We start from the raw sequence: 60,703 nt of genomic DNA, 5'->3' as shown, positions 1-60,703 counted from the left end.
GCATGCGCAGGAACTCATACCCCACCCGGCGGGTGTCCCCAACACCCGCCCTACCCTCCCACCCTTAAAATGCCCTATCTAAAACCCCAAAGGCTCTTCCTCTTCGCATGCCACCTCTGTGGATCCCAAGATCCGTCATTGAGGCCGGCCCTTGGTAATAAAACGGGCCATTCCTGCGAGGCGGGGGCACCTCGCAGGCGCAAGAGTTCCTGTACCGAATAACATAGGCGAATCGTGAAAATAATACTACTTCGCTAGGGGAAAACAGTCGCCGGGAGATGATCATTGTCCAGGATGGCAGAATATTAGTCCATAGTGCTTCACACGGATACCCATCGTCCGATGGTGGCTGATAATGATGATAAATAGGCTAAAGATGGAAAGATGGAAAAAATAGCCCAGTCCAAAAATCCATGGGGGAAGACGAGGTGGGTGGGTAGATCTTCTACCACCCTCGGCACTGTCTACAGCTGTTCCCGGGTATGTCCACCGCTAGATCTCAAATCAATCTCCAAGTCTCTTCCACAATAATTCCAAAGAGCAATCCTGGCCAAAGGTCCCAAAAGGCCAGATAAGTGCAGATGACAGTGCACAAATAATAGTGGGAGAGACGGGCCTCAAATGGCCGGGACACCTCCCATAATCACCACGCCAATTCCCTTCGTTAGGATGGTTCCCTTCGTTAAGATGGTTAAGATGGTTCAAAGATAAAAATCCACAGGCAAGCCCCAGGCAAGCCCCACATTCCAAAGGCCTGGCCACTCCTCAGATCCAGGGCCTTTCCCAGAAACCGGGCCAGGCACCTCTGAGGAAGGCCGGTCAGATGTAATAGGCCGTAAATCCCAGATACGGCATAAGTGGGGTAGAAACGTCCTCAGAGCCCCTCCCTGCAGGGAAGGCAGTGGGAAAGCCGGCAACGGAGAAGCCGGCAGTGGAAAAGCCGGTGAAGTCATAACCCCCTTCGTCCCGAAATAACCAGGCTGGGGGGAGAAAACGTACCCTAAGTAGCAGCGCTCAGCACTCACAGTCCACAGGCCATGATGGACTAACAGGCCTACGATCCGCGGCTGCGGCCTCGCCCCGCACCACGGCCCAGGAAATGGCCGCCGTTCGCCGCTCTCCCTCACCCGGCCTCGCTCTCGGCAGCCGTGTCACCGAAAAGGCCCGCAGACCTCTCCCACGGCTGCCGAGAAGCTGGCAAAGCGGGCCGGGGGGTACAGGCGGCTCGGCTAACCGTCTGGGTGATGCCATCCCGCGTCGATCATCCCGTCGGCGGCTCCGTTCACCTAGCGAGCCGCCATCTTGCGCATGCGCAGAGCCTTTTTTTTTTTAAACTTAGAGGTTTAAATTGTAGCAAATCCAACAGTAAGCCAGAACTGCATTCTTTAATCCACCCATTCTTTAATCTACCATGGGAATTTTGCAATCTTTACAATCATGGCTAGCTCTGGTGAAGACCAAGCAGAGCTGGAAGGCAGGGAAGAATTTGTGACAGGACTGGAAGGCAACTCCCTGACTGCAGAGAGGATCTGGGGCTCCTCCAACCTGGAAAAGAACCCAGCAAACCACAGCTGAACCTGGCACCGCCCTGGAAGCTGGCACCACTGCCCTGATTCCCTGAGAGATGGAGTGAGTCTCCCATGGCGAGGGATTGACCTCAATGGTCATTTGGCATCAGAAAATTGGAAGAACCACCAGCAGGGTGACCATCACCAGAGGATCCAGGCCCAAACCAGGAGGGCAGCATGACCTGTTGCAAGCCTGGAGGGGGATCCCAATGTGACAATCAACCAGAGGGTCAAACTCATTAAAGAAATGCTTGAGGAACTCTTGGCCCAGCCCCTTCATGGAGTAGCCTGTTCTTGCACCTGGACTGGCACTAGCAGCCCAGCCTGCCATCCCAGCACCCTTGATGCCCACAGGGCCTGTGAGGCCAGACAATTGTCAGATCCCAGAGCTGAAAGTGAAATTCAGCAGAGGAACTGGGAATGCAAGTCTGTAAACTAGAGGTTTAAGTTGTGGCAAGTCCAACAGGTGGGGCAGGAGTGCTAGTGGAGGGCCAACTGAGAATGAACACCTGCGATAGGTTGGCTGCAATGGGGGCACGGCAATGTTAGCTTTAATAAATAGCTTTATTAATTTCTGCAAGATCATCCTGCATCTGGATACAAGAGCTTAATATTTGCGCAATTGCATCCTTTACCATTTCCATTTCCCTCTTCTGCTCTTCCACCACTTCCTTAAAATCCAACATCTCTTTCTCTATTTCATCAAATTTTTGATCTATTTCTAAAAAATGACTCTCCAAGAACTCCTGTAAAGAATTTCTTAATTCCTTTTTAATTTCTTCTTTTAGTTTTTGAATCTGAGCTGAAGAAATTTCAAAGTTTTTAATGACTTTTGGCACTATTTGCTTAAAAGCCATTTTTTTAAAAAAAATATAGCTTAATAATGGACCAAGAAAAAGAGGGGAAAAAAATTAGAAAAGAAAAATTCAAAAAACTTTTCTTCTAAATCACTATAATCCCAAAGAAGAAGAAAAAATATAAATCATAAGATTCTCGTTTCTTCCATTTAGTCAGTATCTTCCTATATATCTTCTATTTCAACACTAGCTGTTAGTAAGCATTTCTTTAACTTTTGTTTCAGTACACACATTCCACAAAACTGCCATTTGCTTTCTTCTCTCCTATCTTCGCAGCAAACATATCCTCAGGGGCTTGCAGTCTTCTTACAAACAAGTGTTAAAACTCCAGTTTCTGCTCCGTCAACGTTACAGTCCATCATAAATCAATTCCAGCTGTGGAAATTGGACGCTTCGTTTGTCCGCCATAAAGGCAGAAGCCTCGCCCAGCCAGGAGCTTATCAGGCTATGGAAGGAGAACTCCCCGTTTCAGTTTCAGTTCAGCAGACAGACAAGCCCAGGCTTGTTTCATTTCAGAGCTGACCACAGAGCTAAACCACACCCAGATTCTTTCCTTAAGTTTCTGTTTCCAAAACAAGCCCCATTGGCTGACCTGTTACCATGCCTATTCATTGGCTGATCTATTCATGAATGTTCATACTCAGACACATTCCAAATTATTTGTTGTTACAAAAGCACCAATACAAAACTCTGAAAATTTGACATTAAACAATACTCAGCATATATCAAATGAGTTTATATTTCTTGTGATGGGATACCTTCGAAAACAAAAGAACAAAAGCTTTCCTTCTATATTGCTCTCCTTTTTATTGCATCTAAATCAGACCTTTGATCTGCTTGTTTTAAAATTTCTTTTCCATGCTTGCTACATTTACTCAGCCCACCTGCTTTCAGATCATCCTGGGCTTTTATCTTTTATACAGGGGATGAAGCTTTTGTTGCCCCTTTCATTGACAATATCTTTTTGCCCTAAACGGGTAGATCCTGGGATGAGATTTAATTGTACAATAGAAGCCCTTGTTCAAAGCCAGACCCACAGAACTCTGCTTGGGAGGGAGAATTTGAAAAAAGTTGGACTAAGCTCTTCAAAATATAATCAGCACATTACTAGGATGACTATTATTTAAAATGGCTAGCTATTTGAAATGGGTGGATGGATGGACATCCAAGTCAGTTTTTGAAAACAGAAATGAACCTGGTAATGTGTCATAAGGAATTCTATGACATAATACAAAATGCCATAAACATTTTATGTAGTCAACTCCCGAGGTTTGACTGTGCTGTACAACTTAACATGGGCTTCTTTCAAGGCATTTATATTTCTGAACATCTCTCTGAATGTTTAAGTATTTTAAGAACTTTAGAGCTCTGCCATTGTTGAAGGCACTGAAGAATCTAGTAAGGAAATATCTCTGAAATGATAACCCAAGCATTCATTGGTAGTCTAGTATGTTATATTTTTATATTCTTCATAAGGTAGCTGCGCTCCTCTCTTGCAGCAAGAAAAAAGTCAGGCTTTAAGATTAATCTTAATTTCACTTCCATCTACATATCTTTCTTAGAGCAATGTCTGAAACTGGAGATGCAAAATATTGGGTAAAAATCTGGAAAATGGCAGCAGAAGGTGCTTCTAGGAATATACTGTGTGATAGGACAGAGGGTTTTCTCTCAGGAGAAGGATGGGGGAGTGAAATCCAAATTCAGATGGTTCTAAGATAAACCAAGCTATTTCTCAATTTTGGATATTTCAAAGTATAGTAATCCATTCTGTAGCTGAAGGAAATTTGCCTCAAATTTGTCTCAAATTTGCTTTACATGCCACAGATTAGCCATTTATAAACTGAATAGAATAGAATTTTTTTAGAATTTTTTTATTGGCCAAGTGTGATTGGACACACAAGGAATTTGTCTTGGTGCATATGCTCTCAGTGTACATAAAAGAAAAGATACGTTCATCAAGGTACAATATTTACAACACAATTGATGATCAATATATCAATATAAATCATAAGGATTGCCAGCAACAAGTTATAGTCATACAGTCATAAGTGGAAAGAGATTGGCGATGGGAACTATGAAACGATTAATAGTAGTGCAGATTCAGTAAATAGTCTGACAGTGTTGAGGGAATTATTTGTTTAGCAGAGTGATGGCCTTCGGGGAAAAACTGTTCTTGTGTCTAGTTGTTCTGGTGTGCAGTGCTCTATAGCGTCGTTTTGAGGGTAGGAGTTGAAACAGTTTATGTCCAGGATGCGAGGGATCTGCAAATATTTTCACGGCCCTCTTCTTGATTCGTGCAGTATACAGGTCCTCAATGGAAGGCAAGTTGGTAGCAATTATTTTTTCTGCAGATCTTCTCTACATTAGCCTAGTTCACAATTGTTTGCTATCACAAAGCACTAAGACAAAGTGGGCATGTTTGAAACAATATGCATCTGAGAGGATATATTGTTGTTAGTTGCGAAGTCATGTCCGAACCATCGCAACTCCATGGACAACGTTCCTCCAGGCCTTCCTGTCCTCTACCATCCTTTGGAGTCAATTTAAGCTCACGCCTACTGCTTCATTGACTCCACCCAGCCACCTCGTTTTTTGTTGTCCCCTTCTTTTTTTGCCCTCAATCCTTCCCAGCATTGGGCTCTTCTCCAGTGAGTCCTTCCTTCTCATTAGGTGGCCAAAGTATTTGAGTTTCATCTTCAGGATCTGGCCTTCTAAAGAGCAGTCAGGATTGATCTTCCTCTAGGAATGACCGCTTTGATAGCCTTGTAGTCCAAGTGACTCGCAGGAGTCTTCTCCAGTACCATAATTCAAAGGCCTCAATTCTTTAATGCTCAGTCTTTCTTATGGTCCAACTTTCACAATCATACATTGCAACTGGGATATGTATAATACCATAATTTCCTATGTCACCACCCATCTTAGAATTGCTGTTTATGTCCCACCACAAGCCTGTGTAAACAAGGCATTACGAACTTTAGTTGACCAAATTATGGAGGCTGAAGCCAAATACCCCAATTCACTGGCCATTATTTTGGGATATCTAAACAAGGCAAACTTAAGGAAAGAGCTACCAAAATACTTTCAGCATGTCAATTGTCCCACCAGAGTCAAGAATACTTTAGACGATTGCTACACAACACTAAAAGATGCTTATCGGTCTTTACCACATGCAGCTGTAGGACACTCTGATCATTGCATGATTCACTTTGTACCTGCTTACAGGCAAAGACTTAAAACCACAAAACCAACAATTAAATCAGTGAAGACTTGTGTTAAGTCGTGGGCGAAGGCACAGGACACAGGACACTTGCAGCTTTCAACCGATTTATTCAGTTCCAGATACAGCACAATACAACCTGAGCCGTGGCAGCCCTTTTTAAATGGGAGCTATCCGTGGCTTCAGCTACTGACACGCGCTTATTTTTCCCGCTCTAGTTCTGGGCTTCTGATTGGTTCCCACACCAGTCTATTCGATATCTAACACCCTCCCCTCTAGGCTGATGCTGTCCAATCCGGCGTCGTTTAGACAACGTAGTCCCATAAGTAGGCAGGCCACTTCTTGGTGCGACTTGATCTGCGCAGTTCAGTTGGTTCAGAGGCTTCAGCCTGAGAAGTTGGGTTCTGTGTCTCTGCGGTAGCAGCTCGTGGAACAGTCTCGAACCTGGCTGTCAGCCTGGTTTGTTCTTTTTGGATGTTTATTCCCTCGTTCTCCGAAAGGACCCCTGGGCTGCTTCTGACCTCGGGAATTCATTGCTGGACCTCAGCTAAATGCCTGCTGACTCTCTCCGGGATTGAGTGTTGTTTTTTGTGTGGTGTAGGGTCTGGTCTACTTCTGTGGTTTCTATATGGTGTTTCCTTCCTTTCTCCGAGATTTCCCCTTGTGTTTCGTGTTCTTTTCTAATATTCGCCCTCGGAATTGGTCTATGTGTCTCTTCCACCCCCGCCAATCCTCTGTTTCTATTCTATAGGATAGTGTACCCGTAATTTGTGTTATTTGAGCCGGTATCCATAATGGGTTCCCGCTGTAATTTTTAGCATATACCTTATTCCCCACTTGAAACGATCTACATTTGCTAGTGGAGTCTACTGGAGTTTCTAAATTATATTATGAATGCAGTCTGTCTAGCTGGGATCTCAGCTTCCTCCCCATTAGTAATTCCATGGGGCTTATGTGTGTAGTTGCGCTCGGTGTTATGTGTTGTATTGTTAGTAGTTTGTCTATTTTTGCTTGGATTTCCCTGGGGCCCATCCTACCTAGTGTCTCTTCGGTCATTCTCACCATCCTCTCTGCTTATCCATTAGTGGCCGGATGTCCTGGCGCGGACAGTGTATGCCTGACCCCTTGGTTAGCTAGGAATAGTTCGAATTGGTTCACAGTAAATTGGGGCCCATTATCTGAGACTACTAAAACTGGCAAACCGTGCATTGCGAATAATCTCCGTAAGACACTTATGACTGCTTCTGTTGTAGTCGATGACTACAATGGTTTATTTCTAACCATTTAGAATAAGCATCGACTGTGATTAAAAATGTGTTCCCCTGGCAGAGCCCTGCAAAATCAATATGTATGCGGGACCATGGTGTCTTTGGGCTTTCCCAGTCATGTGTGGGTGCTGTATGTGGTGCCAGCTAGGATTCCTGGCAGGGTGTGCATATTGCTATCCACGTTTCTATTTCTTTATCCATTCCTGGCCACCAAAACATAACTTCTAGCTAACACTTTCATTTTAACTATCCCTGGGTGCCCCTCATGCAATGTTACCAAAACATCATTTTGTAAAACTTTGGGAATGATAACCCTATCCCCCCACAGCAAACACTTTCTCAGTCCTGATAGTTCAAGTTTGTTGCGTTTTAAAAAGTTTGAATTCTTCGCCTATAGCAGTCTCTGGCCAACCTTTCAAAACCCAGTTCAAAATCCATGCCAAAAGTCTGTCTTTTGCGGTTGCTCTCACGATGTCAGTTGCTGTGGTTATCGTGCTTGCGAGAGTCTCTATTAGCAAGGTGGTTGTTGCTGGTGCGGGGTCCTCCACTGGTTCCAATAGTGGACATCTGCTGAGGGCATCTGCTTGGTCAATCGACTTTCCTGGTCGGTAATTCAGCTGGTAGTTGTAGGCGGCGAGGAATTCCGTCCATCTCAGCATTCGTGGGGATAGTACCTGTTTATGGTCCGTTATCAGTTCAAATCTCCTTCCATAGACATATTCATGGAATCTTTTGATTCCAGCCACTGCAACCAGTGCTTGTCAAGTTGACTGTAATTGTGTTCCAGTTTGGATAGATTCTAGAATAGAAAGCAATGGGGGCTTCTCTCCCATTCGGCATGCAATGGCTTAGGATGGCTCCTATTCCGAATGGTGACGTGTCGCATGTGAGTCTTAATGGTAGTGTTTCATTGTACTGGACTAAGATACTGTCGGATGTTAGGATTCTTTTTATTTGGTCGAATGTGCTTGCTTCTTTGCGTCCCTATATCCAGTCAGTCTTTTTATCCAGCAAGCAGTTTAATGGCTCAGCAATGGTCACTTTCTGTAGCAGGAAAATGTTGTAGAAATTTAATAACCCCAGAAAAGCTTGCAGTTCCTTTTTGTTGGTTCGGGTTGGGGCTTCTCGGATTGCCTTCAGTTTCCCCACAGTGGGCCATATCCCGATACCATCGATGAGATAGCCCAGAAATTCTACCTTCTGCACAGCCAATTGACACTTGTCCTTTTTCACTTTTAACCCCACTTCCTGGAACTGCGTTAGCACTGCCCTCAGTCTTTGTTGCAATTGTTCCTTCTCAATGGCGGATATTAGTACGTCATCGAAGTGTGGGACAACTCCATCGATGCCCTGTAGCAGGCGCTCCATAAGACTCTGGAATAATCCTGGGGCCACGCTCACCCCAAATTGTAACCGCCAGCATTTGAATGCTCCACTGTGCATTACTGAGCCTCCACTATAGCATTATCAACAGACAGCTGTTGATATGCCTGGGCCAGGTCAAGTTTTGTAAACACCTTCCCTTGCCCCAGGGAGTGCAATAGGTGTTGCACAACAGGCACTGGATATGTGCTCTGCTGTAGTGCTTTATTTAATGTGCATTTATAGTCCCAGCACAAGTGCACTGACTCATCTGGCTTTGTGGGGGTTACGATAAGGGTTTCCCACTTAGCATGGTCTGTCGGCTCTAAGATTCCTTGGGCAACAAGCTTATCTAGTTGTTCATCGATTTTGGGCCATAGAGCAAAAGGGACTCTCCGGGGTTTTATCCTGACAGGGACAATTTGGGGGTCTAGGTTAAATGAAATAGGGGACCCTGTGTACTTGCCCAGCTTTCCATCGAAAATGTCTGCGAAGTCTTTCAGGATGTCCTCCTCCCAGCGGTCCTCCTCTATTTGGTTTATTCCAGTCACAGCCAAGCCCAGAGGTTCAAACCATTCCAGTCCCAATAGGCTAGGCCTGTCCCGGTCTACTATGGTTAGGGGTAACTGTCCTCTAAATTCTTTGAAATCTATGTTGAAAAACCCAACTCCTATCACTGGAATTCGGTTTCCTTGATAGTCTTTTAACATTAGTTTCTGCAGTTTGAGTGTGTTGGTTGTGATTCCTGGTACCAGCTACTTGATGGTTGCCCATGATACCATGGAGAGATAGGATCCCGAGCCGACTTCCATCTTGCATGGCCTTCCCTCGATGGTGATGGTCACTGCCATTTTCTTTGCTTTTCCTGTGCTTGAGTGGCCCACTATTATTGTTTGATGTGTCTCACCCCTCTCGGAACCGTTATCTTTGCTGCGCCGGTACCTTCCAAACGGTTGTCTCCGGTTGCTTTCTTGGGGCCGCTTGGTTCGTTTTGGAGGGCTGGACTGTCTGGATCTGCAGAATACCAGTTGGGTCTGCAGACCCTGGCAATGTGTCCTTTACACTTGCATCACTGGCAGATGGCATCTCGGAACCTGCATTCTGCCCAGGTGTGGTTTCTCTCACAACCAGCACACCAAAGATCCTTTTTTTCCTTGTCTTGGTTTCTCCTTTTCCGTTCCAAATAGAATGGAAACCACATGTTTGCTGGTTCCAAAGAAGAAGCCTACAGAAAAGGTGATAAATTGCTGTACAATCAGGCCAGAAATGTATTAACAAGGGAGATTAGAGCAGCAAAAAGAAGCTACTCTGAAAAGCTAAAGAATCAGTTCTCAACAAATGACCGGCAAACATGTGGAAAACTCTTAAAAATATCACTGGCTATGGCAAACCTCCTTCGGAGGCTGAAGAAAGTGTTTTACTGCAGGTTTGAAAGGAAACTACAGCCGCCTATCTCCACAACCCCCATCTCAGACACACCAACAACAGCCAAGCCTCCTACAACTGACCCCATCCCACTGGGTTCACAACCCTTAGTGATCACAGAAAAGGAAGTGCAAGACCTATTTCACAGACAAAAGCGAGGAAAAGCTCCAGGCTCAGACAAGATAATGCCTTCTTGTTGAAAAGTTTGTGCTGACCAATTGGCCCCCATCTTCACCTGTATCTTCAATAAATCACTAGAGATGTGCTATGTTTCTTCTTACTTCAAACACTCTACTATCATCCCAGTGCCAAAGAAGCCCATCATGAAGGAACTGAATGACTACAGACCAGTTGCTCTAATATCTGTAGTCATGAAAACCTTTGAAAGGCTAGTGCTGTCCCACTTGAAAACCATCACGGATCTGCTGTTAGACCCCTTGCAATTTGCATACCGAGCAAATAGATCAACAGATGATGCTGTTAATATGGCTCTGCACTACATCCTACAACATCTTGAATCTCCAAAGATCTATGCAAGGGTCCTCTTTGTAGACTTTAGTTCAGCATTCAATACCATCATTCCAGATACTCTTCTAACCAAGTTAAACCAGCTAAAGGTACCTGAACAGACTTGTAAGTGGATCACAAGCTTCCTAACAAACAGGAAGCAGCAGGTGAAGCTAAGCAGAATCAAATCAGATACCCAGAGGTGAAATGCTCCCAGTTTGGACCGGATTGCCCAATCTGATAGCAATGGTGGTGGGTGGTTCGGAGAACCAGTAGCAAAAATCCTTCCCCCACCCACCATGCCCAGCTGAGCTGTGCGATCATCAGAGGTTTTTGTTTTTTTTACTTTTAAAAGCATTTTTCCTTTGGCCAAAAAAAAGTAAAAAAAAAAAGCCAAAGAGGTTGTAGAAAAAATGCTTTTAAAAGTAAAAAAAAAAGTTGGCCACGCTCACCCAGTCACATTACACCCCCCCACCAAGCCACACCCACCGAACCGGTAGTAACACATTTTACATTTCACCACTGCAGATACCTGAACAGGCTGTGTGCTCTCCCAACTACTCTTCTCTCTGTATACCAATGACTGCATCTCTAACAATCATCTGTTAAACTATTGAAGTTCGCAGATGACACAACAGTGATTGGTCTCATTTGAGACAATGATGAATCCACATACAGACGGGAGTTTGAACAACTAGTCTTGTGGTGCGACCGAAACAATGTGGAACTGAACACACAAAACCGTAGAAATGATGATAGACTTTAGGAGAAACCCTTCCATACTTCCACCTCTTACAATACTAGACAACACAGTATCAACAGTAGAGACCTTCAGATTTCTAGGTTCTACCATATCGCAAGATCTAAAATGGACAGCCCACATCAAAAACATCATCAAAAAAGCCCAACAAAGAATGTTCTTTTTGCGCCAACTCAGAAAGCTCAAACTGCCCAAGGAGCTGTTGATACAATTCTACAGAGGAATTATTGAGTCTGTCATTTGCACCCCTATAACTGTCTGGTTTGCTTTTGCAACCCAACAAGACAGACACAGACTTCAGAGGATAATTAGAATTGCAGAAAAAACAATGGCTACCAACCTGCCTTCCATTGAGGATTTGTATACTGCACGAATCAAAGAGAGCTGTGAAAATATTTACAGACCCCTCTCATCCTGGACATAAACTGTTTCAACTCCTACCCTCAAAACGACGGTACAGAACAACTGCACACCAGAACAACTAGACACAATAAGTTCTTCCCGAATGCCATCACTCTGCTAAACAAATAATTCCTCAACACTGTCAAACTATTACTAAATCTGCCCTACTGTTAATCTTCTCATCGTTCCCATCACCCATGTCCTTCCACTTATGATTGTAGGACTGTAATTTTGTTGCTTGTATCCTTATGATTTATATTGTTTCCTGATTACTTATTTGTACCCTATGACTATTATTAAGTGTTTTACCTTAGAATTCTCAATGAACCTATCTTTTCTTTTATGTACACTGAGAGCATATGCACCAAGACAAATTCCTTGTGTGTCCAATCACACTTGGCCAAAAAAAAAAAAATTCTGGAAATGGAGTTTCATATGTATGAAAGTCCAGAGAAGAAGCCTCTTTTGCTTCAGTTGAGTTTACATAACAACAATTCTCTCCTCTCTTCCCTCAAACCCCAGTCTGAAGACCTGAAACTAGAGCCAGAGAAGTGAACAAAATTTTAGTTCAACTTCTACTGCTTGTAATTGTGACAACCGTGCATTATTGTCCATGTATTATGTTCCCTCTCCTTAATAAACTACCGTATCTGCGAATGTTCCACAGGAATACAATATAAAGATTCTTGATTGTAGTAGGCAAGGAAGCTCTAATGACAACAGCAAGCCTGATGGGGAGGGAAATATCTGAGCCTAAAAGCTGGAGTGTGAACTCTGTTAGAGACTAAATGCCCTTGGGGTCTTACAAACATTATTCTGGAAGATACAAATGTCAATTCTCTTGAAGCCTTGTGAGAAACTTCGTTAAGAGCCTTTTTGAACTGTGTGAACCAGAATTTGGGATGTCTCTTCAATTTGAGAGGCAATAGAAAAACACAAGGTTCATCTGTAGGAGGGGAAAGGGAGGCAAGTGACCAAAAATGCACCAATATGTAGTGATGTAAACTCCAGCTCTTACTATGGGTTGCAATACTGAACAGAAATACAAATGGGTGGAGCTTGTGCCATGATATCACAATATACGTTTTGATATCTTTGTGGTTAGCAGTGGAAGCTTGACAGTGATAGACAATCCAAAGGTGGCATGTGTGCCTCTAGTATCTCATTTATAGCCAAAACGTTTAGACACTTTTTAATTGGGAGGCATTTTAAGGGATTAATCATCAAGCATTTGACTGGGATGGCATAAGGCTCCTGCCTTGAGCGGAGAGTTGGATTAGAAAACCACCAAGATCTCTTCCAGCCCTATGATTCTATGTTCTATGTTTAACTCAAGATTTGGTGAACCTTAAAACAGGACAGTGCCACTTAAAAGCTTCATTGCTGTAAACATTCCCCACTGGAGGAGTTAGATTTCAGCCTTGCCTTATCTGATGACATTGCAGCCTTATACATAGCCTTATACATACTTAGACATAGCAGAAAGAGCAAGTTGGTCTCCTAGGCCTAAAAGGTTGCTTGTTCCCCCTCCTTTTGGTATTTCTATAGGCCCAAGAGATTGGATCAGTGGATGCTTTCTGATTAAGCATGATCCATCTTATGGTAAACAGTTCTGAAGAGAAAAATCTACTGTCAGAATTCTCCACACATATTTCTCTCACCTACAGCTAGTTCTTAAGGGCTGGCTGAACGAGGATATCCAGCTTCAAAGTGCCATGGGATTTATTTTTTAGATAGAGAAAACTGTAGAAGGCTGAATTTGGCAGAAAATTCAAAGGAATAACATAGGCCCTTTCCAATAAAAAAACTTTTTATTAAAAGGTGTAAAATTTTGTGAACTGCAGCTCACCTAATCAAATGTGTGGAGTAGTTAAACAGTTGCAGGATTTAAACTGGGAAAAGGCAAGAGGGGAAGGAAGCATGCTTATGCAGATCCAGGTTTTATATGAAACAAATTGCTCAATTCCTAGTCACTAAGTGAGAGCAATCAAATCAGAGAACTAGCACTAGAATCTTGAAAAGAGTGGGGACAAAGTTGGGCACACTGCCAGAGAGAGGCCCAATTTATCTGGGTTGCAAAGACATGTTGTCATTGGGAGTGTAAACTGAAGTGCATATATGCAAAAGAAATCATACTCCTTTGCCAGAAAAGGCCAATCATGCTGCAGAGAAAAGGAGGGGAAGCATCTGATGCATGCTGTCAGAGGCCATACAGGCACAGCCAGAGGCAAACAGGGAGATGTGCCAACCAGCAGTCAAAGGAGATGTGCAATCTGCTGAAGTTTCCTCCTCATTTATGTAGGGCAGCGAGGCACCGCAGGTCTCAGTGGTCAGCAAAGTTCCATCTAGCAGGAACAACTGTTGGACTGTGAAGCTGATGCTTCCTTCAGGGCAGTGTTCTTATGATTGGTGCTGTTCATGCCAGAGCTTGCATCCAGGCTCTCATTCATCTTCTCACAGATTATGTCCACCAAGCGCTCAAAGACCTGCTTGACATTGATATTATCCTTGGCACTGGCTTCAAAGAATTCTAAACCTGGAAGAAAAAGAAATGTTAAAAGAAGCAGCAGCAACAGTCCAAAGGTGGGAGGGGAGAAAGAGCGGGAGGCATTTCTTGTTTTGTTGGGTATGAAATTGGGAGCAATCTAATCTGGAGGTGTTCCCATATAAGAGACAAAACAAACCTAGTTCATCAGCAAGTCTCTTGCCATCTTCAGTGGGTATTACTCGATTATCCTCCAGGTCACACTTGTTCCCAACCAGAATCACTTGAGCATTATCCCAGGAGTAAGTCTTGATCTGAGTTGCCCTAAGAGAGGGATATAGAAAATTTCTGGAATGGATTTGATATTGGGTTTGTAATTTCACAGTTACCTAAAAAGAACAGTCAGTGACAGTCACAAGGCAGAAGAATCATCCTCATTTCATCAGTTCATAGACACTATTATTTCCACCTTTTGAAAAAAAGAACTATGTTGATTTGAATGGAGGTTGCTCTCCCCACTTTCCCTAATTGACAGGAATGGGGAATGGGAAATCAGAATGCTTATTGTCTGCACACACCCAGAATGAGGGTGTGTGCAGACAATACAAATCTAACACTTGGTTTATTCAGACAGGAAGGTCTTAACTCTCTTAACTTCTTCTGCAATCATCGCCATTGGTCTCATCAAATGATGGTATGCCTCACAGCAGAAACTAGTCAGTAGAAAACAGTATCCAACTGCCAGTGCCTCTCAGTTTTCTAAGATGAGCTTTTGAGTGTATGAGTTACAATAATTCTGGAAGCTCTTTTTAGAACTGTAGTGGACTAGGGAGAGAAAAGTGTGAAGCCTCCAAGGATCAGGTAGCCGAGGAAGTTGGTGGAGGACATATCAGAAGAAAGGTAATATGACAGAAAAGACAACTTCTAAAAAGAGAAGAAATGGAATGACTTCTAAAACAGAGTCATAATTTGGAGTTTGAAGAATTTTTGGAAAGTTGTTTTTTGTTAGAGTAAGTTGTATAAGCAATGACTGGACATATTTTTGTCATTGTTGCAAACCATTTCTGGTTGGTGGAGTAGTTTGCAAAAGAATTGTGGCTGTTCTTGTTCTGTTTTGAAGTGTTTGATGGGTGGTTGGGGAATGTGGTTTATTATTATATGAAAAAGGAAGAGCTTGGAATTCAGTTAGCAGGTGTGCATTTTTATTTAGTTTGTTTTGGTATTTATTTATTTATTTATTTATTTATTCGTATTTTTATACCGCCCTTCTCCGAAGACTCAGGGCGGTGTACAGCCAATAAAATGACAAAAATCCCAACAAATTTAAAATACACTATTAAATTTAAAAAACTGATTCAATCGCTGTAACTTAAGATATTAGCTAAAATTTATCAAAACTAAAACCTTGGTAAAAACCCTATTAAAACCCACTAAAACCCCATACTAAAATCAGTCAGGCCAGCCCCGATTGGTGAAAAAAGAAAGTCTTGAGCTCGCGCTTAAAGGTCTGGAAATCAGGGAGGAGACAGCTCATTCCATAAAGCCAGGGCCCCCACAGAGAACGCCCTTCCCCTGGGAGCCGCCAGCCGACATTGACTAGCCGACGGCACCCTAAGAAGACCCTCCCTGTGGGCACGCACTGGACGTATCGGACAATGGGAGGTAACTGTCGGCAGCAGGCGGTCCCGTAAATATCCCTGTCCAATGCCCTGGAGCGCTTTAAAGGTGATAACCAACACCTTGAAGCGCACCCGGAAGACCACCGGCAACCAATGCAGCCTGTGCAGGAGAGGTGTTACATGGGAGCTACGAGGAGCTCCCTCAATCCCCCGCGCGGCCGCATTATGCACCAGTTGGAGCCTCCGGGTGCTCCTCAAGGGGAGCCCCATGTAGAGAGCATTGCAGTAATCCAGACGGGAAGTGATGAGGGCATGAGTGACCGTGCATAACGCGTCCCAGTCCAGGAAAGGGCGCAATTGCCGAATCAGGCGAACCTGATGAAAAGCTCCCCTGGCGAGGGCTGTCAAGTGGTCTTCTAAAGACAGCCATGCATCCAGGAGAACGCCTAAATTGCGCACCAATTCCCTGGGGGCTAACGATTCGCCCCCCACAGTTAGCGATGGAGTAAGCTGACTGTGCCGGGACGCCGGCATCCACAGCCACTCCGTCTTGGATGGGTTGAGTCGGAGCCTGTTCGTCCCCATCCAGACCCGAACGGCCTCAAGACACCGAGTCATCACATCGACAGCTTCGTTGGGGTGGTTCGGGGTGGAGATGTACAATTAAGTGTCATCAGCATAAAGCTGACAGCTCACCCCGAAACCACGGATGATCTCTCCCAGCGGCTTCATATAGATGTTGAACAAGAGGGGCGAGAGAATCGACCCCTGCGGAACCCCACAAGTGAGTTGCCTAGGGGTCGATCTCTGCCCCCCGTCAACACCGTCTGCGAGCGGTCGGAGAGGTAGGAGGAGAACCACCGTAAAACGGTGCCTCCCACCCCCAAGCCCTCCAACCGCCACAGCAGGATACCATGGTCGATGGTATCGAACGCCGCTGATAGATCTAACAGGACAAGAACAGAGGAACCACCTCTGTCCCGTGCCCTCCAGAGATCATCAACCAACGCGACCAAAGCCGTCTCTGTGCTGTACCCAGGCCTGAAGCCGGACTGGCACGGGTCTAGATAAACAGTTTCCTCCAGGTACTGGGGGAGTTGCCAAGCCACCACACTCTCTACAACCTTCGCCAGAAAGCGAAGATTGGAGACTGGACGATAATTAGCTAAAATAGCTGGGTCCAGGGAAGGCTTCTTAAGGAGGGGCCTCACCACCGCCTCTTTCAAGGCGGCTGGGAAAACTCCCTCCCTCAGAGAAGCGCTGATAATTCCCTGGAGCCAGCCTCGTGTAACCTCCTGGGTGGCCAGTACTAACCAGGAGGGACACGGGTCCAATAAACATGTGGTGGCATTCAACCTCCCCAGTATCCTGTCATCCTCCCATGTCATCGGGAGTCACAGGATCAAACTCAGCCCAAACAATGTTCTCAAGACGCGCCCGCGTCATCCCGTCCGGATCTACCCAATCTGTGTCCAACCCATCCCGGATCTGAGCGATTTTATCGTGCAGATAACTTCCAAATTCCTCAGCCTGACCTTGCAAGGGGTCCTCCCGAGCCCCCTGAAACAGAAAGGAGCTGTTGTGTCTCGTCTGATCTCACCTCAGCTGGGGTCTTCTTATCTGCTTCCGAACGCGGAGGAATGTTCTAGTATGCCTCCCGGCCCCAGCCCTGGCTCCATGCCCAGACAGGCTGAAGAGGAAGAAATATCTCCAGCCCCCAGCTCTGGCTCCATGCCCAGGCAAACGGAGCAACTAGACCCCTCCCCCTCCTCCACAGCATGTGAGCCTGAGGGAGGTCAATTACCAACAGCTGCCGACTGGAGTGACCCTCGCATCAGAAGACTTGATAGGCGGAGGCAACAGAAGGAAGGGAGGGGCAGGCCTGGATAAGTGCTGAGTCATGGAGCCACACCCCATGGCCTATATAAAGAATCTGCTTTCTGGCATTCTCTGAGTCAGGCAAAGTCTAAACATATCTTGCTGAAGTCACTTTCTGGTCTCCTGCCTGCCCTGAGGACTTTGCTAGGACTTTGGCAGAGCTGCAGAGGCACACCTGATTCGGATTTCCCTGACCCGGCCGTCAGCGGAGGAGTGGGACACGACATCTTGCCTGACTCCCACACATCTACACCACAAGATGGATCAGCAACAGCTGGCGCTGATTGTGCAGCAGCTACAAGCAGATAACCAGCAAATGCAAAAGCAAGTCGCCCAGCTGACTGCTCAACTGGCTGCTGGGAATGCCCCAGCAGTCCAACCTCCTCCTCCTCCTCCTCCTCAGCGCCACAGCCCGGTCCCGGTCCCGGAGAAGTTCTCAGGACTGATGGAGATGTTCCCGGCCTTCATGGCCCAGTGCCAGACCTACATGGCAATGCAGCCGGGGGACTTTCCAGATGATCGGGCCAGGGTGGCCTTTGTGATGAACCTGTTGTCTGGCCAGGCTGCTCAGTGGGCCACGCCTTTGGTGCTCAGGGACAGCCCCTTGCTGGCGGACTACCAGGGGTTCTGGGGGCAACTACGCCTAATGTATGAGGACCCCGTGCGGGCCCAGACGGCCGCCTGGCACCTAGGAGAGATTCAACAAGGGCCCCGCCCCCTCTGGGAGTACATCGCTGAATTCCGGTTGCTGTGCCACGATTCAGACTGGAACGACACTGCACTGGCGGACGCGTTCAAGAGGGGCCTTTCGGAAGAGCTCCAGGACGAGCTGGCTCGGGTGGAGGCGCCACGGACCCTCGTTGACCTGGTGCCCCTCTGCCTGCGCCTCGACACCCGTCTCCAGCAACAACCGTCCCGTCGCCGCCAGCAACCGTCAAAGACCGTCGCACTCCCTCGACCCGTGCCGACCCCGCCCCGGGCCGCCCCGCACTTCGTGGCCGCCGCCGAGGAGCCCATGGAGTTAGGAGCGGCCAGGCCTCACCTGACGGCCCAGGAGCGGAGCTGGAGGCGCCAAGGGGAGCTGTGTTTGTACTGTGGGGAGCCCGGCCATTTCGCCGCCGCATGCCCCAGGAAGCGCGGCGGAGCACGTGCGCCCGTCCCCGAATCCCAGCCTGGCCAGTCGGGAAACGGGGCAGGCCCGGCCTCGGGGAAACCTTAGGCCGGGCACGGATCAAGCCCCCGCCAGACATGGCCGACGTGGACCCCGGGCCCCCTCGGCACCTGATTTTGGACACCCGGGTGTGGGTGCGTGACCGGCCGGAGGGGATCCCGGCGCAAGCGCTGGTGGATTCGGGGGCCACCACAAACTTTATGGACCAGGCCTTCGTGGACCATTTTGGGGTCCCCTTGGTACCGGTGGACCCTTCGATGAGCGTCGAGACAATCGACGGGAGGGAGCTGGTGGCCGGACCCATTAACTTCGCCACGCAGCCCTTGCGCCTCGCCATCGGGGACCACGAGGAGGCGATTCGCTTCTACGTGACAGCAGACCTCCACTTCCCGGTGATCCTCAGACTGGCCTGGCTGCGGACTCACGACCCTCAGGTGGCCTGGTCGCGGAACGCCATCTCGTTTCCCAGCCTACAGTGTGTCGATCATATCCGCCACACCTGTGCCGGCCAGGACGTCTTCACCCCGGCCATCGCCATGCCCCCTGAGCTGCAGGACTTTGCTGACGTCTTCAGCAAAAAGGAGGCGGACCGCTTGCCCCTGCACCGGCCCTACGACTGCCCCGTGGACCTGCAGCCCGGCGCCCCAATGCCAACGGGTTGCCTGTATTCCATGTCCGAGCCCGAGTTGGCCGCCCTCAGGGACTTTCTGGACAGAAATCTGGCCCGAGGGTTCATCCGGCCTTCCAAGTCCCCTCTGTCGGCCCCAGTCCTCTTCGTGAAAAAGAAGACGGGGGATTTGCGCCTGTGTTGCGACTACCGCCGGCTGAACGCCATCACGGTGCGGAATCGCTACCCCCTGCCGCTCATCCCGGAGCTGATGGACCGGCTGCGGGAGGCCTCCATCTTTACCAAGCTTGATCTCCGGGAGGCCTACAACCTGGTGCGGATGCGTGAAGGGGACGAGTGGAAGACGGCATTCGGCACCCGGTACGGACATTACGAGTACACGGTCATGCCGTTCGGGCTGACCAACGCCCCCGCCGTCTTCCAACATTTTATGAACGATGTGTTCCGGGACATGTTGGATCGGTTCATGGTGATCTACCTGAATGACATCCTGGTCTACTCCCGGTCCAGGGAAAGTCACCTCCGGCACCTCCGCCTGGTCCTGCAGCGCCTGCGGGAGCACCAGCTCTACGCCAAGCTGGAGAAGTGCTTTTTCCTCCGGACGTCCATCGAGTTCCTTGGGCATATCCTCTCACCCGAGGGGATCGCCATGGACCCACGCAAGGTGGAGGCCCTGAGCAGCTGGGAAGCCCCGCGTCGGGTGAAGGATGTCCAGCGGCTGCTGGGCTTCGCCAATTACTATCGGACCTTCATCCCGGGCTTCGCCACGCTGACGGCTCCGCTCACCCAGCTCCTCCAGAAAAAGGTCCCGTTCCGGTGGGGTCCCCCGCAGGAGGAAACCTTCACGGCTCTCAAAAATGCTTTCATCACGGAGCCCATCCTGCGACATCCCGACCCGCACCGGCCTTTCGTGGTGGAGACGGACGCCTCCAACGTTGCCCTTGGAGCGGTGCTTCTACAGGCCCTGGCAGATGGCGGCACTCTTTTTCCCTGAGCGTACTACTCGCGGAAGCTCAACCCTTCCGAGCACAACTATACCATCTGGGAAAAGGAGTTGCTGGCTATCAAGGCCACATTCGAGGCGTGGCGGCACCACCTGGAGGGGGCCGGGCATCAGGTGGAGGTCCGAACGGACCATTGGAACCTCGAACATCTCACCACAGCTCGGAAGTTGAACCAGCGGCAGATCCGGTGGTTGCTGTTCTTCGCCCGGTTCAACTTCCACGTAACCTATATCCCCAGCGGCCACAACCGGAGGGCGGACGCCCTGTCCCGTAAGCCGGAGTACCTGAGCGCCCAAGACCCTCTTCCTCCACGAACAGTACTGCCAAGCCTTGGCCGCCACCCGGGAACCGGTGGACTTATGGGCCCGGGTGCGAGAGGCGCAGCGCCAAGACGCCTGGTCTCAGCAGCGGCGAGCGGAGGCGGGCCCCACGTCTCCGTGGACATTGGAAGATGACGTACTCAAGTTCTGGGGGCGGTTGTATGTGCCCACGGGACCGCTCCGGTCCCTCGTCCTGGCCCAGTGCCACGACAACTCTGCTGCGGGCCATTTCGGGTTTTTCAAGACTCTCAACCTGGTGACGCGGACCTTCTAGTGGCCCCGGGTGCGGCATGACATCCATGCCTATGTGATGTCCTGCGTGCCGTGCCGGCAAGCCAAGGCCGCCACGGGGCCCCTCCCGGTCTCCTCCAGCCCTTGCTGACTCCTGACAGACCCTGAGGGGCGATTTCCATGGACTTCCTGACGGACCTGCCGCCGTCCTCGGGGTTCACCACGGTGCTAGTGGTGGTGGACATGCTCATCAAGATGGCACACTTTATCCTGTGCCGCGGGCTGCCCACCACCACCAAGACGGCCCATCTCTTCTTGCAGCACGTCTTCCGCCTCCACAGTCTGCCGGACAGGGTGGTATCGGACCGTGGGGCGCAGTTCACGGCTCGCTTTTGGAAGAGCTTGATGGCCGCATTGGAGGTGCAGGTGTGCCTGTCGTCGGCGCACCATCCGGAGACCGACGGCGGGATGGAGAAGGTCATCGGCGTCCTGGAGCAGTACCTCCGGTGCTTCGTGAACCAACAGCAGGACAACTGGGCCGATTACCTGTCCCTGGCAGAGTTCGCATTCAACAACTCCCAACACACCTCCACCCAGACCACCCCGTTCCTGGCCAACTTGGGGTACCATCCGCGGCTCTTCCCTCTGGCGCCCCCGGACTCCCCGGTTCCCGAGACACAGTCCTTTCTCTCCAAGTTGCACGCGGTCTAGCAGATGGTGCGTCGGCAGCTGAATCGGGCGAAGGAGGACTACAAGCGGGTCGCTGATCGTTCCCGACGGGCAACACCCCCACTGGTGGTCGGAGACCACGTGTGGCTCTCCACAAAGCATCTCCCGTCCGACTGGCTGGCGAAGAAACTGGACCACCGGTTCATCGGTCCGTTCCCCATCGAGGCGGTCATCAATCCGGTGGCCTACCGGCTGACCCTGCCGTGTTCCATGCGGATCCATCCCGTCTTCCACCGGTCCTTGCTGGTCCCTGAGGCCCCGCCGTCTCCCCTCCGGCACCCGGCACTGCCCGTCGCTGTCGACGAGGACGGGGCGGAGGAGTACGAGGTGCACAGCATACGCGACTCCCGCTGGCTGAAGGGGCGCTTCCAATACCTGGTTGCGTGGCAAGGGTACGGGGCCGAGTTCACCTGGGTCGACGCCTCCGATGTCCACGCCCCGGACCTGGTGCAGGCCTTCCACGAGCAGAACCCGGGCCGACCGCATCCCGATCGTCAGCCCCGGGGGAAGGGCCCTGCGGTGAGGGATAGTGTTGTGTCTCGTCCGATCTCATCTCAGCCGGGGTCTTCTTATCTGCTTCCGAACACGGAGGAATGTTCTAGTATGCCTCCCGGCCCCAGCCCTGGCTCCATGCCCAGACAGGCTGAAGAGGAAGAAATATCTCCAGCCCCCAGCTCTGGCTCCATGCCCAGGCAAACGGAGCAACTAGACCCCTCCCCCTCCTCCACAGCATGTGAGCCTGAGGGAGGTCAATTACCAACAGCTGCCGACTGGAGTGACCCTCGCATCAGAAGACTTGATAGGCGGAGGCAACAGAAGGAAGGGAGGGGCAGGCCTGGATAGGTGCTGAGTCATGGAGCCACACCCCATGGCCTATATAAAGAATCTGCTTTCTGGCATTCTCTGAGTCAGGCAAAGTCTAAACATATCTTGCTGAAGTCACTTTCTGGTCTCCTGCCTGCCCTGAGGACTTTGCTAGGACTTTGGCAGAGCTGCAGAGGCACACCTGATTCGGATTTCCCTGACCCGGCCGTCAGCGGAGGAGTGGGACACGACAGGAGCGGGTCGCTCTAAACAAGGTGGCTGGGCGGTTATCTGCCAATGCTATAAGGGCAGCCAAGTATACTTGCTTTGCCATCCTTATTGCCACTAGATAGATTTGAATATGTGACCGTACTAGTGTTCGGTCAGATTCAGAGAAGCTGGCCCTCCAGGCGCTCTCCAGGCGTCTTCTCCGGCGCTTCATCTCTCTCAGCTCCTCAGTAAACCAAGGAGCCAGTCGAGAGCAGCGCCGGGTCAGAGGCCGCATCGGCACGACGCGATCCAAAGCCCCCGCCTCCGCCCTTTCCCAGGCGGCGGCGAGTTCCTTGGCCGAGCCGTGGGCCAGCTCCTCAGGAAATGGCCCAAGCTCCGTCAGGAACCTACTTGGGTTCATCAGGCGCCTGCAACGGAACCAGCGAACTGGCTCCATCTCCCTGCGGTGAGGGTCTGCGGTCCGAAAGTCCAGGCGAAGTCCACGGCAGGGGAGTAATGACTAAATCCCCCACATCCAGATCATTCAGCCACTGTCCCGAGACAAAAATCAAGTCCAGTGTGTGTCCCCCAGTGTGTGTGGGACCATTCACTAACTGGGTCAGGTCCAAGGCTGCCATGGAGGCCATGAACTCCCGAGCTGACGACGATGACTCACCTACTGACGGCAGATTGAAATCCCCCATGACCATGAGCCTGGGGGTATCAACTGCCGCCTTGGCTATCACGTCGAGCAGCTCGGGCAGGGCTGCTGTCACGTGGCAGGGAGCCAGGTACGTGACCAGTAAACCCATCTGTACCCCATGGCCCCACCGCACAAAGAGAGACTCACAGCCAGCTGTCTGCGGGACAGAGACCTCCCTCGGATCCAAACTTTCATTTATAATAACCGCAACCCCCCCACCCCTGCCTTGAACCCTCGGCTGATGAAATGCACAGAAGCCCGGTGGGCACATCTCGACGAGGGGAACGCCCCCTTCTGTGCCCAACCAGGTCTCAGTAACGCCCATCAGGTCCGCACCTCCCTCCTGTATCAGATCTGAAATGAGGGGGCCTTATTAATAACGGACCTGGTGTTGCATAACATCAGTCGAAGGTCGCGGCCTTGAGGGATCTGACCACTCGGGGAACGGGAAAAGGGAGCGGGACCGGAGCACGCAATCGTTTGCAAACAGCGCAGGCGCACTCCCTGAACCTGATATGGTCCCCTCCTTCCGCCCTATCTGCCCCTCCCATAAATCGTACCGATAGAATAATACTCTTGTCCAGGGGCTTCAGTCACCCCCCCTAAATTATCCGAAACTATCTTCCTAACGCGAGCTCTAGCAAGGCCTGGCCCCCTTCCCCACCCACCCCCCTCCCCTCCACCCTGGCCCTCCCTCCCGCTAAAAGCCCCTTAAAAGATTTAGTTAAAAAACTCCTCAAACCCCTCTTTTCTGCATTCCACCTCTCGGGGTTCCAGAACCCGTCATTAAGGTAGGCCCTTGATAAAATAGAGGGCCATGCCCGCGAGAGAGGAGCATCTCACAGACCCAAGAGTTGTGTGGGTGAATATATCATAAAACCAAATAGCACTCAGGGATCGGGGAGTCGTGCCCCGGCCAGTCCAAGATGGTTTCTACAGTTCGGGTATCAAGATGAAAACCCCCGAGGATGCTCTGCCAGCTAGGGAAGGATGTGTCAAGGAACCAAACAGAACACCAAAAAGATGTCCATCAGCCAGGCACAAGAGGCTCCGCCCGTCGGTCCAAAATGTTCTTGCCGTCAGTCCCGGGTCGAAGATAGAAATTTCACCAGACAGTCAACAAGAAGGGAACCAGCAAGTCGACAATGGGTAACCAGAGACGTAGTCCAGCCCAGTCCGGGGGGGGGCACGACGGCCATCGCTACCGCCTCACTCCGTCCCTCTTACCGACGGAGCGGGCCATCACAATCACCGCCCACTCTGAGTCCAGCCGGGGCCGACCCGCAGTTGTCACTCCGGCGCTGCTCCTCCCAATGCCCCCCCGGAACACACCGGGGGAGGGGGGAGGGGGGGCCGCTGCCGCGGCCACCGCAGCCACTCCCATTCCGCCGCTCTCACCGGCGGAGAGGGAGCCCAGCGCGGCAGCCGCGGCCGCCGCCCATGCCGAGCCGATCCAGGCCGATCCAGGCCGATCCAGCTGTCCCTCACATCAAAACATCCTCCGGGACACCCGGGGGGGGGACTGCCTCCGCGACCACCACCAACACCCCCCACTCTGCTGCTCTCACTGGCGGAGGGGGAGCCCGGCCACGCCCATGCCAGGCCAAGCCCAGCCGCGCCACAGTTGTCCCTCCGGCGCTGCTCCTCCTGACGCCCCCCCTCCCGGACACACCAGGGGGAGAGGGGGGGGATCACCGCCGCAACCCCCGCCGCCACCCCCACTCCGCCGCTCTCACCAGTGAAGAGGGAGCCCTCCCCCGCTACCGTCACCACCGCCCACGCTCATGCTGGGCCGAAGACAAGCCGAGCAGGGAAGCTCTGAACGCCACGGGACCATCTTCCCTACCGCCACTCCCCGGGCCTCCTGAACTGGACCTCTCTCACCCAACGGATGGCAGACTCACCCCCAACAGAAACAGGGTGAGCAGACGCTACAGACCATCCAAAGGGGAAGGCTGGAGGGGAAAACGACCCCCCGATTCTCCTCCGCTCATTCACCCGCCGCCATCTTGGCGCATGCTCAAATAATTGATATCAGATTATTGTTAGATAATATTGTTAGGTATTGTTAGATATTGAGGAGATTATTAGTGGGTGGAGTGGTGGACCTTCACCTTATTTATGAATTATGTATTCAGGAGACAGATCAGCAAATTATTGTGCAGGGGGATATTCTGGGACCAGTAACAGTCATTTCAGGAGACGTGCCCAGACAGGTAGGGCCAGTTTTTCACTGAGGCCCAGTGTGGAGAGTAGAGCAGTGTTCTGCAACCTCAGCAACTTTAGGTTGCATGGACTTCAGTTCCCAAAGTGCCCAGTCAGCATGCTTAGCGTTTTCCCTGAGGATCTGATGGGCAGTTTGGCCGAGGCCTTAGTCACTGTCTAGTATGGGTGGGGGTCTGAAATCTGGGATCATATCACCTCTCTCCTGCTTCTCTCTGTGTTACCAATCCTGATGTCATTGGGAATCAGGTTGCATATAAATTTAAATAAATATCACACATCAAACAGGCACATCTTGGGCCAGGCTGCAGGTATCAGTAATGATCTGTGATTGGGAGACCCTGTCATGACTCCTTTGTCATGGAGCAATCACTAACTGATCAGATTGCATTGATTAGCAGGGGTGCTGGGCCGGTGTTCAGAATCAATTTGCCATGTTTTCCAGATTGGATTGAATTCCAGAAGTCACTGCTCTGAAAGCTGGTTAATATGCCAAGCCTTTCAGCAGAGGAGGCCATGGTGACTATCTGAAATTACCAATTATCCCTGGTTTTGATAGACTTCTAGAATGGCTGGGTCGTATCTAAAAGCAAATATGACTAAGTACAGCTTCAACATGCCTTGAAAAAGCTAAGCTATATCAGGGAAAGAGATCCCTGAATCCATTGAGTCAGGTGATAGTCACTTAAGGGATCTGTTCTGTAGGGTCTGAGGCATCTTGAATCATTGTCACTAAATGGGAAAGTGTTACGGATTTCTTCACAAAGTTGCTCATAGTCATTGTTGGATAGTCAGCCCCTTGACGAGGAAGCTTTAGGAGGAAGCTAACAAAACTTGGCCTATTTGTTAGCTCAGTCTGACCTTATGCTCCTTGGAACTAGGGACAGAGTGCTTGAATGCATTTCAGCCATTATTCATCTCTAGGCTGGTATTGGTTGGGATGGAGATAATCAAAATAATGAATGCCTTATTTAGTCTCTTTTTTAAAATGGGTACAGGCTTGGCATTCACTTGACCAAGGATGTCTAAGTTGGTACAGGCAAACAAAACAAAACAAAACAAAACAAAACCTGAATCCAGACAAATCAGAATTTTTGGGGAAAATCTCAATCAATCGACAAAGACTCTTCTTGCTCTGGATATTGTTTCTGGAAGGACCAGGTTGTGGGCTTAGGATAGGAACCTGTACCAAGCTCAGAACAGTCGTCATTTTCCACTTATGTATGACTTATCAATTTTATCCCTTCCTAAAGAGAGATCATCTGTGTGTTCTTTGTCTCCTGGTAAATGCTCCCGGTTCAGACCGGATCAGGTGATTTGGTAGCGATTGTGGCAGGTGGTTCAGAGAACCAGTAGCAATGGCGGCACGAGACTCCGCCCACACGCTCTGGAATAGCCTTTTTCTTACCTTTTAAAAGCATTTTTTTACAACCTATTTGCCTGAATAGGTTGTAAAAAATGCTTTCAAGAGTAAAAAAAAAAGCTCTGATGGTCAGAGGCTCTTTTTTAACCTTTTAAAAGCATTTTTCTCAGGGACTTTCTCTGCTGGTTGGGACATGTCTCCCCATATTCCTCTCGCCGCCTTGGTGCTTGCTTGCTGATTTTGCACTTAAACTTAGTGTGCTGCACAATGGGGGAGACAGCATCTCCTCCTCCTCCTCCTGCAGCCCACAGAGCATTGGCTGCAGCTGGGCAGCCCAGCCAGTGTCTAGGCATGGAGAAAAGTTGTGCATCTCCCAACAAGGGCTGGAAAAAGAGGCAAGTAGAGGGGTGCTTCACTTCCACTCTGGATTACGGAATAAGTCTCCATCTGCCACCATCGCCCTTCTCTTCTCAGGAAGGCGAGGAATGAGCGGGAGGGAAGGACAAGGTGTGGGGGGGGGGGAGCCAGCCAACAGGGAACCACAGCAGGGGGATGAAAGAGCTTCATTTATCTGGGAACCTGAAATGACTCTTGATTTAAATCATATGTTAAAAAGCACCCAAAGAAGAAAGAACATCAACAAAAAAGCCCCAAACAAACCCAACCCTTGCCTGTTTTTGGAAATGGTTCAAGAGGGAACATACATGTGCGCACACACACGCACACACAAACAGGAGAGGGAGAAAGAGAAAGGGAAAGATGAGAGAAAGAGAGAGATGAGAGACAGAGAGGGCTGCCTGCTGTTTCCTGCTGCAGTCGGGCAGAGAGAGAGAGAGAGAGAGAGAGAGAGAGAGAGAGAGAGAGATTCAGCTCCATCTGCTCTCCTCAAGGCAACCTCAAGGCACTGTGCTGTAACAGCCTGACGATTACTCCTTTTGCTAAGCAAGGTTAGGGTTAGGGAGAGAGAGATAGAGAGAGATAGAGAGAGATAGAGAGAGGATTTCACCACTGGTTTATACAGAGGATTGGTGGGGGGAGGAGAATGCGCAGCCCTCCGGGATGGAGAGCAGGGCAAGAGAAGGCTCTGATGTTCGCTTGAGTGGCTCAAGGAAACTCAAAGCATGTTGTGGTCCACCAGCAGCCTGCGGAGCTGGCAATGGAGTTGGACAGCGATGATGCTGAGGAAGAGTGTGGGCCAGTCCTGGAGGCTGGGGAAGGCCCAGATGAGGGCTCTGCGTCGGAGGCTGAAGTGAGGCCAGGGCCATCGGGGAGTGAGGTGCGGACTCCAGAGACAGATAGTAGTGAGGCAGAGGAACAGGAGGAGCCTGTTCCTAATGCAAACATAAGAAGAATTTTTACATTTCACCCCTGCTGTGTAAGGATTCCCAGACATTGTAATAGGTTAAAAAATAGCAGCCAGAACATGGCATCTCTTCTGATTAAGTTGCATTGACTCCAAGAGATTTCCAATTTAAGGTATAGTATTATTACATCTAAATACCCAAATGGCCTGGCCTCACCTGCTTTCCACTCTAAGTGCATCCTGCTCTGTAAAGTGGCCCATTTGGAATCTATAAGAGCTGTGGAATTCCCTTCACTGGTTCTTCAGTCTGCTGCTTTTTCATGATTTAGGAGAAAGTTAGTCTGACTTCTATATTAGCTTATCCTCCACAGAAGATAGGTTTTTAACTGCTATTGATCTTTTAAGGCTAAAATCATAATTTTGTATTGAACCATTTTAACATTAGTTGTTGTTTAAGGATATGGCCTTTTTATGTTTGATATATTCAGGGAGGGGGATTTGATTGCTATTTATTGCTTTTTGCTGGAAACCACTAAGAATTGGTGTCTGGGGTTCACACAGTGAACCACAATCTAAATTAGGACTAAGGAACTGCTGGAACTGGAGCAGAAAGAGATACAGTACCTACATCATTCAGTTCAGTGGTTTCTTGGATTGAATGAATAAACCGGCTTGAGTGTTCCCAGTCCATTGTGTTAGAAATTTTGGAAACCTATACAATACAGCTAAAAGCAACCAAGAGTTTTATATCACTGTAAACGCTAGTAGTCTAGTACTGATACTGGTACTGTTGAGCTTTCATGGATCAGGCACCATCAAAAATGTGGGATTTCTTTTTTCTGAAATACTGTATTTTGGAACATTTGCAGTCATGTAACATTTTTCTCAGCTAATTTGGACAAAGAGACTCCCAACTTTTTCAAAGACTAATGTGAGATAAACTTGCAGCAAAGCATTCAGTGCCTAAAAGATCTGTGTCCATACTGTAAAACAGAAAAGGTTGGTGACTTCTAAATAAAAGCCTTTTGCTCTACTAATTGAGACTTAAGACTAATTGAGACACAGTTTTTAGTGAAAAGCAGAGAGAAAAGTGGTGTAGTATAGAACGGCATTTTTCATCTATAATCCATCCCAACAATTTACTGTCTATTTAGTATTATTGCTAGCATGAGATTGGCTCACGTTATGCTAGATGCCCCATGAAGATTATGTGCATCAAATTAACATGTTTAAGCTACTGCCTGCAGATTTGCCTAAGCACTTGGGATCATTTTCCCAAAAAGGCTCTCTTCTACTATAAGGCATAGTAAGCATGTTTGGTCACCATATTATAAAAAAGATACAGAGATTCTGGAAGGAGTGCAGAAAAAAAGCAGTAAAGATGATTGAGGGCCTCAAGGCTAAACATAGGAAGAATGGTTACAGGAATTGGGTTTGTCTAGTCTAGTTGGCAGCATGGAAAAGAAGGATTAAGGGTGACATGATAGCAGTGTTCCAATATTTGAGGGGCTGCCCCAAAGAAGAGAGGGGTCAATCTATTCTCCAAAGCACCAGAAGGCAGAACAAGAAGCAATGAATGAAAACTAATCAAGAAGAGAACCAATCTAGAAGTAAGGAGAAATTTCCTGACTGTGGGTTAATTGTTCCCAGTTGTTAACCAATTAAGTGGAATGGCTTGCCTCCAGAAGTTGTGGGTGCTCCATCACTGGAGGTTTTAAAGAAGAGACTGGATAGCCTTTTGCCTGAAATGGTATAGGGTCTCCTGCTTGAGCTGGGGGTTGGATTAGAAGACCTCCAAGGTCTCTTCCAATTCTTGTTATTCTGTTAAGCAAAAATTGTACAGCAGGAAAACCTCATAGCTGGAGTGTGAGAACAGGATAATCCAATATCCTGTTCTATATTCATGACTGATATTTGTGGCATATCAGATTTTTGGATATTTCAAGGATCCTGAAAATTTGTACAAGCAACAGACTCTTCCAGTAGCATAGAACACTAGCACATCAGGTAATTCTTGACTTATGACTGGAATTGGGACTGGAATTTTGGTCATAAGTTGTGACTGTCATAAATTGAGACATCCATGTGACCAGGCCTGATTTTATGATTGTTTTTAATTATAGAGAAACTTCCTAACAGTGAGGACAATTAAACAATGGAACAGCTTGCCTTCAGAAATTGTGGCTGCTCCATCATTGGAGGTTTTTAAGAAAAGACTAGACAGTCACTCTCCTGCTTGAGCAGGGAGCTGGACTAGAAGACCTCCAAGGTCCCTTCCATCTCTGTTCTGTTCTGTTCTTATTTATTCAGGCATGTGTAAAACTCTTCTCTCAAATGGGCATTTGTTGCTAGAAACCAGTAAAAACATTGCAAATCATGGTCATGCGACTGCAGAACACTGCAACCAGTTTTAAATGTGAGCCAGTTACCAAGGTCCTAAAATGCAGTGATGTGACTGCGCTGGAGGTGGGGGAGGAAGACGGGACAGCACAATATTGTACAATAGCCAGAAGTGCTTTACAGGCTGTAAAACTCTCTTTCTGAATCTGTCGTAACTCCAAACAGTTATTAAATTACTAGTCATGAGTTGAGGCTTACTTGTACAATGGGGGCATTTATCCTGATTTATAATACATTGTTTTATAATGAGTCAGATGATAAAGTCATACAATGTCACCTATTCTGACTGGCAGTGTTATTTTGGGCCCTGATATTTCCCAGCCTTGTTGTCAAAATCCTTTAATTGGAGATGCCAATAAGCTGCTGTGCACATGAGACACTGCTCCCTAACTCAGCTTTGGCCTCTTAATGTACTGGTAAGAAATTCTGGCCCTCAGCAAGTTCCTAAATAGCAAGAATGTTGCACCTGAGCACATTTCTCAAGGACGTGCTGAGGATTTTGTACAAATTTTGCAGGGACGTGCTGAGGATTTTGTACAGTATCTGTCCGATAAAATCGCTCGGATCCGGGATGGACTGGACGCTGATTGGATAGATTTGGGCGAGATGACGGGAACGAGTCTTGTGGATATTACCTGGGCTGAGTCTGATCCTGTGACTCCTGACGACATGGACAGGCTGTTGGGCAGGCTGAATCCCACCACATGTTTATTGGACCCGTGTCCCTCCTGGTTGGTACTGGCCACACGGGAGGTGACACGAGGCTGGCTCCTGGGAGTTACCAACGCTTCTTTGTTGGGGAGCTTTTTCCCCACTGCCTTGAAAGAGGCGGTGGTGAGGCCCCTCCTCAAGAAGCCTTCCCTGGATCTAGCTGTATTGGCGAACTATTGTCCAGTCTCCAACCTTCGCTTTTTGGCGAAGGTTGTTGAGAGTGTGGTGGCATATCAGCTTCCCCAATACCTGGAGAAATCTGTCTTTCTAAATCCGTTCCAGTCTGGCTTCAGACCTGGATACAGCACTGAGACGGCTTTGGTCGCGTTGGTGGATGACCTCTGGAGGGCTCGGGACAGGAGATGTTCCTCTGTCCTGGTCCTGTTAGACCTCTCGGCGGCTTTTGATACCATCGACCATGGGCCGGAATAGCTCAGGCTGTTAGAGCCTGTTATTAGAACACAGTAGCCTGCAATTACTGCAGGTTCAAGCCCGGCCCAAGGTTGACTCAGCCTTCCATCCTTTATAAGGTAGGTAAAATGAGGACCCAGATTATTGGGGGGGCAATAAGTTGACTTTGTAAAAATATACAAATAGAATGAGACTATTGCCTTATACACTGTAAGCCGCCCTGAGTCTTCGGAGAAGGGCGGGATATAAATGTAAAACAAACAAAAAACAAAAAAATGGTACCCTGCTGCAGCGGTTGGAGGGATTGGGGGTGGGGGGCACCGTTTATCAGTAGTTCTCATCTTATCTCTCTGACCATTCGCAGACGGTGTTGGCAGGGGGGCAGAGATCGACTCCTAGGTGCCTCACTTGTGGGGTGCCTCAGGGGTTGGCTCTCTTGCCTCTCCTGTTCAACATCTACATGAAGCCGCTATGTGAGGTTATCTGTGGTTTCGGGGTGGATTATCATCTGTACGCTGACAATACTCAGCTGTACATTTCCACCCCGAACCACCCCAACGAAGCGGTCGAGGTGATGCCCGGTGTCTTGAGGCTGTGTGGGTCTGGATGGGGAGGAACAGGCTCCAACTCAACCCCACCAAGACAGAGTGGCTGTGGGTTCCGGCGTCCCGGTACAGTCAGCTTACACCTTCACTGACTATTGGGGGTGAAGTATTGGCCCCCAGGAGAAGGGTGCGCAACTTAGGCGTTCTCCTGGATGATCGACTGTCTTCAGAAGAACATCTGACGGCCGTCGCCAGGGGAGCATTTTATCAGGTTCGCCTGATCCGCCAGTTGCGCCCCTTCCTTGACCGGGACTCCTTGCACACGGTCACTCATGCCCTCATTACTTCTCGCCTGGACTATTGCAATGCTCTCTACATGGGGCTCCCTTGAAGAGCACCAGGAGGCTCCAGCTAGTCCAGAATGCGGCTGCGCGGGTAATAGAGGGAGCAGGATAGGTGTTATAGATATAACACCTATCCTGCGTGGCCTGCACTGGCTGCCGGTAGCCTTCCGGGTGCAATTCAAGGTGTTAGTGGACACCTTCAAAGCGCTCCATGGCTTAGGACCGGGCTATTTACGAGACCGCCTACTGCCACCCCGGCCTCCCAACGACCTGTGCGCTCCCACAGAGTGGGCCTGCTCAGGGTGCCGTCGACCAAACAATGTCGGTTGGCAGCCCCCAGGGGGAGAGCCTTCTTTGTGGCAGCACCGGCCCTTTGGAACGAGTTACCTCCGGGGTTACGCCAACTCCCTGACCTCCGAACCTTCAAGCGGGAACTGAAGACCTTACTATTTAATCGTGCGGGACTAGCCTGAGTGTATTTTAATTATAATTTTAAGGGTTTTTACGTCGGTCTATGACCTTTTAGTTGATTAGGCCTATTTAATATTTGTTTTAAATTCATTTTAAATTTATTATTTATATTATGTATTATTTGTGTTTTTAATAAGGCTGTAAACCGCCCTGAGTCCTTCGGGAGAAGGGCGGTATAGAAATTAAATTATAAATAAACTATAAAATTTCAAAGTCTGTTTTCCTAGTCCATAACTGGAAATCACCCCCTTGACAGAAAAAGTCCCTGTTCCAACTCAGGATTCTGCACAGCAAACCTTACCAGTCTTGTACAGCATTGAAAGACTCTTGGTTGGAAATATCATACATGAGTAAAAAACCCATTGCTCCCCTGTAGTAGGCTGTTGTGATGGTTCGATACCGCTCTTGGCCAGCTGTGTCCTTAGAAAGACGGAAACAGAAAAATCAGTTTAATGACTTTCCCTTTCAGACAAAGCTCCATATAGAGTTCCTTATCTTACTACTTACTTTGTCAAACCTTAAAGTCAATTTCATCTATCATCTTTTTTTCATTATCATCAGAAATTTCTCTCTGTGACCTCCTATCTTGCCTACTTTTATAATCAATCAACCTATCAAACAGCACCCCTAGCTCAACATAGCTCTTGCTGCATTGATACAAGAGTCTTTCAATTTTTCAGACTGACGTGTGGCTAACAGATGCAAAGTATGCCCAACCTCATTCAATCTCAAAAATTCAGAAATCTTCCCAGGGGAAATCTATAGTCTAAAGCAGGGGTGTCAAACTCAAGGCCTGCAGGCCAGATCTGGCCCGCAGGGTGCTGAAATCTGGCCTGTGGAACCAGCCTGGAAATATCAAAGGACCAGCCTACAGTGCCTCTGCCGGCCAAAACAGGCCACGTAAAGGCCCCCCCCCCACATGGTATTGCCTCCCCAGCCTCCTGCAGCACTCTGCCAAGGTCTCAGCACAGCCCGTTTTTGGCCGCCAGAGTGCTGCTGGAGACAGGGAGGCCCAAAATGGCCCACGCAGGGGCCTTGGGAGGCCTCCAAACGGCCTATTTTTGGCCAGCAGAGTGCTGCAGGAGGCCATTCAAGCTGGGGCAGAGGGGGCCACACGCAAACCCCTCCGTGCCCCGTTCTGGCAGGCAGGGTGGGAGTACAATGCAGATCCGGCCCTCAAAGAAATCCAGTTTGACACCCTTGGTCTAAAGCAATTCTATTTGTTCATGGTTTCAAGCAGTCTCTGAGAAAACATGACAATAATAATAATGAATTAAGTGAGATAAGGCCACCTACAAAGCAGAGGCACAGAAAGGCTATGGAAGAGCAATCCCACTTCTGCTGCCCAGCCTTGGAGACTAGACTCCTCCCAGATTCTCCTGACATTTGTTCCTGCAGCCCAAAGACTCACTGTTACTGTGGAAACCTGTTCTTATTCTGCAGGGCTCTGACATATGGTCTCCTTTTACGCTCATCTCTGGTTGAGGACAGCATTTCCATGATGGCCCTGGTGTACATAAGGGTTGGCATTTGACTCTAATTAAAATTTAAAGAGATTGAAAGCTTAATGGAGCATTTAAATGAGGGAAAAGAGGGAAATGGGTTGCTTCTGGTGCATTATCAAAGGCTAAGGGTAGAAAGAACAGCAAGTTCCTGACCTAAAAGGTTCACTAGTGTGGAAATGTTTCCCCAGTGTGGAATTGTTATCAGAGCACAGACCATTAAGCGACAAGAGGAACAGTGATTCTTCAGTTTTGAGGATTTTGGCCCAAGGGCTCTTTTGATGGAATAGAAAATAGTGTATTCCAGTCTGCCCCTTCCCCCCAAGTAACCAACCCTACAGTTGGAAAAGTCAGAGAACTATCTTTCTAGCCTTATGGGGCAGTATGCAAAATGCACAGATCCAAAGAGACTCATACTTTTCTCAGAAACAGATGGTGCCTTCTCCAATTTAAAAAGCACCATTAAGGACTGCAGACTGAAGTTATAGACAATTAGCAAATTGCATACAAGATGTATGGAATCATCCCACCTAGACTTCCCTAGCCTGCTGCTCTAATGCACTGCACTACAATTCCCAGAACTTCTTAGTCAATATAATGGACCCACATAACAATGTGGCACAATAGCATATAATTATTAGCAGTTTTGCAGAGTTGGCATCTACAATGTGCCTCAAGAATATCAGCATTAATAATATTTTATTAAGATTAGAGATATCCACTAAACAGTTACAATTCTATGCATAACTATCTAAAACAAACATTATTCTAATATACTTATAATGACTACCGTGCTTTTTCAACTTATAGTACTTTGAATAAAGAATCCCTATTTCCTTACGTTTATCCATACAAAATCTATGTCTATATATAATCCTGTAATAGATAGCAAATATAATCAGGTCTTCAATACACTGAGTAAATGGAGCCAAACATTTATCTTTCCACATTGCAATATCAGTCTTTTAGTTATAATAAGTGGACGGAGAATCCATTTATGTTATCCAGTTGTTAAATTCCATATAGTATGCAGCTTATTCAAGAGAATATTATCATCTGAATGTTTTAGATTTTATTGCACAGTCATATTTATATATTCCACTACTTTCCCCCAAATTTTGTAAGCATAGGACAGGGGTGTCAAACTCGCGTTGTCATCGCAGCGTCATGTGACGTATTGGGACTTTTTTCTCCAGGTGTGGGCATGGCCAGCACGTGACGCAGCTGGCCTGTGGGCCATGAGTTTGATAGCTCTGTTATAGGACAAGTGTTTAATGTTTTAAAGAGCATTGTCCTTATTATATCACCAATCAGCTGCTCATGCTAAATCAGGCTGTGCTGAAGCTGACCAAGCTGTTTGCTGCAAGGAGGTAAATTGCTGGGTTGCAGAGGCCAGCAGGTGGGGGGCCAGCAGGTGGGTGGGGCTTCAGCAACATTTGCTGTATAAGACACATAGACATTTCCACCCACTTTTGGGTGGAGGGGAAAGTGTCTTATACACCAAAAAATACTAGAAATTTGATAAGTTCCCCTCACCCCTCATCTAAGTCATTTATGAAGATATTGAAGAGTGTTGGGCCTAAGATGGAACCTTGTGCTCAGTGGTGGAATTCAATTTTTTTACTACTGGTTCTGTGGGTGTGGCTTGGTGGGCGTGGTGTGGCTTGGCGGGCGTGGCAGGGGAAAGATACTGCAAAATCTCCATTTCCACCCAACTCTAGGGGAAGGATACTGCAAAATCCCCATTCCCTCCCACTCCTGGGGGAAGGATATTGCAAAATCTCCATTCCCACCCCACTCTGAGGCCAGCCAGAGGTGATATTTGCCGGTTCTTCGAACTACTCAAAATTTCCGCTACCGGTTCTCCAGAACCTGTCAGAACTTTCTGAATTTCATCCCTGCTTGTGGTACCCCACTGCTTACTTCCCTCCAGGTAGTACCATTAAAGACTACTCATTGAGTATGGTTTGTCAGCCAGCTACAAATCCACCTGGTGGTGATATTGTTTATTCCACATTTTTCTAGCTTACTAAGAAGTCAGTTGTAGTCTACTTTGTCGAATGCTTTACTGAAATCTAAATAATGCTATGTCCACAGCATTTCTCTGGCCTATAAATGAGCAGACATCAGAGAAGGCAGGTCAGTGATCGATCCATGTGCAATTTAGAATTTCTAGTACAGAAATTCATGCAGGCTTATTCCTGCTTCCCTGCAATCAAAGGCTGATTATAAATCAATAAAAGCAACATCCTGAGAATGAGAACTGGGGTGTGATGACCCAGGGTGTGACACAAAGGCAACGCAGCCAAAGAAATGATATGTAATAGTCTAAACAATAGTTTAGTCCCAAATGCTATGAACAGAAAACTTTCAACTAAATATCCAACAAGGCAAGACAAAGTAATTAATCTTGCAGGGCAAGCAAAATAGGGAATTCCAGAAGTGAAGTAGCACGGCAGTAAATCAAACCAGTTGGGAGGATGCCAGGAACTCAGATTAACACCTTTTCCCTTTTGGATTCAGACTCCGACAGAGGCATGACATGAGGATTCCAATTGCTTTGGAGATATTTTCTTCAGTTTCAGTTCTTAGGAAATCTCCCTTGCTACTGAAACATGATGTTCGCCCATCAATTGATATGTCATGACTCAGCAGGAGCACAGAATATAATTTTATACTAAATGAGTACTATACTCTCCTTTTTCATGCAAGGGGAAAAATTCTTAAGGATGCTGAAATGTAAGGGGATATGTAATGATTATATCAATGCAACCACTCCCAAAAGCTCAGAAAGACAGCAGGTAACTAGAACACTGTCTCCTTTAGTTAAGAATGCATGTTTTCATTATTCTCTATTACCTCTTCTCTTTCTTAAGATTTAACTAAAGAAAGCCATGTATGTACATTTGCAGTCCTTGAACTACTCAGGCACAGATTGGTTGCCTGATCTAGAGCTCTGCCAACCTTTTTTTCAGTTCCTATACTCTGGTTCCCATGAACAGTAAAGTATCTTACCCAAATCTGCAGCTTGACTCTTTTTTCATTCCTGTAGACAGTCTTCACCTTGAAATCGATGCCGACAGTACTAACGAAGTCTGAAGTAAAGGAATCATCAGCGTATCGGAAGAGAAATGATGTCTTGCCTACACTGCTGTTGCCAATGATCAAAAGCTTGAACATGTAATCAAAGTTTTGGTCAGCAGCATCCTTGGGCATCTGTCGGGTGTCATTTGCAGAGGCCATCTAAGGGAGGGAAATGGATATCTCTAGTGAAGCTCAAGGTCAGAGCAGAATTCCAATGCTCATTCTAGAACTTGCAAACAGAAGCCATATTCAGATATAATAACCCCTTAAACAAGACAGCAACACAGATGTGCTTACCTACCCCACCCACATCCTCTCTTCCCTTTCTTGTTGCCAGGGGATGTCTTAAAAGAAAAAGTACATCTGTTAGCACAAGCATCATAGTGCTTCCTTCGATGGGGATCCCTGCATAGGGATCAATTCCAAGATAGATGAGACTTGTAATCCCATTCAACTCAATGGTGTACCTGCATTTTTCTTCTCATTTTGATCTAAAACCATGCATGACAAAAGTCTTCATTGCTCAACACATACTGTGATTGTTGCTTAACATGAGACAGCTCAAAAGATCAAAATTTAGTGGAAATAGAATAGAATAGAATAGAATAGAATAGAATAGAATAGAATAGAATAGAATAGAATAGAATAGAAACAGAAACAGTTGGGAGGGACTTGGAGGTTTTCTAGTCCAAAGCCTTGCCTAGGCAGGAACCCTACACCACTTCAGACAAATGGTTATCCAATTCTCAGCTTTCACTCCCAATTTCTTCTAAGACAACTATCTCGGTTTGAGACATATTTGTTGAATCATCATCTCTCAGATTTTAAAGTCAGCAGACTCACTTATAGTACTTCAAGGTTTAAAATGCAACATACACTTGGATTTGTCTCCCAGCCCTCTGACAACTACACATGTTGGATGGTGAATTTCAGTACAGTAATCGGTTAGAAGCAGATAACAATAGTAAATAAAGCAAGCAGATATCTTTGATAGTAATCAAATAGCTTCATTACAACAATCAACTCTGGGCTTTCTGCCATGATATCTAACTAGAGAATATATCCACACATGCAGGGCATTTAATTATCCCTGATCCACAATATCACGTTATCTTTATTCAGCTATTTTGGATGATTATTCAGTACCCAAAGTAAGGTTAGGGGTTTGGAAAGATGGCAAATTTATTAGTGCATGTTGAATTTTACTATCCAGCTGCTTTTGAAGAGTTTCTATCATCAAATATAAAATATCTCACCAACATCTCCTACAACTGACTCCCCCACCTCTGGTGATCACAGAAAAAGATGTGTGAGGTCTATTTAACAGACAAAAGCCTAGAAAAGCACCAGGCCCAGACAACTGCGTAAGTTGTCTTATGCATAAGGGCACAAAAGAGCACAAAAGTGCCTACCGTTCCTGTCCTATTGTTCCCTTTCATTATATCAAATTAATACTTTTGCTTATATATATACATATTTTAGCCTATATTTTATATTTTATACATATTTTAGCCTATATATATGTTTATATGATGTGTTGTTGTTTTTATATCAATGTTTGCGTATACTGTTGTGACAAAATAAAAAAAATAAAAAAATAAAAAACTCCTTTTTGCTTGAAAGTTTCTGCTGACCAATTGGCCCCCGTCTTCACCCACATCTTTAATAAATCATTGGAGATGTGTTACTTCTTGCTTCAAACCAGTGGTGGGTTGCTCCCAGTTTGGTCAGGTTCTATAGAACCGGTAGTAAAACTGGTGGTGTTGTGTCTGTGCCCCCTGAGCCGGCCCTGCTGCCAGAAAGTGACTTGGAGCCGGGCCTGCTGCCAGAAGGTGACTTGGACAGTGAGGGGGAAAGGCCGTCAGGACTCACCTCGGGAGCACCGGCTTCCCTGGCTCAGCTCCAGGAGCCAGAAGCAGGCCAGGTGGAAGAGATAATGAGGCCTCCGTCTCCTGACTCTTCCCCCCCCCAGGCCACGCCTGCAGACCCAGCTGATGGCAATCAGGCTTGGTTGAACCCTAGGTGTCATAGGCAGGAGAAGAGGGAACAACAGAAGCAAGGGTGGGGCAGGCCTAGGAAGTGCTGAGTCATGAAGCCACACCCCACAGGATATAAAAGGCAACGAGAACTGCTGTGTCTCTTTGTAACAGGCAAATCCACTGATTAAGAGCTGAAGTTTGTTTCTGGGTGACTCACCAGCATCGTGAAAGATAACGGAGGCTCTTGGCAGACACTGGCTATTCTGCTGTCAGAGCTGATAGTGCCGGCTAATTAAGTCATCACTCGGACGGAGGCGAGGGAGGGCAGAACAGGCGGGAGGCTCCGCCCACCCACCGCGGCATCATCATGGGTGACCTGCGCATGCGCAGAAGAGCGTGTACGTGTGCGCTCCCGTTGCGAACCAGTAGTAAAGATAAGTGGAACCCACCCCTGCTTCAAATGCTCTACTATCATCCCAGTGTCTAAGAAACCCTCCATCAAGGAGATGAACAACTATAGACAGGTTGCTCTGACATCCATAGTTATGAAAATCTTTGAAAGGTTAATGCTGTCCCACCTGAAAACCATTACAAATCCACTATTAGACTCCTTGCAATTTGCCTACTGAGCAAATAGATCAGCAGATGATGCTGTTAACATGGCACTGCATTACATCTTATAGCATCTTGAATCTCTAAGGACCTATGCAAAGGTCCTTTTTCTAGATTTCAGCTCAGCATTCAATTTTATCATTCCAGATATTCTTCTCACTAAACTGACTCAGCTAGCTGTGCATGATTACACTTGTAAGTGGATTATAGCAGACAGGAAGCAGCAGGTGAAGCTAGGCAAAATCACATCAGATAGCTGTACAATTAGCACAGGTGCATCCCCCCAGGGCTGTGTGCTCTCTTCGTTACCTTTTTCTCTCTATACCAATGACTGCATCTCAAAGGATCCTTCTGTTAAAGTACCGAAGTTTGCAGATGATACAACAGGTCTCATTTGAGATGATGATGAATCTGCATGCAGACAGGTGTATCTGTCTGTACAACTTGCCGTATGGTACAGTCAAAACAATCTTGAACTGAACACACTCAAAACTGTAGAGATAGTAGTAGATTTTTGGAGAAGCCCTCCTATTCTACCACCTCTTATAATACTAGGCAACATGGTGTCAACAGTAGAGACCTTCAAGTTTCTAAGTTTTATAATATCTCAGGACTTAAAATGGACACCTAACAAAAAAGTCATAAAAACCACAACAAAGAATGTTCTTTGGGTCTGTCATCTGCACCTCTATAACTGTCTGGTTTGGTTCTGCAACCCAACAAGACAGAGACTTCAGAGGATAATTAGAACTGCAGAAAAAACAATTGCTATCAATATGCCTTCCATTGAGGACCTGTATACTGCATGAGTCAAAAAGAGGGCTGTGAAAATATTTACAGACCCCTCACATCCTAGACATAAACTGTTTCAACTCCTACCCTCAAAACGACGCTATAGAGCACTGCACACCAGGACAACTAGACACAAGAACAGTTTTTCCCTCAAATGCCATCACTCTGCTAAACGAATAATTCCCTCAACACTGTCAAACTATTTACTAAATCTACTATTAATCTTCTCATCGTTCCCATCACCCATCTCCTTCCACTTATGACTGTATGACTGTAACTTTGTTGCTTGTATCCTTACAATTTATACTGATATTGTTTCCTGGTTGCTTATTTATAACCTATGACTATCATTAAGTGTTGCACCTTAGAATTCTTGATTAACGTATCTTTTCTTTTATGTACTCTGAGGGCATATGCATCAAGACAAATTCCTTGTGTGTCCAATCACACTTGGCCAATAAAAAAATCCATTCTATTCTATTCAATCTAGAAATAAGGAGAATTTCTGACAGTGAGAACAATCAACCAATGGAACAGCTTGCCTTCAGAAGTTATGGATGTTTCATCACTGGAGGCTTTCAAGAAGAGACTGGACAGCCACTTGTCTGGAATGGTAGGGTTTCCTGTTTGTGCAGGGGGTTGGACCAGATGTCCTATAAGGACCCTTTCAACTCTGTTTTTCTGTTATTATCTGTTATTGTCTTTTTTTCCTTTCCATAAAATTAACAAACAAATCTCTTGCCAGCCAAGATACCAACTAGTCATTGTATCATTATTACTTGTATTACTTGGTGATTATGATTTTGGGCTACTGAGGAGAACAGCAGATTACAGTTCAACCTTCTCTCCATGCAGCTGTAATTGAGGTGGAATTTCATGTCGGCAATATGTGCCTCCTTTCTTTGGGCCCATGGCAGAATATACAAGAAGAGAATTGGCATTTTCTGTTGGCAGAGGAACACAGTAGGCTGCTGAAGAAGAGGAAAAGTTTCTATATTTCTCCCAGTTTGCTAAGGAAGGCTCATTTTAAAAAACCGTAATAGAATTTTTTGAGATTTATTTACAAAAAGGTTATACAACTGAGTTATTAATACTATTTACAGGTTTTACATGAGGTTAATCATTCTGCGTACTTGTGCAAATGTACACACCTGAGTACATGTATAGCCTGGTTGTACTTGATCTCTCCTTTCTTGGCAAGGTTCTCATAGCAGAGGCTCTAATCCAACTGGTCAAACTAGTTTGGCTCTCTGTGACAAAGAGCTGTTCAAAAAAGCCACTTTTCTGGTTTCCTGAGCTTTATCAGCAAACAGGCCTATTAATTTCTAGGTGCTGAACAAAAGCAAAGATCAAAGGAATGCTGAAAGAGAAATGCTGGGAGTGAATTCTCTACCAAATTGTGCCTTCCCTCAGCCAATAAGTTTTTAAATTGGCATTGTCTCTTTTGTATTAGAATCAGATACAATAAAAGAGCATATTAAAAACAAGGCAAACTTAAGGAAAGAGCTACCAAAATACTTTCAGCATGTCAATTGTCCCACCAGAGGCAAGAATACTTTAGACCATTGCTACACAACACTAAAAGATGTGTATCGGTTTTTACCACGAGCAGCTGTGGGACACTCTGATCATTGCATGATTCACTTTGTACCTGCTTATAGGCAAAGACTTAAAACCACAAAACCAACAATTAAATCAGTGAAGACCTAGACGAAGGAGGCAAATTTAAAGCTGCAGGCCTGCCTTGACTGTACTGATTGGAATGTTTTTGGAAAGTACCTCTGCAGACTTAGATGAATGCATGGAGACTGTAACATTATGTCAGCTTCTGTGAAGACCTATGTGTACCCACCAGGAACTTGCGAATATACAGGAACAACAAACCTTGATTCACAGCTAAATTTAAGCAGCTACATCATTCCAAACAGAAAGCCTACAGAAAAGGTGATAAAATGCTGTACAATCAGGCCAGAAATGTATTAACAAGGGAGATCAGAGCAGCAAAAAGAAGCTACTCTGAAAAGCTAAAGAATCAGTTCTCAACAAATGAACCAGCAAACATGTGGGAAACTCTTAAAAATATCACTGGCTATGGCAAACCTCCTTCCCATACTGAAGAAATCAGCAACCCGCCGATGACCTGAATGTGTTTTACTGCAGGTTTTAAAGGAAACTACAGCCACCTATCTCCACAACCCCCATCTCAGACACACCAACAGCCAAGCCTCCTACAACTGACCTCATCCCATTGGGTTCACAACCCTTAGTGATCTCAGAAAACGAAGTGCAAGACCTATTTCACAGACAAAAGCCAGGAAAAGTGCCAGGCCCAGACAAGATAACGCCTTCTTGCTTAAAAGTCTGCTGACCAATCGGCCCCCATCTTCACCTGTATCTTCAATAAATCACTAGAGATGTGCTATGTTCCTTCTTGCTTCAAACACTCAACTATCATCCCAGTGCCGAAGAAGCCCATCATCAAGGAACTGAATGACTACAGACCAGTTGCTGTAACATCTATTGTCATGAAAGCCTTTGAAAGGCTAGTGCTGTCCCACTTGAAAACCATCATGGATCTGCTGTTAGACCCCTTGCAATTTGCATACCGAGCAAATAGATCAACAGATGATGCTGTTAATATGGCTCTGCACTACATCCTACAACATCTTGAATCTCCAAAGACCTATGCAAGGGTCCTCTTTGTAGACTTTAGTTCAGAATTCAATACCATCATTCCAGACACTCTTCTAACTAAGCTAAACCAGCTACAGGTACCTCAACATATTTGTAAGTGGATCATAAGCTTCCTGACAAACAGGAAGCAGCAGGTGAAGCTAAGCAGAATAACTTCAGATACCTGTACAATTAGCACAGCGCCCCCACAAGGCTATGTGCTCTCCTAACTACTCTTCTCTCTGTATACCAATGACTGCATCTCTAACGATCCATCTGTTAAATACTGAAGTTCGCAGATGACACAACAGTGATTGGACTCATTCGAGACAATGATGAATCCGCATACAGACGGGAGGTTGAACAACTAGTCTCATGGTGCGACCGTAACAATCTGGAACTGAACACACTCAAAACTGTAGAAATGGTGGTAGACTTTAGGAGAAACCCTTCCATACTTCCACCTTTTACAATACTAGACAACACAGTATTAACATCTCCTTCCACTTATGACTGTATGACTGTAACTTTGTTACTTGTATCCTTACAATTTATATTGATATTGTTTCCTGATTGCTTATTTGTACCTATGACTATCATTAAGTGTTGTACCTTAGAAAACTTGATGAACGTATCTTTTCTTTTATGTACACTGAGAGCATATGCACCAAGACAAATTCCTTGTGTGTCCAATCACACTTGGCCAATTTAAAAAAAAATCTATTATATTCTAAAAATGATGAATCAGATTAAAGCAGTAGCCTTGTTGGAACACCTATGTAAGCAATGGCAGAAAGAATCTCTGGTATCTCTAGAGATTTATTATATCAAAGTGCAAGAAAGCTTTTCCTAAAATTTGGCATCTCTGGGGAAAATAGCTAATTGGTTTAGCTCCCATCATTGAAAAGTATTTGTGATTTCTTCTTCAGTTATACATTTTATAACCTGAACAGTTTCTAGGACATTGTAAAGAAATAAAACATTACAGACAATTAAGTGGTTACTTGGATAAGCCACCAAAATGCCACATTTTTCAGATGCCACTTCATTATGAAGCTTCAGTTTGAAAACATCAAAGGAGAAATAGGTCATAATTTACACATGGAAGAAAGATCCATATACCTAAGGTGCTGGTCAATTACTATTTCAGTCCACAGAAGGAGAAGATAGATCATGGAAAGCATTTCGGAAGGGACCCTCCCTAATTTTCTGGAGAATAAAAGGAAAGGAGGGAAGAAATTTATTATTTATTAATTAAATTTGTTTATTGCCCATCTCCCCAAAAGGTGACTCTTTTAATCTTGCAAGGTTCTGTTAACATAATCTTATAATCCCAAAGGTGCTTTTTCATAGACTTTTCCAGTGAAGCTTCTGGGATGAGAAGCAAAACATCTTCAAAGAAAAACCAGAAAGTCCAGTTGCCTCTTGAAAAAGCACCTTTGGGACAACCATGACCTAGATGACTGAGAAGCTCCATAGACATAACCTTATAATAAAGATAAGAGTTAATATTCATGGTTGTATTTCTTGTCTGGGCAACTTTGAAGCTAAAAGATATCAATAAATATCTCTTTGCTTCTTCAAAATAGACAAAGAATGGATTGGTTATAAAGAAATAAGCTAAAAAACAAATGAATGAGCTGAAGAAGTAAATTAGTGAAAATGGCATAGAGAAGAGGAAGGTGAAAAGGCACAGGATTATATGCCGATTTGGTGCCTGATAAAGAAAAAAGAAACCGGACTTCCTGTTTGGCACCGTAGGTGATGGCGGTGATCTTTACGATCACCAACCTCTGGATTATGTGGAATCGCTAGGACAGCTTAAATCTGCTGTCCAGCGGTTCAAAAAACCCTCTCTTCGGGAGAAGAAGAGATGGTGAGCTGAGGGCAGAGGTTGAATTTCCCTAAAGCCCCTGAGAAAAAAGGGGTTTGAAGGGTTAAGTTCCCTCCAGCAACCCGAAGTGCTCCAGATCCGAGGATTTTTCTGCTTTGGCGGAACCAATCACCATGACCAAACGCCGAGATTTATTTTGGACAATAAAGGATTATACCGGACAGAACGAAAGTGGGAGAACTTTATGCAAGTAGCCAAGCCAATTCCCCGTTACTTTGTAACAAGCTTGAAAACAGCAAGAAAATGGAGGCGAATTGTTAACAAGTTAACGAGTGGAAAGCGAAAGTGATACTTTTAGCGTTTGCCATCTGCTGCTGGTAAATTGCATGTTATTTGCTACTTTAACTCTTTAACTCTTTGCTGCCTGCTGATAGAATCTAGGGGAGATTTTTAAATACTGCTTTAAAAGACTGTGTTTCTCAGAGGTTGAGAAGATTTAAAGTGAATATTAAGTTGGAAATAAATAAATAATTTTATAGAAGATGGCAGCCAAACAATTAAAGTCTACTGTAACAAAGGGCTCTGGAATTTCATCAGCTGGTGCCTCTCCAGCTCATACAGCAGAGACTAGAACATTGAACTTAGAGGCGTACAAGAGAATTTAAAAGACTTTATGCAAGAAAAATTTAAAGTAATAACTGATGAGATGTCTGAAATGAAAGAGCAGATATCAGAAATTCAAGTGGGAAATAAAGAAGTTAAGGAAGGATTTGTAATTGCAGTACAAAGTTTGGCAACAAATGTGATTTTATTAGAAGAGGAAGTTGAAGAAATTAAGCAACATAATTCAAAATTAGAAAATAAAATGGCTGAATTTCAAAGTAAAATGGAAAAAACAGATGATGAAATAGTTTTGATACAATATAGAAATATGGAATTTGCTCTAAGAATCCGTGGTTTGAAAGAGAATAAAGAAGAGAATTTAAGGGAAATTTTTTCTGAAGTATTTGCTGAGATATTAGCAGCTCGTCCAGCAGATGTGGCTTATCAAATTGATAAAATATATCGTGTGAATTCTTGGATAGCAAGGCAAAAAAAGTTGCCAAGGGATGTTGTTATTTATTTTACAAATAGAACAGTGAGAAATCAGATTTTGCAAGCCTCATATAAAGGAGAAGATTCAGATTGCTGGTCAAGATATTTTAATATTAAAGGAAATTCCACCAAAAATGTTAAGGGCTAGGAAGGAATTTGCCTTCCTGGTGAATGAACTTAAAAAACGTCAGATTGAATATAGATGGGATATTCCAACTGGTATAATAGTATATTATGCAGGGAAAGTACATCGTCTCAATACAGTTGGAAAAGCAAGAGAATTTTATGTTGAGGCATTAAAAGTTGGAAGTCTTCCTCCATTGGAAGCTAGAAGAAGGGAGACTGAAGTGAAGGAAAGAGAAGTGAAGCAGGTACAAGAACAGATTGTGATGGAAGAAGATTTATTACAAGTGTTGGAAATACCTACGACGGGTTCAGACTCAAAAGAACAAAGGCTGACAAGAGCTGCTGCTAAACGCAAGGAACAAGAGATGAAGGCACAACAACAACTGGCAACTACTACAACGGAAATAGTGAAAGGAGCAAGGCCTAAAGCAAAATGTGATCTGCGGCTAGTGTTCCAAAAGTTTACTTTGGCCGATAATGGCAATTAAACTATTATCTTGGAATGTTAATGGTTTGAATTCACCGCAGAAGAGAAGGAAAGTATTTCACTATTTGAAACAATTTAAAAATGACATTACCTGTTTACAGGAAACACATATTAGATCTTTAGACCAGAAATATTTGATAAACTCAAAACTGGGAGTACATTTTGTTGCCTCCTCTTTGGAGAAAAAAAATGGTTTAGTTATATATATAAAGAAGGATATATCAGCAAAATTAATTGAGGTGGATAAGCAAGGAAGATATATTGCTATTGAACTTTTGTTGGAGGGAAAGAAGACATTATTAATAGGAGTTTATGCTCCGAATCAACAACAAGAAAATTTTTTCAAGTTTTTACATAAAAGAATAGTATTTTGGGATTATAAATCATATATATTAATGGGTGATTGGAATGGTGTGTTGGATACTCAAAAGACAAAAAGTTTAAGGAAGATATCAAGCGGTAAATTACCAAAGGCTTTTTTTGAAATGATGGAGGACTTGGAATTAAGAGATATTTGGAGAGAACATAATACAGAAGAGAGGGATTTTACCTTCTTTTCTGACAGGCATCAATCATTTTCGAGGATTGATTTTATTTTGATTACTAATGATTTGTATTCTAGAGTGAAGAAGACTAAGATTTGTTCAAGAACTCTATCTGATCATAGTCCGGTTTGGATTGAATTTGATCGGGAAAAGGAGGCTAGGAGATCATGGAGGTTGAATGAGAATTTGTTTAAATATGAACAAAATGTAAATGAATGTAAAAAGCAAATGAAAGAATTTTTTATTATGAATATGAAAAAAGAGACATCTATAGAGATGATTTGGGACTCCAGCAAGGCTTATATGAGAGGAAATCTTATACAAATGAATATTAAATACAAAAATAAATTGCAGAAAAGAAAAGGAACTGGAAGAGGAAATTAAAAGAAAGAACAATTATTGATAAATAGCCCAGGAAATAGTAAAATAAAAGAATCAATAAATATATTAAGAGGTCAGTTTAATATGTTGATGGCAGATCAAGTAGCAATTAATTTACAATATGTAAAACATAATCGTTTAATAATGCCAATAAGCCAGGAAGATGGCTTGCCTATTTAATAAGGAAAAACAGAAAATCACGAACGATTGATAAAATAGAATATAGGGGTAAGGAAGTTTATCAAAAGAACTTGATTAAAAAGCATTTTAGAGTATTATAGTAAGTTATATTTTAGGGATATGATTGATGATACAGAGATAGAAAGATATTTACAACAACAAAATATTTGTGAGCTTACAGAAAATCAAAGAGAAGAACTGAATCAATTAATTACTTCAGAGGAAATTTTGTTAGCAATTAAGCAACTTAAAATCGGTAAAGCACCAGGTACAGATGGGTTAACAGCTGTTTATTATAAAATTTACAAAATGAGATGGTTGAACCACTTAAAGAGTTATTTAATAAAATTCAAATGGGAGGAGATGTTCCCCCTTCATGGAGGACAGCCTTTATTTCGTTAATACCGAAGGAAGATCGAGATGGTATTAAAGCAGAGAATTATAGGCCTATATCACTTTTAAATACTGATTACAAGATATTTACCAAGATACTTGCTAATAGATTAATGCCAGTGATGAATCAAATAATTCATAATGATCAGTCAGGATTTATTAAGGGTAGGCAGATGAGATATAATGTGAGGCAAATCGTAAATTTACTTGAATATTTGGAACGAAACAACCAAGTCTCAGCGGCATTCCTTTTTTTGGATGCTGAAAAAGCTTTTGATAGATTGGATTGGCAGTTTTTGTTTAAAGTAATAGAAAAAATGCAATTTGGGGATTATTTTATCCATGCAATTAAAGCAATATATCAGAAGCAAACAGCACAAATAATAGTAAATGGTGGGTTAACAGAAACTTTTAAAATAGGGAAAGGGACGAGACAGGGATGTCCCTTGTCCCCATTACTTTTTATTTTAACTTTAGAAATTCTTCTGAATAAAATACGTGGTTCCGATCGAATAAAGGGAATTAGAGTTAAACATCAAGATTACAGATTAAGAGCTTTTGCAGATTATCTGGTTGTTACTGTATCTCAACCAATATACTCAATAAATATAATATAAATATAATTAATGTAGGGTCGGGTCTGCCCAGTTACCATTTTAGAACAGTGGGGAGGGAGAAAAGAGAGAGTAGGAGGTAGGAAAGAGGAGAAGAGGAAGGAAGAGGGGTAGAAGAGGGAGAAGGAAGGTGTAGGGTGGAGGGAGGAGAGGATGTAGATAAGAGAAGGAGAGGAAGGTCTGGAAAGTAAAAGAAGGTAGAAGAGGGAAGAGTGTTAAAAAGGGGGGTGGTGACTGGGCAGGCCCGACTAAATGTATATAACTGTACATTGAATGAGTTGTTTGACATGATTGTAAAAATAAAACTTTTTTACTAAAAAAAAAAAAAAGAAAAGAAACCCAGCCTCAAATATTTACTAGGTAGCCCTGCCCATTCCTGTTTCTCAACCTAATCTACTCTAGAGTATTAAAGAAAAGATAACATGGAGACAGGGTGAGATTGGGTATAGTTACTCTGGGCACTTTGGAAAAGGGCAGAGTATAAATTAATTGAGTACAAAGAGAGGAGAACCTGCTATATCCTTAGAAATCACATTAACCAAAATGTTCAGTTTTCCTGGACTTGCCACTACCTGGCGATTCCAATGTTTGTTCCGACACTGAGAGGGAGAGGAAGAGAATTCCTCTCTCTGTTGTTCTGCTGTTCTGCTTCCAGATCTACACTTCCAGTTAGCCTGTCCTGGAGTGATGAGCATGAGCCACTCACTACTTCAGGAGTGCAGGGACCCACGACGTTATCTCAACCCATCCTCACCCTCCACCCATGTCTCCTGGCTTCATTTCAAAAGCATTGTTTTCTGTCTTGCGCTGGCATGCTGGGCTTCAAGCAATTCCCCTCACTCCAACTGACTACGATGGTGGGAACACATTTTCCTGACCAGGCACTACCTCCAGCCTCCACATTTTTTCCTACAAGTTGATTGATGAAACATGCGAAGACGGACTATTCTGTTAAAGAAACCCAACCACCTAGGGAGTTTGGCTGAAATTCTGCCAAGTTCTCTTTCAAGTGACAGTGATAGAACTAAGTTTTCTTATTCCATTTTTAAACCAGTCCAGAAAAGATATACAAGCAAGGGAATCCATCCATCAAGAGCTGCAGGAGACCTACTGCAAATGAAACAACAGGCCACCGCTGAGGCCAAAGCAAAGCAAAACAAAGCATTGAAATCCAGAAAGTTATTTCTTGGATACACAAGTGGAACCAAGCTGCTGAAAGTTGCAAGTTGAATAAAACCTTATAACTAGCAACATTTGTCTCTAAAATCAAAGGGGAGGAGGGGTTGATTAATCTTAATCTGTGTCTATATGACAGATTACAGATTAACAGAGTTGGAAAGGGATTTAGTAGGTCATCTAGTCCAACTTCCCCGCCTAAGCAGGAGACCTTACACCATTTCTGACAGATGGCAGTCCAGTCTCTTCTTGAAAGCTTCCAGTGATGAAGCTTTTCCTTGGAAATCTGTATTCTGTGCCTAGTGGGCTATGAATGTTTAAATTTGCCTGACAAACAAGGAAGCAACATTTAAAACAATACTGACGCTCTGGGCTTTAAATTCTATAGACTTCTTGCTTCTACCTTTCTCAATATATCACATGATGAGTCTCCTGCTGGCCTTAGAGACAATTAAGATGCAACTGCTTTCTATATTCCGGATACCATTGCCTTATACCCCAAGACCAGTGGTGAAATGTAGCTGGTTCTATCTGGCTCAGGCAAACTGGAAGTGCCAGCACTGGGAGGCTCCGCTCACCCACCCGGACATCATCATGTTCTGTTTTTGACCCTCTGCTCATGTGCAGAAGGCTCTGTGCATGCATGGAGGACACGAGGGCATGTGCACGCGAACCAGTAGCAAACCGATACCTTCGCGAACCGGTAGTGAAGGTAAGTAAATTTCACCCCTGCCCCAGTCCTCAAAAAAGAAGCCATTTATAACTAATCCTACCACAAATGCCTTGCTAATCAGCAAGTATGGCTACTTTCACAAATCTGCCCATCTGTCTCTTCCAATAAAATATATTCAGGCTCATTCTGTAATCCACATTTCCCTGACTATGAGATACTCTTTTACTTTGATGTTAATGTCCTGTTAAGTGCAGCCAAATTGCTTTAGTTTGTGCTGAATGTCAGCCACTAGAATGTCCCAGAAAGTTTTGCTAAGACTAAAGAGGTATTTCAATCATGTTAACATGTAATTGTTCCACATAAAGTTATCTCAAATACACAGTAAGGTAAAGGTAAAGGTTCCCCTCGCACATACATGCTAGTTGTTGCCGACTCTAGGGGGCAGTGCTCATCTCTGTTTCAAAGCCGAAGAGCCAGCGCTATCCGAAGACGTCTCCATGGCCATGTGGCCAGCATGACTCAATACCAAAGGCGCATGGAACGCTATTACCTTCCCACCAAAGGTGGTGTTCTGTCCTCCTTCGCCTCCGTCCGAGTGATAGCTTAATTAGCCAGCACTATCAGCTGTGGCAGCAGAATAGCCAGCATCTGCCAAGAGCCTTCGTTATCTACCATGACACTGGTGAGTCACCCAGGAACAAACTTCAGTTCTTAGTCAATCAGTGGATTTGCCTGTTACAAAGAGACACAGCAGTTCTCGCTGCCTTTTATATCCTGTGGGGTGTGGCTTCATGACTCAGCACTTCCTAGGCCTGCCCCACCCCTGCCCCACCCCTCCTCTCCTGCCTACGAAACCTAGGGTCCAACCAAGCCTGATTGCCATCAGCTGGGTCTGAAGGTGTGGCCTGTGGGGGAAAGAGTCAGGGGACGGAGGCCTCGTTATCTCTTCCACCTGGCCTGCTCCTGGCTCCTGGAGCTGAGCCAGGGAAGCCAGTGCTCCCGAGGTAAGTCCTGACAGCCCTTCCCCCTCACTTTCCAAGTCACTTTCTAGCAGCAGGCCCAGCTCCAAGTCACTTTCTGGCAGGAGGGCCGGCTCGGGGGGCGCAGACACAACAGGTGGTCCCTATTTTTTCTACTTGCATTTTTACATGCTTTCGAAACTGCTAGGTTGGCAGAACTGGGACAAGTAACGGGAGCTCACCCCATTACACGGCAGCACTAGGGATTCGAACCACCGAGCTGCCGACCTTTCAATCGACAAGCTCAACGTCCTAGCCCCTGAGCCATCACGTCCCTATAAATACACAGTAGATTTAATTGAAAGTCAGTCTCTGCAAAAATGCTGCAGGCTGGAAAAGGAATTGATTCAAGGGACTAAACTTTTAGCCAAATCCATGCTCTTTTTTCTTGAGAGCCTCAGCTCTTTGATAATGTTCCTCATCACTTCCCTTGTATAGGTAACCTTTGACTTATGACTATTTGTTTAGTGACTATTTGAAGTTATGATGGTGCTGAAACAAGTGACTTACAACCGGTCCTAGACATTACAGCACAGCATCATAATTCACTTAACAACCACATTATTTGCTTATAAGGTAAAAAAGATCATAAAATCGGTCACATGATATCTCACTTAGCAACCTCATCTTTTACTGATGGGAGTTCTGGTCCCAACTGAGATCGTAAATTGAGGATTACCTGTATCCAGAGATATAAAGGGAACCAGAAGCATCTTATTGGTGTCTTTCTCACACAGAAAAGTGGGTTTTGTTTTGTTTTTTACATTGATCAATACAAACCCTATATACCATATTTTTCGGACTATAAGATCCAAAAGACACACCAAGATTTCGAAGAGGTAAGTAAGAAAAAAAAGTTTTTTTCCCTCCACCGCTCCCAGGAGGCCTCCCAAACCCTCTGCACGCCCCATTTTTCACACAAATGGGCCCATTTTTTGCCCGTTATTGTGAAAAACGGGCCGGTTTTTGCCCTCTCCAGTCCTCAGGAGCACTCTGCAGGCCTCCCAAACCCTCTGCGCACCCTGTTTTTGCAAAAATGGGATGAGCGGGGTGGAGCTTCGGGAGGCCAAAAATGGCTGTATTCGGTATATAAGATGCAACAACATTTCCTCCCTCTTTTAGGGAGGAAAAAGTGTCTTATACTCTGAAAAATATGGTAAATGAGAGTGTATATTTGTCTTCTCTTTTATATTCTACTCCTTGCAGACAACAATATTTATACATTGCATGGGTAGTAATGTATCTCAAAAGAGTATCGGATCAGGAAAAATCATTATTTCCAATTTTATACTCTAAATAGTGTGGTAGGACTCTAGGCAAATCACTGGTATTTAGTAGCAAAACCAAATTACTTCATTAGATCTATGAACTGGACCAAAAGAGTTGGTACTAGATATATACAATTCAGATAAACTGGACAATAAAAAAGGGTGAAATTCAAAAAGTATGCAATTCCATAGACTATCAAACATAACTTGTTGGATCATGTATGTACATCATTTTATTATTTTATTTGTATCTGCTTTTATTATATTTACAAATAACTCCGGCTAGCTTATCCAACATACCTTTCTCTGCCTGTTTTCCCCAGAACAACCCTGTGAGGTAGATTGGGCTGAGAGTCTCATTTGATTTGGCTCACTAATCGTGCAAATACATCAACCATGAACTGCAAGTCAGAATTCACTGGAATTATGTTATCCCAAAAGCAAATCATGATTTAGTACAGAGGTGGTATTCAGCCGGTTTGGACCAGTTTGGGCAAACAGGTAGTGGCAACCACCTGCCTGGACGTAATACTATCCTATTTAGTCATGTTTTTGAGGCCGGGTGCATGCATGGAAGGTGTGCGTGTGAGCAAAGCACATGAACGGAAGGTCGAGTGCATACGGGGAAGGTGCGTGCATGTAAGCAAAGCAAGCATGTATATGGCAATGCGGTGGCAAGAATATATGAAACTCACCTTTGATTTAGTATGTTGCCATCCAGACCTTACGGACTTCAAACAGTCTGGGAGACTTGCATGGGATTCTTGGTGCATGAAACCAAAGAAGGTTTCCCCTCATTTTGATAATAAACCATAAGATATTATTTTCTTCTCAATTAAAAAAATGATTTCCTGGAAAACTTGGAACTCTCAAACATAGCAGTCTCATTTCTACAAAATGCCCCAATAGAAATGATATTTCAACAAAATAACCTGAAGCTTTAAAATACCAGCATCTTTTTTAAGGTACCAGCCTTCACTGACAATAATAAATGGCTGCTACTATTTTAATGTTAAACATGCATTTGTGAGTTGTTCTGAAGGATATGTAGATCCATCAAGTACATTAATCTTCTGGCTCTCTAGAAGGAACCCAAGATTCTCCTTCCCTTTCCAGCCTCTGAATCCTCTGTAGACCTGTAGGTTTAGTCAAGGAGTAGTCTAAAGTCGTCCAATGAGATTTTATGGAAATCTGAACTAAGATTTTATTCCAACACTACAGTAATTATACCCTAGATAGAAGTAAGCTTTCTTCAATCTCAAAGAAGTTCCAAAGCAGTAGACAATATCTAACAATAAAAATATGGGAAGAAAAACTTCAATACTCCCCATCCCACAACTAGGCAGCCAGACAAAGGGAACTAAAATGGGCAGTCATAAAAATGGCTATTTATTGTTTGAGAGGGGCTTTATGGAGGGTCAATCAAACTTTTGATTGCTGAGTCTTCTTAGGATATTCCTTTTCCAATCTAATAATTGAAAAAATGCCAAAACACTATAACTAGCCCATAAATAACAAAAAATTAAGCCTTTCTACTTTAGGTCTCAGTGGCTAAGATGCTGAGCTTGTTGATCGAAAGGTTGGCAGTTCAGCGGTTTGAATCCCTAATGCCATGTAATGGGGTGAGCGCCTGTTACCTGTCCCAGCTTCTGCCAACCTAGCAGTTCGAAAGCACATAAAAAATGCAAGTAGAAAATAGGGACCACCTTTAGTGGGAAGATAACAGAGTTCCATGAGCCTTTGGCATCTGGTCAAATGACAATGGAGATGTCTTCAGACAGCGCTGGCTCTTGGGCTTTGAAACGGAGATGAGCACCACCCCCTAGAGTCGAGAACAACTAGCACACATGTGTGAGGGGAACCTTTACCTTTACCTTACTGTAGGCCTAAGGAAAACACAGGTTGATGTAGGGTTCTCTTAGCAGAAATTTCAGCAATATTAGCATCACCACTGAAATGTTAAGGTTAAGAATCTTCATAGATTTGATATATTACAATAAATGAATTTCACTTTTTTCAGTGGGTACCAATATTCTAGAGATGTATCCTTTTTAAAATAATTTTTTAGATAAACCATTCCTTCAAATCCCTTAGTCACAGTACCATAAATACTAGCTTGATATTGGTAACTAAGCAAAAATGTATGAAAACAATTGTTACAATTAATCTGAATTTCTACCAATTGTATTTGAATACAGAATTACCAGTATAAAATTTTGCCATACAGGACTCCTCTGCCTTTCTAAACTTTATCCAGCATTCAAGCCTACTATCTATAGATTACTTCATTAGTTGTCAGGAGTGAAGTGCTAGTGAAGATGACTGCTGTGTGTCATGAATTGTTTCTTTAAGATAGTGGAATTTAAGTACCATGGGATGCTTGGGGGAAGGGCACAATGGGATAAAAGAGAAGAATTAGAGGTAATATTTTTACTTTTTAAAATTTAAAATTTTAAAATTTTAAAATTGTGTGTCCAATCACACTTGGCCAATAAAAATTCTATTCCATTCCATTCCATTCCATTCTAATAGGAGTTAACTAACTTTCAAAGAGGTAGGCTACTTTACAATTCCCGAGTCCTTAGCTAGGACATGGGATAATGAATAAGATTGCTCTTAAGTATGTTTATAAATCTCTTCCTCTTTTTGTAAATGGCCACAATGTTCTCAAATAGACTGAATCAGAAAAATTCTTGTAAGAGCAAGCAACTTCTAAGGTAAAGGTAAAGGTTCCCCTCGCACATACATGCTAGTCGTTGCCGACTCTAGGGGGCGGTGCTCATCTCCATTTCAAAGCCGAAGAGCCAGCGCTGTCCAAAGACGTCTCCGTGGTCATGTGACCGGCATGACTCAACGCCAAAGGCGCACGGAACGCTGTTACCTTCCCACCAAAGGCGGTCCCTATTTTTTCTACTTGCATTTTTTACCTGCTTTCGAAACTGTTAGGTTGGCAGAAGCTGGGACAAGTAACAGGAGCTCACCCCGTTACACTGCAGCACTAGGGATTCGAACCGCTGAGCTGCCGACCTTTCGATCAACAAGCGCAACCTCCTAGTCCCTGAGACACTGCGTCCCCAAGCAACTTCTAGGCAAGCTTAAATTCTAACATCCTGAAAGCCAGAAGGGACCACAGGTGGCAACAGCAGGTGATGCTTGGGGAGGAGGGGTTCAAAGCAGGTTTATGGCATGGTAAAATTGTATTTGGACTATATTATTTGAACCAGCAAGATTTTTCTCCTTTTATGCAAGAAAGAGAAATCTAGTTGGTGTTTCTCAACCACAGCAATTTTAAGATGTGTGAACCTCAACTCCCAGAATTCCCCAGCCAGCAGAGAAGCAAGGAATTATTTTCTACAGAAAGTATTGATTTTTTAGATCCTGATCTGTTACATCATGACGTATGCTTCAGATGCAGCTCTACCTTTTCAGTAAGAAATAGACCTTAACTTAGTTTCTAGTATTTCTTTTTAAAAGTTTTTATTTTTAAAAAATAATAAACATTCCATCTTCTCTTAAACACTGTGTCGTCTGGGTACAAATATCTCTGTGCAATAACCATCAGAATTTACATCATCATTCACTACATTGATATTAATTCTCTAATCTTACAATTATAGTTTATTTGTTCATTTTTCCCTCTTAACATATCTTCTAATATAAATATATTAAGTATAATAATCATAATACTATTTTCATATTCTTTTCATTTCTATCTTAACATATTTTCTACTCTTCTTTAATCTCCTTTCTTTCCAACTTCCATTTTTATTCTCTAACCATTGATAAAATAATTCCCATATCATATATTCAGTTTGTTCTTTCTCCTTAATTGCCAGTGTTAATCTGTTCATTTCTGCACATTCTAATGTTTTCCTAATCACTTTCTCATCAGGAGGGATCTCTTCAATTCTAGCTGCGGTTAATATATGAATAATTAAATATGAGTTCTCTTAACTGTAAGTTTCAGGTAAAATCGCCAACAAGAATATTTCTGGTTTTAAATCAATGTGCTGTTTTATCATCTTTTCCAGTCATGTATTTGTCCAATATTTTTTTGCTTCTACACATGTCCGCCACATATGATAAGACCCAGGTATCTGGTGGCACTTCCAACATTTAGCTGACTTATCTTTGAACAACTTTGCCAACCTCACTATTTTATAGTGCCTTCTATAAAGTAACTTATACAAATTTTCTTTATATGCAGTTGACATCATTAATTTGTAATTTCTGTCCCACAGTTTCTGCCATTTGTCTAATTCTATTGTATGACCAATTTTTTTTGCCCATGCTATCAATGTCTTCTTCACTTGATCATCTTCCAGTTTTATGCCCAATAAGTAGCTGTACAATTTCTTTATCAATCTTTCTTCTGTTAATATCTCACCTAATTCTGTTCTTTATAAAAACCATATAATTTAGCATCTTTCTCATATCTAGAATGTATCTGCACTTGTGAATACCATGCCATATCGATCCCTTGATCACTCAGTTCTTGTTTAGTTTTGAGTTCCCTCTTTTCATTCAAATAATTTATGTTTATGTTAATATTAGGATAGTCCTACTATGGCTTATGAACTTGATTTGGATTTACACTTCATGTGAAGCCACCTTTTATGATGTTATGCTAAGCAACTATAACCCAACAGGTTTTGCTTCACAAGTTTTAATAGTTGGCTTTCTACAACATGCTAAGCCAAAAATAAATAATCATGCAACTTTTGAATCCAGCTTTTGTGGTTGTTTTTTTAATACTGGTCTTGTTTCTCTCCTCCCAAATCAAGGTAGATTAGAAAAACAACACAAAAGGAAAACGTCAACTGCACAAATTGTGAGAGAAAATAAAAACCTAGATTCATCAGCTTATCTGTACACTCCACCCAAGCAGTCTTGATTCCAGGAATGCCACGTTTCATTACTCAAAAGCCAGGAAGAGCCATTCAGGTGTGCAGATGCCCTGTCTGCTTCTAATGATCACGGATAGAAAGACTGCAAATATTGACAGCTTCCGGGATCATCACACAGATGTGGATGCCAGCTGAGGTTGCTACAACCTCACTACAGATGCAGATATAGACTCACTTTATCTGTTCTGGTAAAAGCACAGAAACTGGTCAAAATAAAAAGTTTAAATCATTGCTGTGACTCTTTTAATGGTCGTCTCCTAATTCTGGAGGAACTTCCACATCGGTTTGCTCTTGTAGCAAATCTCAAAGATTTCTTCAGTGGAAGGAATAGATTTCAGTCCGTAGATCTCCTACATTTGGTTAACAGTTGGAACAGTACTAGATCCCCAGACATATCCAACTGCATGAGGCTTGCAGTAGTTAATCAAATGTATGAGGCTACTGCAAGCCTTCCCTGACTTGGTGCTCTTCAAAGGGATTACAGAACAACATGCAGTAAATTTACCAATTGAGTCTGAAAGTTGTGGATAATGAATATTATAGTCAAACACATTCTGAAAGTGCCAGGTTGGAGACTCTGTGCAGCTGTTTTTTTTAGGGCCCTACAGCTGTTCTGAACAGTCACTAGCTTCCAATGAAGGGGTGGTCCCCTACTCCTCCCCTCTCCCTATTTTTACTAAGAGCAGAATAGTATTTTGACACATTATTGAAAGAACACTGTGAATTGTAAATAGAACACCAATCAGAACTTTGCTGAGGTTGATTCCATAGTGACTTAAATACATAAACCCTGATCATTAAGAAGGAAAGCAATTTCATGCCATTAGTTTTATTACCCTCCTTTTCAAAGAGGAGCTCTAACTGATGTTCGCAGTTGCCCGAGAAGGCAATGGATGCATGGCCGTTCCCCAATACCCAAGTTCGTAACTCTGGAATGAAGGAGAGTCAAATCAAACGGCCTTCCTGCATCAACTCCAAAACAGTCGCCTTTGCCTCCCCTCTCGGGCGCGCCCAGACAACACACCCCGAAGTCTCAAAGGAAGGAGTTAGCATCCGGCAGTTTGGAGTTGCAACCTCGCTTAGCGAAGAGGCAACCCAGACGCTGAGCAACGCCAGCTGACCGGAGGGTAACTGGACGTTACAGAAGAAGCCAAGATCAAGACTTACTTCGCCTGGCTACGGGGCGTAAGGACCCGAGCCTGGTTTCTCCCACAGGCTGGAAGCTGCTGCGATTTTCTGGCTGATTTAGTTGCTCCAGAGAAGAGAAGCAGCAGTACTAACAGCTCCTGGTCTGTGCGGGAGGAGAGCAAAGCCAGCCTCGAAAAAGGAAGGAGTGCCCGAGCCGTCTTCCCGCAGCCGACCTCAGCAATCAATGTTCCACATCATCCAACCACTCCCACCTTGAGCGGGTCCGAAGCGGCTGCCCGCCCTGCTGTCTCCCCGCCCCCGCCGGGTCAGAAGATTGCAAGGTGGTTCTTCGCCTGAACGCGGAAGCAGGATGCCGGGAGCTCCGGAGTGGGCTTTCCAGGCGCTGCCCTTGAATTTTTACGGGTCTCGACCGCCCTGCTGTAGCTACGGGAGAATCTCACTTCCTTCCTCGTGGCGGAACGTCACTGGTAGCACAATAATACGGCAATTTCTATAGCCACTTCTTGCTCCGGAGAAAGTTTTATCGAATTCGGTGACCTCGTTCGCGTATGGTGTTAAAATGTTATCCAAAATACATTTTAGGCTTCTTTTTTATCGTGCGAACCTAAAACTTATTGTTTTAGATTTACATGATTAAGGAAACCTGAAACTATAGTAAAGAGTACAGTAATTGTAGCAAGAGCAGAATGATCATATGGACATCATTGTTCAAGTTTCTTAAATCATAATTGGTTGCGCTCCAGTTCACGTGTACATGAAGATTTCTCGTCGCAGACAATGTAGTAGAGGCAGGCTATGCGGTGACGTCACAGATTTTGGGGAAGGCAGGGGCTAGTCAGGACTCGTCAGGTTTATTTTTATTTTTGTCACATTATATACAAGCACATATGAAAAAACAATAGGACGGGAACGGTAGGCACTTTTGTGCACTTATGCAGGCCCCTTATAGTCCTCTTAGGAATGGGGTGAGGTCTATGGTAGACAGTTTTTGGTTAAAGCTTTTGGGAGTTTGAGAAGAGACCACAGAGTCAGGTAGTGTGTTCCAAGCATTTTTTCTCAACCTTGGCTACTTTAAGATAAATGGATTTCAACTCTGAGAATTCTCCAGCCTACATGGGGAAGTCCACAAGTTGCTAAGAATGAGAAATCTCATTAGTCTAATCAAATTTCATAGTTCCCATCACCAATCTCTTTCCACTTATGACTGTATGACTATAACTTGTTGCTGGCAATCCTTATGATTTATATTGATATATTGATCATCAATTGTGTTGTAAATGTTGTACCTTGATGAA

The 60,703-nt window shown here is 44.9% G+C and overlaps 1 protein-coding gene across 1 annotated transcript; it reads right to left on the bottom strand.

Annotated features, from left to right (window-relative positions):
* Positions 1–11,380: 11,380 nt before the first annotated feature.
* On the bottom strand, positions 11,381–59,746 carry RAB3D (RAB3D, member RAS oncogene family). Its single transcript, XM_058170322.1, has 5 exons — positions 59,427–59,746; positions 37,437–37,664; positions 33,221–33,339; positions 14,051–14,175; positions 11,381–13,902 (listed from the first exon to the last, which is right to left on the bottom strand). Exons 2-5 carry the CDS (start codon positions 37,662–37,664, stop codon positions 13,712–13,714), a joined length of 663 nt encoding a protein of 220 aa, XP_058026305.1. The 5' UTR covers positions 59,427–59,746; the 3' UTR covers positions 11,381–13,711.
* Positions 59,747–60,703: the final 957 nt, after the last annotated feature.

This window comes from Ahaetulla prasina, chromosome 2 (assembly GCF_028640845.1).
Source record: "Ahaetulla prasina isolate Xishuangbanna chromosome 2, ASM2864084v1, whole genome shotgun sequence".
NCBI classification, from domain to species: Eukaryota; Metazoa; Chordata; class Lepidosauria; order Squamata; family Colubridae; genus Ahaetulla; species Ahaetulla prasina.
Note: the sequence above shows the minus strand (reverse complement) of the source record. Positions and strands in the feature narration are given on the sequence as shown.

Excerpts from the sequence above, each read along its gene's own strand:
- RAB3D (XM_058170322.1), bottom strand. The coding sequence starts at position 37,664 with ATGGCCTCTGCAAATGACACCCGACAGATGCCCAAGGATGCTGCTGAC. Across the intron at positions 33,340-37,436 it reads GAGTCAAGCTGCAGATTTGG|GACACAGCTGGCCAAGAGCG; the intron begins GTAAGATACTTT and ends CGTCTTTCTAAG. Across the intron at positions 14,176-33,220 it reads TTCAATGCTGTACAAGACTG|GGCAACTCAGATCAAGACTT; the intron begins GTAAGGTTTGCT and ends TCCCTCTCTTAG.